Raw genomic sequence first — 72089 nt, 5'->3', positions numbered from 1 at the left:
AGATGACGCTTCCTCACAGTTCTCACGTAGGCCTCTTGCTGGATAAAAATGGTGATATAAAAAAACCACATAGAAGTGGTCAGACACAGCTAAGTCGACAACAGAGGGCACACTGGCTGACAGGCCATAGGTGATGACCAAGTCCGGGGTGTGTCCCCTGAGGTGACTTGGCTGCATGACGTGTTGCTTAAAATCCATATAGTTTCGAACATTTAAAAATTCCCTGGAAACGGGGTCTATAATATTCTATAGTCTATAATATCTATGTGTAGATTAAAATCTACACATAGATATTATATGAATTGTGTAAAATCGATAAAAATTCTGAAAATTGTGATATAAAAAGACTGCACCTTTTTGGTGGTCTGTAAACTGTCACATAAAATTTTTAGAGTTGTTAAAAACAATGGAGGTGTATTCAAAACTTGTGTATTGTTCAAATAAAACAGGTTTGGTGGCCAAAGAGAGAGTGTTGACAACATAACATTAAGAAATATATAAGCAAAGCGCCTTTGCTTGTTTATACTCATATAATTCCCACATTTATTTTTGTAATTATTTACACACACACACCAAACACACACACACACACACACACACACACACACACACACACACACACACACACACACACACACACACACACACACACACACACACACACACACACACACAAGAGTTACTTTTTTAATATAATATAATATAATATAATATAATATAATATAATATATTAATATAATATAAATAGCCAGTTAATTTGGAAGAGAAATAAGAATTTTTAGATGTATAATGTCTATCGCGATATAGCCTAACAGTATCAAGATGTTGGTTTTTGGCTATATACTGCAGGCATACTCTGAAATCCTGAAAATTCCAGTTTTTAAACAGCACCTACCTACCTACTTGCTGTTAATCTTAACAGATCACTGACTGATCGCTGTAGAGAGAGACAGAGTATGATTTATATTAGTACTTATTCCGTGTTGCTGCTGATTTGTCTGTGCAGCATCAGTACCAAGCCTAACAGAGACTTATGCCTCAATTATATACCCAAACTACAAAGCCCGTCATTTCTACTTAAGGATCACACAAACAAATGTAGCATTACAGCTGTGTTTGCTGTCACTGAAGAAGCAGCAATGTCTCCTTTCTCAGACAGTTAAAGTAAAACTCTTTCTCCTCACCATTCCCTCTGCCCGTCTCATTTGTACATCAAGTCCTTCCATCCATTTTCCAATCCAGTACTGTACAGAACTGGATCCCATCTCAGTATCCAAGTAGTGGAGGCAGCGCTCAGCTTGCCTGGCTGTCTGGCCGGAAAGTCACGGGGCTTAAGCATGTTTGAGGCTCATAATAAATGTAAACATGTCAGCCTGGTGTTGGGAGCAGTCTCTGTTGTCAGCGTAGCTCAGAGTAAGTCCAAAGCTAATATGTATACCAGCAGGAAGCTCATTACCATTTGTGCTCTGGATAAAAATGTGTCCAGCTGACATCCAAATGAAGCTTCGTCATTAGTGATGAAAAGGACCTGCAAATGTGAGTGTGAGTCTTTTTTCACAAAACAGGCATCTGAGGCTGTAGAGGACCCTTAGACAAACTGTGAGCAAACTGACTGCTGTTTCAAAGGCTAAGTTTAGACCCTAATTGCTGGGGAAAGTTCTTGCAGTCAAAACAGCTTGATGGTACTCAAGTTCGACAGAGTTGCTTCAATTATCAAGGTCCTTCTCAACAAATTCATTTCATATCTGAATGTATATCAGACTTAGGGTCAAGTCAGGACTCAGCTGGATCCACGCAGTGGCCCTCATTTATCAAACGTGCACACGCCCGAAAAATGGGTGTACACTCCTTTCCACACACAGATCTGCTTTTGTCAATCCGAACGTGGGTTTCGGATACACTCAAATCCCACGCCACGTCTGAGTTTGTGTAGGCAAGTTTCATGTCAGTGGGTAGTTCGGTGCAGAGAGGGAAATCCATCTGTGAAGGCGACAAACATCTTGGCCGGACACCAAAACGACCCCAAATGAAGTTAGTGAAATCGGTTCATATTTGAGCTAGTTTGCAGTATTGAAAATGTTTTACTATCTGCAGTGCAGGTTGGTCTGTCCCTCCATCACTTCTGCCTGAAACTAACGCAGACCCGGTGAGAGATCTACTCCCTCCTCAGTCTGTGACAGGTTCATGGTGGAGTCTGCAGCTTCTTTCAGAGCTCTAACACATCTTTAAAAGACAACTTTCCACGTTTTTTGGACCTGAACTGAAACAATTAATAATATTGTGGCTTAGTCAGACATCACAGATAAATTAATCAAATTAAATGTTTAAAAATCTGTTGTATTTTGGTTTGTCACATCCACGCTGCTGAATCACTTCCTTGCAGTGAATTTTTTTCTGATTTGCTTTAATATTCCGTCATTTTTCTGGCTGCCAAACCACACGGCGTCATTTCTCATTCTGGTCTCATTTCTCTCCTGCTGTGTCTTTGATCTGAGCCTTAAACTGACAGCAGCTACAGTAAAGCTGTTCAGACAGAGGCTGAAATAAAATGTTTTTAAAGACCAGTGAGAGAAAGATAGAAATTGACTTGAACTGTAAATTACATAGAGGTACCATGAAGGGATGGGTACCTTTTCTATTTGACACAATACGGTACCAGTGCCCAGTACCTGGCAGTTGGTACTTTAATGCAAGTTTATATGATAAAAAGCATTAATTTGTTTAATAATAAAATCTTTAAGTTTTTCAATTTAACATATTTATTCTTCAATATTTAACCTTGCAATGCTGTGTTCATGTTCAGCATGACTGCCTACTCTTCTACTCCCTCACAGTCTCAAGGATGTGTCTAGGTACGTTAACATGGTACCTTTTTATTTTATTTGACTCAGTACTCTAGATGGAATTTGGTTGGTACCTACAAAACAGTCGCGATTGCTGTAAGACTGCAAGGGAAGCTCAGCTTCCCCTAAAATGTCCCCAAAAAGTGGTGATATGTTCTGCTGTGTGTACATTTTATTGACGTAATATGCGCCAGAATTCCTTCATCTTTTGTTCAGAATCAGCTACCTATCACAGGTAACTGGCTCCACCTCCTCCTCATTCATCCCTGTAGCGTCTCAGCTCTTTAACACAGTTGGATGCTGAGCGTCTTCTGACTTCAGCGGGGAAGCGTAGAGTGGGTTGTTCCACTGTGGAAACTGGACGATCATTGGATAAACGCTGGGCTTTTTCCCGGTTATCAGACACTCAGCGTCTCTGAAGGTCTATGAGACAGTGGGTTGGCCTGGACGCTTGACTTCTGCATGATGATTGGATGATCTGTCTGAGACCGAATCCCTTTTTGATTGATAGTCAAATGAGCCAGTCAGGGATCTTGAAGTTTAACCCTCCACTGGAGCATCTTCTCAGTTTTACAGTCAGTTGTTCCGGACTGATCTGGAGGCTTTATCAATCCTCAGTGAGTTTACCTTTCTGAAAAACGTCAAGCATTGTGTTTATATATTCTCTCTCTTTTCATCAATAAGCAGCTACAGCTGTGGAGCTTCTCCCCCTGTCACCTACACTTACAGCCTACAGGTGTAGAGAGGAGCTTCTCCTGTTTAAAGCGGCTCAAGTCTTACACCAGCAACACAATGGGCCAAGGCCATTTAAGCAGTCTAGCTCTGCTGGCCATTGAGAGAACACTGGTAAAATCCCTAAAAAACACCTGGTTGGTATGACAGGGTCACAGATCATTTCTTTAAAAAGGAACGGAGGGTAAAATTTACGTTTAAATAAATAAACAAATTCATGATACAGGCCGGAAAAAAATGAGCTTCCCCTCCTTGACTGACCAGCAGTCGCCACTGCTACAAAAGTACCTAATTCAGTGCCCATCCCCAGTACTCAGGGGTACCAAAGGGACATTATAAAGCCTTGAAAAAAGTTGAATTACCTCCTCTTTAACTTTTTTACTTTGTGCAATGCACAAGACTTAGCAGGGTGAAGACGACTTCACCATAACAACATGCATTTCAAACAGCTCCCGCTGCTGCAAAAAAAAAATATAACCCTCCTTCATAAGCGGATTGGGGTTATCTTAAGTGGTAATATTTGCCCACTTTCTGAGGGACAAGTTGATTACTTGCCAGTGGTGGCAAGTCAGTTCAAGTGCAGCATTATTTCAGTTTGTTCCCAAGGCAGGGGGTCACCAGGCTCCTGCATCCACTTTGATAACTACTGTAGGTCCATTTAATGGTGAAAAACACGAAATGTACGATACAAACTTCAGCCTATTTTGTTGAAGCGTGGACTCATTTGAGCCTCTAACCGTGACTAATTTGTCTGGGCAGTGTGCACAGGATCACACTAACAGTTCACCTCTTGTATTTCAGAATTTTCAGGTTTTTTATCCATTGTCCAAACAAAGTATGACAGAATTATTATTTTTGGTGATTTAAACTTTCATTAAGACAATCAATCAGACTCTTTTACATCCCAGTTTTTAAATCTTATCAACTGTATGAGTTTTACACAACATGTTACCCTGCCCACTGACAAAAAAGGACACATCTTAGATTAACTCATGGCCTGACAGCAGATGTAAACTCAGTTGTGGCTGTGGGCTTGTCTGATTACCTCTGTGTGTTTTTTAACGTACATGATTTTATCCAAGAAGTCCCTGAGCAAACTGTCAGGAAACACTATCTTACTACTGAAGTGGCTGCAAATTTTATTGATATTTTAAGTAGCAATCTGCCTGACATTTTACCTTCTTCCTGAGGTTATATTGGTGACAGTTTTAACAGTAAACTTAGGTTGACACCTGAAATAGATGTCCCTCTTAAGATGAAAAGGATTTGAAAAAATCTTATACTGCCATGGAGAAACAAAGAGTAAATTAACAGTACACCATCAAATTTTTCTGGGAACTATTGGCCCCTTTCCACTAGCACGAATTGGCCTTACTCGATTTTCAGCGTGTTTCCTCCGGCCTGGTACCTCCTAAAACAAGCTAGTTTTAGTACCTAGTGGATACCAAAAGGCGACGTCACTGACTGCAGGCTACTGATTGGTCAGACAATGTCCTCCGTTGTCATGAAATGGCTTCAAAAGCCAGTTCTGCAAAGGATAGGCTGAGTCTCCTAAGATGTCCTAGCCAGCAGTTACCCCGCCAGTGTTCCTGGTGTGAGCTGGGAAGAGGTTTCCCCGGCTGAACACACTGGCATACTGTTTCCAATGCCATGCCCGATAAGTGGAAGGTTAGCAAAAAATGAAAACCATAGAAGAACGTTATGAGCATTCACAGTCAAAAACAGGAAGAAAAAGCAGTCAATGGAATAAGGAAATGGCAAAAAATAAAATAAAAAATACAAATACATTCCATTTATTTGTAGAGCTGTAATGAGGGCAAAAGTGTTAAGAACACATAAAGTTCACATAAAGACAGTTTTCAATTTTTAAGTCAGTTGCTAAGCGCTGCCCTGTTGGCTATGGCTGCCTTTTGCAGCAGCTCTCTCTTCTTTGTCTGTTTCTTGTAATTTTTTCATCTCTTTTTTGTAATCTTGTAATCTATTTGGAGCGGATCGTTACTTTGTTTGGCTCATTTGTTGGTCATGGACACCAAACTTTTTGTGGCTTCAGAGATTATTACTTTTTCTCCTGTGTTTGTCTGGAGATCCTACATGTAACCATGGCTGCATTGTTTACATGTGAATTCAGCTGTTAGCCTGTAGCATGTCAATGCTAACTGGTATAAGGCCTGATGTCTTCCCAAAAGGTGAGGAGAAGAAGGTGAGGACGACGTGCTGCTTCTCAGGTGTGAGCTAAGAAGTGACGACATGGACCTGTCCTTCCATCCAACGTTATTGGGAACGTGAGATCTATCCCCAATAAGATGCACAAGCTAGCCATGCTAACCCAGCAACAGAGGGAATACCAGAAGGCAGAGTAGCATCATGCTATTCACAGACATGGCTAACAGAGCTAATATCAGACACCAACACCACATTGGAAGAGTTTCACCTGCTGCGAGCAGACAGGATCCAGGAGACAGAGACTGAACGGACTGCTGAAGAAGCTCAGTCCTGGACCCTGTGGAGGTGGAGGCTGGCTGAACTGGACAATGATGGACAAGCTGTCATCATCTATTTTCTGGACCTTTTTGCACTTTCTGTACACTGTCTTACTTTTGTGTTTCTTGATTGCTGCTGTGACTTCAATTTCGTTGTTCTTGTTACAATGATAATAAAGTTCTCTTCTATTCTATTCTACTCTAATCTATTCTATTCTATTCCAAATAGCATGGTACATTTTGGCCATCGATTTTGTTGTCTGCAACCATTGCTACAGTGACTTGTTGCTGGGCGCTTGATGTCATGGCGTCAACACCAGCTCCGGTCAACACCGCTACATGGATCCACTCAACAGGATATTTTTTTTATTTTTTCATTTTTTTATCTATTCTAAGAAAATCTTCGTTTATGTGGATGAAATCATTGTTTTCATGTGGTTGAGAGGCCCAATTGGACAGAAAAATATGCATATAGGAATATACCCATATTTGTGTAGTCCAGGCCTTAATGTACTGGTTCTAAAGCCATGTCATTAAGTCAAGAATCTCAGTGTAACATGTGATTCAGATCTTAGATTTGAACGGCATATCAAATAATTTGGTAAAAACAGCATTTTATCACTTGAAGAACATCCCCAAGGTGCGTCAGTTTCTCTGCAGGGTAAATGCAAAGACACTAGATCACCAATTATTGCATGTAGAATTGATTATTGTAACGCTCTTCTTTTTGGTCTGTCCTCAGCTTCAGCTGCCACTACTTCCACTGCCCAAAGGAGAGCCCACATTACACAAATTTTAAAGACTTTGCATTGGCTACAAGTATCTTTTAGGATTGATTTTAAGGTTCTCTGGTTTTTCAATGTCTTAATGGTCTTGCACCCTTCTATTTATCAGACTTGCTTTTATCATATGTGCCTTTGCCTCGAGTTAATATCTTATTCTACCTTCAGTGTTTTCTCACAAAGGTCTCCAGATAACGCTTCCTCAGTTCCTTGGTTCATCTGCACAGATTTTATTTATGTTGTGTTCACCTTGTGCGCTAGGGGTGTGGGTTTGTGTGTTGGAGCTTGAGGGTTGTATTTTGAGACTTGTGTTTATGGAAGGCTTGTCAGGTCACTTGTTTTTGCCATTTTTATTATCATATTATCAGTCCTGTGTATGAAGAGTGCTTTAAAGGTCCCATATTATGCTCCTTGATTGTCTCCATTAATGTCTTCATTAAATGGCAGTAAAATGTTTTGGTCCAAAAAGCCAATTAATCAAGCACAGCAGCATTGTTTCCAGGCTCTCATAGCCCCTCTGTTCAGAACGCTCTGATTTAGTGGGCGTGACCTTCATATGTAAATGAGTCACCACTGATACCACCCCGCTCTTCACTGTCACTGAGAGCGGTGCCACGAGCTCCGAATGCACAATGTTTAGAAAACAGCGAAGCTCGTTTACCGTAACATTACAGGTTAAAAACAACAGGCTAACTGCAGCTAAAGTTAGCATCCTAAAGCTAACAAAGAGACAGGGTCGGCTGTGAAGTGACAAGCACACACATGGACAGTTTTACTGAGCGTAGCTGGCACATTTCCTTGATAAATGAACTCTAGCCACTTAGTCTTGTTTTCTTCCAAGATTGGAAGCTCCTGCATGGAACTATGTGGCTGTTTACAGCCAAAAACAAAGCGGTGGTGGCAGTGATGGCTGCTGGAGCAGCAGCAGGGCAGGGGGGGGGTTCGGGGGTATCTACTCCAGTGAACCAATCAGGTCAGACTTGCTCCTGATTGGTCTAAAAAGGGAATTGCTGATGTCGGCAAATCCCCAAAATCCAAACAGTTTTTTTTAAGTCAGGATTTTACATTCACAAGCACTACTAAGTCCAGGTTTTGTCATTAAATATCACATTTTGTGGGCTGGAAGGAAAGCCGAAGACCAACAAATTTCACTAAAAGACCTAATGAAGTGATTTTTGCATAATATGGGACCTTTAAAAATAAAGTCTCATTAATTGATTGATCGATCTGTTCACCACGTCCTGTGGACACTGCCTTAACTTCAACCTTTGAGACGGGAGACAAGCCGGCTTCATTGCACTTTCAAATAAAGACAAGAGAGTCAGACACTGCTGGTTTATTTGCAGTTGCAGCTCAGGAGAAAAGAGTTTTTCTTTTCTCCAGAGCATTTCTCATACATCAAATACAAAGTCATCGAGATATTCAGCAAACAGATTGAGGGGGATGACTGAATTGGCTTTCAATAAGCCTGTTCCAGCCAGACTCTTGGTTGTAAACATATACCAATAAACAGATACTAAATAGCAGATACCAAAAAACAGATACTAAAGAACAGCGTAACAGAATTACAACACTGACAGTAAAGGTTTTGCTTGCTTTTGATACCACAAATCTCGCAGTTTGCAACATCTGTTCAGTTTCTCCTGAGGCGTCACCTTCAACAATGTTGATATTTAAAGTACTTCTTTGGTGACAGAGTTACATTCCAAAAAACATCCTCTGTCTGTGCAACCCTTGCAGGCATGCCATAGCTTCTACTTTTAGTCCACAACACTTAGAGAGCATGACAACACTTGATTTCCTGTTCCTATGGAACAGCCGTAGAGCTAAACACAAATAAGCTTACTGATTTAACAGGCTTTAACTCACACTGATTGAAAGGGACTGGTGCAGAACAATTACAGTGAGAAAGCTGCACATGTAGACAAGACTACAACTAAAGAGCAAGTTACACCACAGCAGTTACTGCAGTAAGCAAGAAAGATGGCACCAAAAAACAAACAAAAAAATCCCAGCTTTGATTATATGCCATTCATTTGTAGTTGAAAAGAATGTATCAAGTTGTTTGAGATAAACATTGTGCACATTTTTGATTATCAGTGCAAACACTACACATTAGCCAAATCCTTACAATTAGTTGATGTGAATCTTTGTCCTTTATGTCAAAGTTTGAGCAAAAAAATCTATTCTGTTCACAAAACAGTGTTGTGACATGGCCAACAATCTGGAGCATAAAGATATACCCAGACATCTGAACAATACATTACAGCTTTGTAGTTTGACCTGTAGGTGTGAATCATGTACATCCTGTAAGCTCAAAGACAGTGAAATATATACACACAACTCTCTGACTCATATAATAAATAACACCAAAAGGCACAGACTTGCAGAAAAAAAGACCTGAGGGTGTACGCCAACTATTTCCAGAGAAAATTCTACCAAAAAATGTATTTCATAAAAATATTAAAATGTACATATTTTTTTGCCTTGAAATACTGTTGCATTGAAAGAAAAATCACAAATTTAAAAAAAAAATCAGATTCCTCAGGATTTTTATCAACAATGCTTTAAGGTAGGGTTTGCAGGTTTTTCATTAAAAGATAAAATATCAGCTTTTACAGGAATAATCCTGTTTAATCTTGTTCTACAGGCTTCTATACATGTGAGTCAATGTCTGTGTCAGCCTCAACCCTCCCCTCTGCCTGTATGTCGGTGTTTTGGTTGTATCAGGAAATTTCTGGGGAGAGAGTAGACATGGCTACCACAGCAAACACAGCGCACCCAGTGCGCCAGTGGCTTTGCATGTTGATTAGCGAGTGGAAAAGCTATCCTGAGTGGGTACGATACTGGACGTAGCACAAAGAAAGAAAAACATTACCAAGTGAAATCAAATGTCAAACAGATAAATCTTTTTCCTAAACAAGGGTGAAGGGTTGTTCTCCCTGGCTTAAATCAAAATTAACTGGACATTTTGCATAATTTTAAATTAATTTTCATTTATTATGTTTTGATTTATTTCATTTTTATTTGCTCTGGTTTTATGTTTTTACATATCTTAGTATTGTATCTTAGTACAGCACTTTTGCCAACTTCAATTGCTTTAAACATGCACGGCTTTCACATCTCTCTGAGGGTAAGAACTGAACTGGGCAAAACGGCTTTTATATTTTCTGCCCTGTCTGCCTGGAATGATGTGCAAAAGGACTTAAAATTGACACATCTTGTAACTTTAGGGGAATTTAAAAGAATTATAAAAGACAGAGAAATTAGCTCAATTGGTTCTTGTGACTGCACTGTGTAATTATACATTCCTATCGTTGTTTGTATGTACTGTGTGTATCTGTGACTGCAATTTGTTTTATTTTCTATTGTGCTGCCGTCTTGGCCGGGTCACTCTTGAAACAGAGGTTTTAAACCTCAATGAGTTTTTTACCTGGTTTAATAAAGGATATTATTATTATTATTACTCTCCCAGGTAGAAACGCGATGCTGCATGTGGTTTCTGGGCTCTTGAGTGTGTTTACATCGCTTCAGTTGAAGGCAGTGGGTGTGTCCTGCCACAGGTACTGATCCAATAAGGAGGAGCCCGGTTTGAATGATGTGTTTTCTGACAAGTAACAAAAATTCCTGCAAACCCTACCTCTAAATAGCTTTGTAGCTTTGTGGTTGAAGGTTGGCTCCATTGACATATTTAAACACCAAGTATCCTGACGTTTGCTCATCATCAAGTTTGGCAATAAAATATAGATTTATTTTCCTCACATTCAGTTATCTTTATGTTATACTATACATTCATTTTACCCAAATTGGTTAGCTTCGATGGGAATCAGCCCTGTAAGAAACAATCAAGCAAATGTTAGCACATTTGTGTTTGAACAAACAGTTGTAGGCAGTAAATATAAAGTTTTTCTTTCAACTCCATCTAAGTGAAAGCACTAAGTGCTGACGTGTGCAGTGAGCACAGAGATGCTCAAGGCTCATATTTCACTGCTGGTTTTAGTGCTGATGCTTTTCAGGCATAGTTATCACAACAACATCAAAGGTCCCTGCTTTAAATGAAAAACAATGTTGCAGACTCTCCTTAGTACAGATGGGTTTGGAGATGCACCCTACTTTCAAATGCAGAACAAGTGTTTGTTCAAGGTGGTGAGAAATGAAACCAAATGCATGGTACTCAGTGGGTACTATGCATTTAGAAGGCTGAGAGATGATCCTGCTTCTCATGGGGTTGGTCTTATAAGGTGAGATCAAATGAGTACCTCCTCTTTGATCTCATTGTGTAATGTGACATTCAACAAAGATCTATTATTCTTGTATGAAATCAAATCTTAAGCACTTTTGCCTCACAGCAAGGGCCTTTCTGTATGGAGTCTGAATATGCTCCCCATGCATGTGTGGGGTCTCTCCACGTACTCCAGCTTCCTCCCACAGTCCAATGACATGATCCGCAGGTAAATTCATGATTCTAAATTACCTGTAGGTGTGAGCATGTGTCTGAAAGATTGTCTGTCAGTCCGTTTCTATGTATCAGTTGACTGGCGACCAGCACAGAGTGTACCCTGCCTGGAGACAGCTGAACGGGATTCACAATTGAAACTGAATGTAGTAAAAAAAAAATTCCAAAATTCATTGTTAATTTTGCTTCTTACTCTACTGCAGTCATATGCCATTGATTATCATTCCTTGGTAGAAAAACATTTAATCTCAAACTCTGCTTTTCATCTATCAAGGATCTGTCTCACTCACAGCTGGCTTGTTAAAGGAACTTGTTAAAGGAACTTGTTAAAGGAACTTGTTAAAGAAGCTTGTTGAAGCTTGGTGTTACTTTCACAATGTGACAACCTGATAATCACCTGTTATATGTGTTGGTTGGGCCAGATATAGGGGTTGTTGAGCAGAATTTTGCCTCCCAGCAGTTTTTTGAAGCATAAGACATGAAATGTTGGCTCAAAGAGCAAAAGGCTTCTAGGAGAACTGTCGTCATGCAGGTTATTTTCACAATTGGACAGTTTCACAGTTTGATCTCCATGTGCCTTCAAAATGACCTGACTCTTTTCTTTTCTTTTTATTACCTTGACATTCATTCATTTATTTATTCATCGCTGATGTGTCAGTGTTGATTCATCAAGGGTCAGACTTTACTTGTGTTGTTAAAAGAAATCTTTTCTCTTTTTGTGTCGTTTTAACTGCTCATAGTTTGTTAGTAGTTTGTGTGTTGTGTTTGTGCAGACACTGATGTAATTGAGGTAGTTAAGCTGTTTTAGTATTACAAGTTATTTTAAGTGTGAGCTTTTTAAAGAGTTATTTCTTTCCTTTGCATCTGTGGCGGTAGATGTGTTGTTAAGAGCATAGTTACTGACAGCTGGGTGTTTGTTAAGTGACAGGTGGTGAGGTGTTATAAGTAGGTGGTTCCATAAGTACATCTGTGGTATCATGGCACCCAGTTGAAGAACAATATTTACGTCATCACGATGCACGGTGGCGCAACGGTCAGGGCTGCAGCCTTACAGCAAGAAGGTCACCGGGTCAAATCCCCACCTCGGCTGGTGGGCCTTTCTGTGTGGAGATTGCATGTTCTCCCCGTGCATGCGTGGGTTCTCTCCAGGTACTTCGGCTTCCTCCCACAGTCCAAAAACATGCTCATCAGGTTAATTGGTCACTTGAAATTGTCCGTAGGTGTGAGTGTGTGAGTAAATGGTTGTCTGTCTCTGTGTGTCAGCCCTGCGACTGACTGACGATCAGTCCAGGGTGTACCCCGCCTCTCACCCAATGACAGCTGGGATAGGCTCCAGCCACCCGGAACCCTGAACAGGATAAGCGGTATAGAAAATGGATGGATGGCATTTAATTTAAATACTTTGATCTTTTCCAATATCCCCCCCAAAAAAGTGAGCAAGGATTTTGGACCATTTTACATACAGTACATGTTCACTGTTTGGTTTAAGGTCCTCAATTAGTAAAGATCCCACACAAATTCTAACCTCAATCACCAGTTTTCTATAATCACTCACTTTGAATAAACAAAAAAACAATTATCTTCTCCTAGTGGGGAGACAGGGGTGTTCATAGGCTCCTAAGTTTTTATCAAGGAATCAAGGAATCAAAACCCTGGATTTACAGAGTTCCTACAACTTAACCAGGCACCTCATTCGATTTTTACCTCCAGCTGGGTGCAGTAATGCGTACATGGTGCACAGGTCCAGAGTGGTTGGGATTTACTTTTGTTGTTGTTGTTATGATTACAATTCCTAGGTTAGTGGGGGGAAAAAACAACAAATAAATGTTAATATAAAAAAACAAGATCTGCATTATAATGCTTAGATCTATTTTAATCCTTTTTTTAAAATCTATTTTACTTTGTTTCATTTGTAATGTATAACCGTAAGCCTGAACTTTCAGTGCTCACTTTAGACAATGTGTTAAATTCCTGTTAAATTCCTCCTTAAATCATAAAATTTATTAACTTTGATGCTTTTTCTGTAATGCAAATGCACCGAAACTTGAAAATATGAACCAAATCAATCTAAAGTATTTTTTTGCACCATCACACCCACAGTTCTCCTTCAATCTGATGTAACACATTATGGCGTAGTTTGACTCATTTCTTGGTAACACTGTGGAGTTTATTCGTCCCATGCATGATAAACTGCTCCTGCGCTAACCCTGTCTGCCTCTTCCACACTGGTGCTTTTCCTTTTGTTTTTCTTCTGTATATTGGCCATTTCTAACCCTTGGTCTGATATACTTCTCACCAAGTGGACTGCCACACACCCCATCTTGCCACCCCTGTCACTCTCTGCTGAGTCATCCATCTTGCTGTCGTTGTGAACTCGATTTCTAATCCCTACGACGATGTGGTTGTGATTGCCGTTTCCGTCTCTGAAGCCAGCGTCTTCACACGGTGTTTGCACGGACCTCTCCTTCCTTCTCCACCCGGGAATCCTCCTCCATAGCTGGCACTGCCAGAGGCCGAAGCAGGACCGTGACTTGCACACAGCCTGGAAGCCCCTCTTGAAGTTCTCATTGTAGTAGCCATAGATGATGGGGTTTATGCTGGAGTTGGCGAAAGCCAGCCAATGGGCAAAGGGGAAAACATAGCTCGTTAAGATGTCCAGCTGGTCCCTGTCTAATCCTGCGAAGTCTGCCATCATCATAAGAGTCCAGAGTGGTAACCAGGATAGCATGAAAAGCAAAGTCACCACAAAAAGCATCTTTATCACCCTGATCTTTTTCTTGGATATCATTTGCTGGCCGCCTCTCCTCCCCCCGGCCTGGACCGTGGCATTAGCCAACTGTGGCTCTCTGTTTGCGACCACAGTGGAGCACAGTTTGACTCCAATGCTGCTGTACATCAGAGTGATGACAGAGAGGGGAATCAGGTAGATGTGAACAAACAGAACTGCGGTGTAGACCCTACTCATCTTTGGGTTGGAAAAGTTTTCGAAGCAGGTGTACAGGGGCAGGGTGTTGTTGAAGTCATTGTTGTGAACCAGGTAGTGGAAGGGGACATCCGCCACAGTCAGGGCCATAGCAGCAGGGCACATGATCACCACCGCCAGCATCCAGATGAACACAATGGCTGCCTTGGCAACAAATGTGGTCAGCTTGGGTTGTAAGGGGAATACTATGCAGCGAAACCTTGAGGAGATAAAGAGGAGAAGACAGAATTAAGGTAAGATAAAAGATAAAAAATACTTTATTCATCCCCGAAGGGGAATTCATGATTTCAGATTTCACCAAGGATGCTACATGGGTCATATTTCTAGGAGGTGGAAACCCTCACATATCTGTTAAACAGAGCCTAAATATAATCCACCTAGAAGACATTTCAAAATAAAAGCCAGTTATATTTCTGGTGCTGCACTTAAACAGGCAGAACTGGATGCCAATTTCTGAAAACACACGCAATTTTATTTTTTTTTTCCAAAAAATCAGTCTGCAGGATTTTCCTTAAAAATAAAATGTTAACTGTTACGGGAATAATCCTGCTCAATCATCTCCTATGGCTCTCTATGCATGTGTGTCAGTAACTGTGTCTGCTTCAGCCCCCTCCCCAGCCTGTGTGTTGATGTTTTGGTTGTATTGGGATGTTTCTTGGCAGGGAAGAAGTGTGGTTACACTGGACAATCACAGCGTGCCCTGTGTACAAGTGACTTTGTGTGTTGATTTGCAAGCAGCTATAATGGTGGATGTAGCACAGGGAGAATAACAAAACCAAAGTGAAACAAAACGCCAAACAGATTAAGCTTTTTCGTTAAATGAGGGTGAAGCTTGGCTCAACTTTCACTCGCTTCTGAACTTGGCGGTTCAAAGGACGTTAAGATCGTAAGCTCGCCCAATCAGAGGCACAGCGCAGGGTCACGTGACCGACATGTGCCCCATAGCTGTACGCAAAGCCCTTGCCACTACCAATATGGTCGGGATAAAACCAAACGGGTGACGTTTTTTACCCTATGGTAGAAACGTGATGCCACAGATGGTTGCTGGGCTAGAGAGGGTGTTCACATAGTTGCGGTCCTAGGCTATTGGTGTGTGCACTGCTGCCGATGCTGAGCAAAGGAAGAGGAGCCCAGTTTGAATGTTTTGTTTACCGACAACTGAAAATGCAGACCCTACTCTCTAGGAGTGCATCCCACTCAATGAGAGAAGAGCAGTATACATTCATACACAACAGAGTGCTGTTGCTTAAGTGACCCAGAAATCTCCAGACTTAACATCAGGATTTGAACAGATTGTATTGTTAATAGAAGAAATGTGTTTTTTCTGGCTCATTATGTCACACACTTATGGTTTTAGCTCCATTGTTTTGGATAAAGAATTAGTAGATTATCGACAACTTTGATAAACAACATTTTTCATCCTTAGGAGTAATGTCAGAAGAAGCTTTCCACTGTTGGGACGCAGCCTTTTGGCAAACTGACTGGAGCATACTGATGTTAGAGTTTACAGATCAGACTCAATATATCAATCAGTCAATCCAACTTCATTTTTAAGGCTCTTCTCATGTGGTGGTGAAAAAACAGAGGAATCCAGAGTGCAAAACGCTACAAATGGCAATCACATGGCAATTATGAGAATATCTGGATACTAAAAATTAATTTTATCCTCCACTTCTTTAAAAGGAAGCTTTGTACATCCATTTTTTATTAGAAACTCAAGGCCCCCTGCCTCTGTTTATTCTCTGACTTGCGAGCTTCTGCGTAGGCTAACTGGTCACAGCGAGCCAGTTGCTTATTAGTTTTTTCTTCATTGCAATATTTTACTGGGGAAGCCAGGCTTCTCTTGGCACCTGTGCAAAAACCACAACTTCATTTTCTCATACAACATCATGTAGCACATACTGAAAGTATATACAAATAAAGTAAAGCTAACCCAGTGATTTAACAGTTTGTGTTCTCTTTAGTTTTTCACACACTTTGCAAAATAGTTTTTTTCTCTTTTGTGACTTTCTGTGTATAAGTTTTTTTGTTGCTGTTGTTTACTCTTTTCTTTGATCGGAAATAAACAAAGTCGGTTCCTTCCTCTCCCACTCCCACCCAACAATGCAAACAGGTTAGGAACACTCTTAAAAGACTCAATAAAATCAGAAGCTGAGCCAAGGAATCTGTCATGCGGTCTCAATGACGAAACGCCTAAGGTTACATTAAATGGTCAAACCTAAGAAAAAAAGCTAAGACAAACAAAAAAAAAAAAGTAGTAAACAAGTTAATAAAACATTAAGTGATCCAAAAAGTGATAAAAGTTATTTAAAAAAAACCCTTTTCAATAAAATGTATGAAAAAACTACATACTTTGAAATTAAAACAGGACAGTGTATGAGTTGTAATAAAGGACTGAAATTTTAACTTCACAAATACATAAATAAAGTTAGACTAAAAGGATGGAGTAAATCAGATTTAAAGGAGTAACACATTGATTGCAACACATTTATTAAAAATGAATGTTGTTAGCGAGATTGGTATCTCCTATTCACTTTTTATCAAATCAAATTAAATGAAAAAACAAAAACAGGAACAGAGATCAAAAGTGTCAGGTAGTCATCTTGGATGGGCTGATTGATGGTTTTATAATACAACGTCCCAGCACTGCTCACTGCTGATGTTAAACCCTCAGAACACAGAGGAACTAACCTTTCAACAGCAATGGCCACCAGGGTGAAAACTGATGTAGACACAGACACTCCCTGCACAAAGCCGCTCATTTTGCACGTGGTATTGGAAAAGGGCCAACCTGAAAAATAAGGACACAGTGTAACTTCATCTGATAGCACAACATGAGTTCTGCAGAAGTTTTTGCTTGTCTGCAGATAGTATCAATCCTGGGTTTCCATTTTAGACACAGATACAGGTTAAGTTCAACAAAAGATGAGTAATTATTGGATTCTGGACATTTTTTTTTCATTGTATAAACCATCAAGTATTTGCAGTTACTTAGCAGCATGTAATTTTGTAAAACCTTGCAACCACTGCATGATTTACTTTAAAAAAAAAAAAAAAAAAACATTTTTTTTTCTTCATATAGACTGTTAAAGTTTTGTTTCATCAGCCTGCATGAAACAGATCCATATTCATGCTCCTCCTTTTATTGATGTGATCTTTGATTTGGCCTTTTAAAAAGGAGCTGCCTTTCCACCGATTCAAAGGAACTGTTGAACCCAATGACCATATCTTTTTTGATTCCTTTCACTGACTTTGTCAATACTGTGTAAAGGACGACAGGGACATTGTAGAAATTGGATTGTGTGAGGTTCTTTTCAATAGGAGGTAAATTACTTCCAGAGGATCCTGGTCAGCTCAGCCCCTCTATAGAGAAACTATCAGAATGCAGCTTGGTAAGAGCATGGTCAATACTTCCACAAAGCTGATACAGCTGATTGTAAGAACTACTGTGTACACAAGATGATGAACTGAAGCACAGAGACACAGAACGGGGCTCAGGGGAAGAGTAGGGAGAAACTCATTGATTCTTGATGGTGTAGTTGTGTAAACTGTTGCCAAATGAAATCAGGGGGAACAAATAAATAGTTGGAGCAAGAGCAACATTGAAAAGAAATAGGTCTTCACTGTTGAGAAGAGAAAAGAAAAATCAAACTTAGCTATGAAAGTGTCCATGAAGTGGCATTCTGCAGTTATTAATTAGAATAATGTCAAACTGAGATGCACCAGTATCAAAAATCCCCTCATTCCCGACTCATAGGTCATGAACCAGGCTTTTAGATCAGTGTGCTACAGGCATAGCATATGGGTTCAATCCAGTAACAGTGCAAAAAGTAAACGGACTCTCTGAATGCAAAATTAAGCTATGATGGCCAGTTTCTCCTTCAGGGTGTAAATAAAACCAGGATAAGAGTAATCTGGTTTAACTTAATCTACACAAATCAAATTGCTTTCCGATTTTTTTTTTTAAATGGTGCAGAATATCTAGCTTCAGACTACTGTCTCTGACTAAGGTAGGACCAGTCAGATCATTGGTTAGAGGCTGAGTGAGATTAAGCAAGGCGCCGCCCTGTTGGCTATGGCTGCCTTTTGCAGCAGCTCTATCCTCTTTGTTCGTTTCTTGTAATTTTTTTGTCTCTTTTTCGTAATCTTTGGATTTAGAATAGATCCTCATTTTATATGGTACATTTATTGGTTATGGACGCCAAACTGTTTTTGTTCTTCAGTGTTATATTTACTATTTTTGCTTCTGTGTTTGTCTGGAGATCCTACATGTAACCATGGCTGCAATGTTTACACATGAACTCAGCTGTTAGCAGCCTGTAGCATGTGAGTGCTAACTGGTGCAAGGCCTGATGTCTTCCCATTAGGTGAGGAGAAGGAGGTGAGGACGACGTGCTGGTTCTCAGGTGTGAGCAAAGAAGTGACGACATGGACCTGTACTTCCATTCATTTTAATTGGGAACGTAAGATCTATCTCCAATAAGATGGACGAGCTAGCTGTGCTAACTCAGCAACAGAAGGAATACCAGAGAGCAAAGGAGCATCATGCTTTTCACAGAAATGGCTAACAGAGCTAACATCAGACACCAACGCCATGTTGAAAAAGCTTCACCTGCTGTGAGCAGACAGGATCCAGGAGACAGAGACTGAACAGACTGCTGAAGAAGCTCAGTCCTCGACCCTGTGGAGGTGGAGGCTGGCTGAACTGGACAATGATGGACAAGCTGTCATCATCTATTTTCTTATGGACCTTTTTGCGCTTTCTATACACTTTCTTACTTTTGTTTTCTTGATTGCTGCCATGTCTTTTCTTTATTTTCCCCTCAGAGATAAATTAAGTATATTCTATTCTATTCTATTCTATTCTATTCTATTCTATTCTATTCTATTCTATTCTATTATATTATATTATATTCTAAACTGCTCAGAAACCTGTATTTCTCTCCCTCTGTTCTTCAGTGAAAAGAGTAACTAAATCTGCTAATGCCTGGGCTCCTCCACCTTATCCCGTCCCTCCACTGAACTTTGGCTTGTCAGCCATTGTTGGCTACCTTTAAATTTAGGCTGTTTTCCAAACTACCGACTATATACTGCATACTTCATCTAGTATGTCAGTTCTGCTGGGGCTGTTTTGTAGCATACTCTGGTTTTCTGTTTCAGAAAATGCATGTATTAAAAATGTACGACACAAACTTTGGGTTGATCTTGGCATTTTTGTTATTTTGTTAATCACACCACAGCAGAATCATCATATTTGATTTTTAATCTTATACCAATAGTAATATCGTTTACTGAAAATAAACCTGGAAGGGATTTTATTTTTACAGCTGATGGAAAAACCACGTCCATGCAATCCATGTAGGGTTAAAAAAAATGATTTAGTGGTTTCGCATCACTTCACTTCTATCTCATGAACCGTCTAACGTTAGCGTTGTTGTATTGTAGTTATAATGCTGACTTATTCTAGTAAATGGCAGTGGATCACCGAAACCTGCCACCCACATTGACAAACAGCGTTAGCGCCGTGTATTGGGAAGTAGTATGCCAGGTAGACTGGTCCGTTGCACACTGAGAAATTTTCCTGGATCAGTAGGACATCCGGGGGATTTTGGCATACTGCAGATTTTGCAAGTTCTTGCACCCTGCCTACTACATACAAAACTTCGGCCAAAATAGTAGGCACTAATAGTGCAGTCTGTGGTTTGGAAAACAGCCCATCTCATCCCTCAGTAATCTCTGACCTAATCAGCAAGTCCAAGCCTTGATCAGCTTGATCTCCTCCTCACAGTCTTGGTCGAAACCCTCCCCCAAACACACACACACACACACACACACACACACACACACACACACACACACACACACACACACACACACACACACACACACACACACACACACACACACACACACACACACACACACAAATCTGTAGCCTTCAGTCCCATTCTGAAAAAAACTGGTTGAGCCCCAAACAATTTCAATAACTTCCAAACTAAACTATGAGCCAGACTACAAGGCCCTCAGTATCCAGTCACAGCCATCTCACTAACTCTTGTCTTTTATATGATGTTTTGAAGTGATGCTGCTTTAGATGTGAAAAGTAACAGATGCAGGTAACTGAATAAGAATTTATCAAACGCAGGGTACAGGTCCATTTTCTCATAATGTGAAAGGTAAAGTTATAACATCCAAAGAGTTAGATAAGCAAAACAGCTTATAACACTTAAATACTAGGGACTTCAATAGGTAGATCTTGCATTTCACATAGGTTAGGTTTAGAGATCTTGGGCTCAAAGAGGTTGGTGACCACTGCTCTACTGGATTTTGAATTAATGAAGGAACAAAATGACAAACAACACAGGGACTACAAGAGGGTCAACAAAGGACACTGTTGCCTGACACAAACCCAATGGGTAAGCAGAAAGAACAGTGAAGTGTGCTCAGTACACAGTCATTCACTGAAGCAGTCCTAACGTCAGAGTCTTGGCACTGAGATAATTGGCATAGTATGAGCAAGGATGAGCAGGATGACTTATAAAAAAACAAACACTCACTTACAGACTCACAGACTTACATCAACCTGTCCTTCCATCCATTGTTATTGTGAGCCAAAGATCTGTTTCCAAAAAGATGGACGAGCTAGCTGTGCTAACCCAGAAACAGAGGGAATACCAGAGGGCAGAGTAGCATCATGCTATTCACAGACATGGCTAACAGAGCTAACATCAGACACCAACGCCATGTTGAAAAAGCTTCACCTGCTGTGAGCAGACAGGATCCAGGAGACAGAGACTGAACAGACTGCTGAAGAAGCTCAGTCCTCGACCCTGTGGAGGTGGAGGCTGGCTGAACTGGACAATGATGGACAAGCTGTCATCATCTATTTTCTTTTGGACCTTTTTGCGCTTTCTATACACTTTCTTACTCTTGGTTGTCTTGATTGCTGCTGTGACTTCAATTTCGCTGTACTTGTTACATTGACCATAAAGTTCTATTCTATTCTAACAATGTGCAGATGGTTCAAAGGTGAGGGTGCTCTGAAAACCTGAAGGGTGTAATATTTCTTTTATAGATATTAGCTCTGTGAGTGTGGAAGAAATGTTTGACCCAGCATGGAGAAAGGAAAAAGAAAGCGTTCAAAAAACCAATGAAAGTGAGAAGATGTTTTTGAAGGAAATTATTTCAAGTATTTGGAGACAACTATCATAATTCAACTGCAAAAAAATTGAAAGAAAAAGGAAAAGAAAAAAATTGAATGCATGAACTGCAACTGCTAATGAATATAACTCAAATGAATAGGTTACCAACAGGACCCACCAACAACTTTAAGTGAGATTTAAGTAACTCCGTCAAGGTTATATTTTTTGGAGAGTTTGTCTGTTTGTTTTTTTTGTCTGTGAACAACATAACTCAAAAAGTAACAAAGGAGTCTTGATGAAATTTCCAAGAAATGTTCAAAATGGGATAAGAAAGAAGTGATTACATTTTGGAGGTGATGTGTTTCACTGATCTTGTTTTGTTTTTTTGTTTGTTTGTTTTTTGTGGTTGTGTGTGCTGTTTTCATTACTTTTAATATTTGAGACAACTCAATTTGATAAATATTGAGTTTTGACCCTGATTGATAAAAAAAAAGTAATAAAAAAAAAAAAATTGGAGGTGATCTTGTTCACCGTCTGGACCCTGGGTTTTTGTAAAGGATTTTTTTCATCATTGTGAGATAGGCCGTTTTCACCATAAGTGTTTATAACTCCACGATAAATGTCCAGATTGCTTTGCAAAACAATACAAGACAAGGTCACCATGGTTTCTGACAGATATAAAAGTACGCTCCAGGTACTGTCGGGTAACAAATTGTACAAACCTGCATCTAACACCAAATTGTAGCAGACAGTCTGCTGAAAGGGAGTATAACATTAAAGTAAGACTAAAGTGTTGAGTAACAATCACAATATGCTTGGTGGAGGTCTGCTCTCTCTTACACCCAAAAAAAACAACAGAAATTGCTCATAGGAAGTGGTTCAAGACAGGTGATGATCCCAGCTCACAAATTCTCTGAGGTAAACTGTATTCCATTTGATCAACCATGATATTTCACCCTTTTTCTTGCCCTGCAGTACACTTCACTGCGCAACAGAATAAATATTGATTACAGTTTACCTCAGGGAATTTGCGGAATAGGGTCATCCAACCAGTATTAACATCACTTCAAATTCAGAAAGCCTTTTTCTTTTTTTACAATAATTGGGTCCAACCCGTTCCCTGCCTGCAGCACGCTGACCTGACCTATGAATAACGTATATGAGTTGAATATTGATGCCGGCGCATTACAGTTGGACATTATTTTGAGTTAAAGTAATTGCAGAACATTTTTTCTGACATCATCTGAAATCCATCAGGGATCAGCCTCAGCATTACACGTAGAGGTCTCTGAGCAGCTCCTTCAGCAGCAGATTGAAGAAGAAGCTCCACCATGAACATTCCTTTCACCAGCAATCAGACTCTGAAATACCAGCACTCAGCTAAAAGTAGCTGTGCTTTAGACTCTCACATCTTTTCATAATAATTTGTGCAATAATGTAACCGCCTCTTTCCTCTATGGGCTATATCTGCCCTACTGCATTCACTACCCCATATCATTAATGTACATAATGTGTGTGTTTAGCAGCCTTGTAAAATTGCTACCCATGCAATAACTGGTGCTATTTTTTTTCCCTTCACGTTAACAGGAAGAAATGCCCATTTTACATGTATTTGCTACACTCTATTATTTACTTTTGTAATTTTTCACGTTGACCTTTCATATCATATTTTATTTTACAGTTCTACAGTTCTATGCCTGTCCAAAGCGACGTACCATATAAGCAAGACTTTAGACAGAAGGAAAAACCTAGTTAGTGCAACAAAGTGTTACGAGTTATTTGGCGTCAGGTGCTGCTTATATTTACAGATGTTTTCTTTTCTCAGTGCTTCTGTATTCTTTGGTTGATCAATCAGTCAAAGGTTGTTTGTGACAAAGGTTTTAAGTTTCCCATGATCAGTATTCCCACAAGTGTTTCAGAGAAAAAAAAAGGGAAAGAAAGGAAGACATTTTAGCAATACTATGCCAATTTTTCACCTGTAAGTATGCCACACAAAACTCCTCTCCTGCCAGGAGAGGGCTGAGGGTGCTTCAGGAGAATCAGAAGCCATATATGCTTCAGTCAACATAAAGAGGGATTATTTGTTTATCAACAATGGCGGATGTGCGCGGAACTTGGGAGCAGAAGCACTGCAGAGTATAGTGGTTTGTCAACCAATGTGGAGGAGTTAACCACCAAAAAACATATTATTTAACTTAATGTCATCACTTTCACGGACGGTAAAATGCTCCCAGGTTTGTGAAGGAGCAGTGAGTGGACAGAAGAGATCAGCAAGTGGACAGATATTAGGTGGACTGACGTTTTTAGCAGAGAAACCTAGCATGTACCCAGAGAGGAAACACAACTCTCTCTCGATGCTCATGACTGTATTATCCGTGGACACTTATCAGACTGTGACAGACCAGGATGTAAACATAGTTTCATAATATTCCCTAATTTTACATTGGTCATGAAACCTGTATCTGTTCATCAAAATTTATAGGTTCACCCATTATTTACTTTCCATACTGAGTCCATGTTTGGTCAGAACCTCAGCCCCAAACCAACATTTTTATTAAATAAGCAAAGTAAAATCTGTATTTTGAGTATCAGCAGTTATTATTGCTTGTTGGCAGTCAAACCTGGTTAACTGAGGTTGGATAAAGAACACACATTTAATTACACACATGCAGACGTTGCTGATGTATAAGTGTAAAGTGTGACCCTGTTAACTGGTGACTCTTGGCCCTTAATCACGGCTGCCATCGGCTGAGAGTCTCCAGTTAGCATGGTTGCTATTAACACCAAAACACCAGTTGCGCTGTATCGGTCGAAACTTGACAGAAGTTGCCTCTATTGTGTAGTATTGTTTTTGACAGCTGTCCACAGAACAACTGTACATTTTGATGCTTCTAACAGGTTGAATTTAATGTTTAGAAATACTAACTCCTCTGAATGAATGGAGCTAAATGCTGCTTCTGTGGTCGAGAAGCATGCACAGCTTTATGATGACGTAGACTGATCATCCCTCAATACATCAATTTCCATCTTGCCAATACTGGCTAAGCTCTTGAATCTCTTGCTAGTGCTAAAGTAAAGAGTTTCTTTATACCAATAGTATTCAACCAACAGGGTCTCAGTCTCTCAGTCTCAGAGAAATTGGTATGATGGTCTCTGCTCGAACATAGTCTGAGTCTATAACTGTGTACCATAGGGATCTGTATTTGGTCTAGGGATGCACCAATACCAATCCTGGTATCAGGTATCAGTGAATCAGTACCCCTCAAAGCTGGATCGATATCAGTGGTAAGGAGCGATGTGTCAATCCAGCCTAACAGCTCTATGCCTTTTTTTCTGTCACTCTTGGCTACTTGATTTGAAATGTTACCTTTGATGCACTTTCTTTGTTTTATTTATTTTTTTGGTGCATTACCAGTCTACAGGGTATAAAAGTTTACTACTGAATAGAATTTCTGAACATCCTGAAACTCTGTTTTCCTGGTAAACATTTGGAAATTTTAGAGTTAAAATAAATATTACTTCACTACCTCCATATATTCATTTTTTTTCCTTTTACCCAAATCATTATCAGTCTTATCCCACAGTAGGCCATGCAGGTTATTATTTAACACTGGTATCAGATTGTTATCGATATCAGTCGGTACCCCAAAGCCCAGGCATCGATATTGGAACCTGAAAAGTTGGATCAGTGCATCCCTAATTAGGTTGACTACTATTTACAATTTCTGTGAATAATCTTGGGGAAAATCTTTCTTTTTTGATGACACTTTTATTCATTATAAAGCAGTAACTCTTTTAAAGGTTGTTCAGTCTTTGCTCGATGTATTTTGTGTTGTTCAAAGACAGCTGCTTGATCTGAAACTTGTCAAAAACAATCATAAGAATGAACTTGTGATCTTTTTTAAAAAAACAGCTCAAATTCTGGGCCTGGAAATGCACCAATGATGTTCACACCTAATGGATAGGATATAGTGTTGTTATCTAGGTATGTGGATTGATTCGTCTTTAAATGTGTCCTGTGCCTGCTGAAAAAGCTGAGGCCAAAAATGAGTTTTTGTTTTAAAAAAAAATCATAGTCCTGCAGTTTTTCCCCTTAGGAGAAGTAAGCTGAATCTGTGGAGCCTGCACCATTAGCTGGCTCAATGTACTAACCTGAACTCACCTCAACTAAATTGAGCATTGTCTTTGTTATCTGTGATGTCAGCAACCTGCTGTGTTCCCTTTAAGTAGTCATTTTCTGTTGCCTCTCACATGATCCTCTGTGTCACACAAACCCCACTCAGACGGTTCCTTGCCCTTTTCACCCATTGTAGTACACTTTTTCCTCAGCTGAACAATCAGTCCAAAGAGTCTGTAAGTGGCTGTTTTTTGTTTTTTATCAGTCAGTCTGTTCATCCTTGCTCATACTATGCCAATTATCTCAGTGCCAAGACTCTGCCATTAGGACCTCTGCTTCAGTGAATGACTGTGTACTGAGCACACGCCACTGTTCACACCTTTGTGAGGACAATCCTTTGCTCATTGAAATGTCATCATGTTCTGCTCTTTCTGCTTACCCATTGGGTTTGTGTCAGGCAACAGTGTCCTTTGTTGACCCTCTTGTAGTCCCTGTGTTGTTTGTCATTTTGTTCCTTCATTAATTCAAAATCCAGTAGAGCAGTGGTCACCAACCTCTTTGAGCCCAAGATCTCTAAACCTAACCTATGTGAAATGCAAGATCTACCTATTGAAGTCCCTCGTATTTAAGTGTTATAAGCTGTTTTGCTTATCTAACTCTCTGGATGTTATAACTTGACCTTTCACATTATGAGAAAATGGACCTGTACCCTGCGTTTGATAAATTCTCATTCAGTTACCTGCAGTTACCATCTGTTACTTTTCACATCTAAAGCAGCATCACTTTAAAACATCAAAGACAAGAGTTAGTGAGATGGCTGTGACTGGATACTGAGGGCCTTGTAGTCTGGCTCATAGTTTAGTTTGGAAGTTATTGAAATTGTTTGGGGCTCAACCAGTTTTTTTCAGAATGGGACTGAAGGCTACAGATTTGTAAAGAGGGGGAACGATCCAGTGGACAGCGAGAAATGGATAATGGCTGATATGAGGGGGAGCAGAAAGGGGGAGGCAGAGTTTGACCAAGACTGTGAGGAGGAGATCAAGCTGACATGGAGAAGGCTTGGACTTGCTGATGAGGTCAGAGATTACTGAGGGATGAGGAAGGCTGTTTTCCAGACCACTGACTACACTAGTCGTGTCTACTATTTTGGCCTAAATTCAGTCTAAATCCACAATGTATGGCGCTGACACTTTTTGTCAATGCAGGTAGCAGGTTTTGGTGATCTACTGCCATCTACTGTATTAAGTCTGCATTATATCTTCAATTATAACAGACTGACATTAGATGGTCCCTGAAATAGAAGTAAAGTGATGAGGAACCACTAATTCACTTTTTTAAAAAACATACGTGAATTATATAAACATGGTTTTTCCATCAGCTGTTAAAATAGAAATACCTTCCAGGTTATTTTCAGTAAATTACATAACTTTTGGTTGATGATTAAAAGTCAAATATGATGATTCTGCCGTGGTGTGATTGACAAAATAACTAAAATGTCAAGATCAACCCAAAGTTTGTGTCGTACAGTTATAATAAAAGCATTTTCTGAAACTGAAAACCAGAGTATGCTCCAAAACAGCCCCAACAGAACTGTCATACAAGATGTAGTACGTAGTTGGCGGTTTGGGAAACAGCCTAAGTGAAAGGTAGGTAGGGAGAGAAATACAGATATCTGAGCAGTATAGAATAGAATAGAATAGAATAGAATAGAATAGAATAGAATAGAAAACACTTTATTTATCCCCGAGGGGAAATTCAGGAAGAGTCACAGCAGCAATCAAGAAAACAAAAATAAGAAAGTGTGTAGAAAGTGCAAAAAGGTCCATAGTAAAATAGATGCTGACAGCTTGTTCATCATTGTCCAGTTCAGCCAGCCTCCACCTCCACAGGGTCCAGGACTGAGCTTCTTCAGCAGTCTGTTCAGTCTCTGTCTCCTGGATCCTGTCTGCTCACAGCAGGTGAAGCTCTTCCAACATGGTGTTGGTGTCTGATGTTAGCTCCATTAGCCATTTCTGTGAATAGCATGATGCTCCTCTGCTCTCTGGTATTCCCTCTGTTGCTGGGTTAGCACAGCTAGCTCGTCCATCTTATTGGAGATAGATCTTACGTTATCAATAACAAGGGATGAAAGGACAGGTCCATGTCGTAACTTCTTAGCTCACACCTGAGAACCAGCACGTCGTCCCCACCTCCTTCTCCTCACCTAATGGGGAAACATCCGGCCCTGCACCAGTTAGCATTCACATGCTACAGGCTGCTAACAGCTGAGTCCACAAGTAAACAATTTGGCTATTGTTACATGTAGCATCTCTAGGCAAACACAGGAGCAGAAATAGTAAAAAATATCACTGAAGACAAAAACCAGTTTGGTGTCCATGACCAAAAAATGAATCAAATGTAGAGATCACGAAAAAGAGATGAAAAAAATCCCAAGAAACACACAAGGAAGAGAGAGCTGCTGCGACAGGCAGCCACAACGAGGCAACAAGATCAAAGGGATGGGTTAGGAGTCAGGGGATTGCTGTTAAATGCAGAAAAAAGAGAGTCTTGATGTTGTCTGCATTAGAGCAGACAACATCAAGACTAAGTCCAGAGTACTATTGAGATTAGCATGATAGATGGAATCCTTATAAAGAGATAGTTTGGCTGTGTATCTCTGAAATCATTGATTCACTGATCCCAACCATTGATTTACTCAGTTCATTCTCCACTTTATGATTATATCTTTTTTAAGCTAGCTTAATCTTTCTTTTGTCACGTTTCTGTGCCTCCCTCATACCATTAATGTCACCTTGGTGTTTGGATAGGATGTTAGGACCTTGAAATTGTAGTGGCAGACACTGGAGCTAGACTTGCAAAAGGGAAAATGACAGAAGACAAAAAGAAAGCCAAAGGGGGGAAACTGCAATCTGCCACTTAAGAGTTGGGGCAGGAGCATGACCGTCATTGTGTTACATCACCTTCTTCTTCCTCTTCCTTTCAACAACTCTTGTAAACTTTATGGGACACACATATCCTTCATGCGTAACCCTGGTTATTTTTCCTGGAGTAGAATGTACACCATTTGCTCCTGAATGTACCTGACTGATTTGATTTTTATTATTGCGTCATGCATATACGATATGCCCAGCCCAACTGGCTTACAAGACACCATCGTCCAGTCGTCAAGTTCTGGGATCATTGTAGACGTTTACAAAGAAAAACAAACAAACAAATAAATAAATAAATAAATAAATAAATAAATAATCATCTTACAAAAATAAACCATCCTGACATTTTTTCCAGGCTCTGGATACAGAGGAGGCCAACTTGGAAGTATTATAACTAAACAACCATTCCAATCTGTCATCATCAGTACCCCTAAACATATCAGGACTTTTAACATACATTTTATTTCATTCATCAGAGGAGCTCTCAACTCATCGTAACAAGGACAGTACAGAAGAAAATGTGCTTCGTTCTCAACTTCACCTAATTCACATAATTCACAAATCCCCAGAAACCTGCTGCATCATTTAGAACAGGAGAAACACAAGCTCAAACAGATGTGTGTAGGTGGCATACCCAATATCTTTACAGGTTTTAAGCTTATTAACAACAGCCCAACAGACCATTGGTATGCTACCAAGAGTTGCATAGAGACGCTGTAGACCCCCACAGAGCTATGAAAATGATAATTAAAAAAAAAAACAAAAACAAAACAAAACAAAAAAAAATCAGGCTGTGCTACTGCTGTAGATTTGCAACTGTGCCAAATTTTAAGAGAGCTTCAACTCAGTGCACCAAAACCCCCCCAACCACACACACACACACACACACACACACACACACACACACACACACACACACACATACTTTTCAGCACAAACTGAAGTTTTCCTCTCTGCAGAGTTAATTGAAACAGCTGATTAGCAACACCTGTGATGATCATGTGAAATCAAAATAAAAGTTTCTGCGCAAACAACGCTGAGCCGATCTGTACTGATTAGTGAAGTTTGGGAAACTTAAGCATTGCACCTTAGTGTTGACTTCAGGTTTGTCTTTCACTGAGGAGTAATACTGCTGTCTAATCAATTGGGCTTTAGTTATAAAGACTGAGAAAGACTGACCAGAAGGTGTCATATTCTGGTGTCAATGCTAATAATAAACCAGTAACATGGAACCCATTTTTAACACAAGTCACAGCTTGTTTGGTCCAGTTCTCCTCTAGGTGCTCCATGCGAGTATAACTCTTTAAAGAAAATAAAGAGTTTTGTGTGCATTGAGCAAGCACCACTGTGCTTTTCTTTATAGGCATGTTAATGTAAAGCACTTGCATTCATTTTCAGTTAAGTCCTCCCATACCTTTTGGGTTTGACCCTGGGGGCTTCGCTTGTGTGGACAGTGAAAAACACCTTGCAGGGAAGCAGCTCATTAATGCTTGTTGTTAGACTAGATTTTATGAGCCATTCCTGGGAGTAGTAATGGAAAGAGTGATTTTCCTTTGTCTGTGAAAGTTATGACCAGTTACTCACAATGCTGATACCTGTCAATTAGATTTTCTTTTAAAATTGGCATCAAGCTAGTGGACTTTTGCTAACCTAAGATGTAGGGCTGGGATGATTTGCTATTCTTGCGATTTGACTCTGTTATGATTTTTGGGGTGCCGATTCAATTTAAATTGCTGCTCTTCGATAATTGCGATTCTTGCGATTTTTTGTTTGCTTTTTTAACACCAGACCAGTGGCGGCTGCTGGTCAGTCAGGGAGGGAAGCCAATTTTTTTCCGGCCTACATCATAAATTTGTTTATTTAATTAGATGTAAATTCTACCCTTCCTTTTTAAGGAAATGACCTGTGACCCTGTCATACCAACCAGGTGTTTTTTCCAGGGATTTTACCAGTGTTCTCTCAATGGCCAGCAGAGCTAGACTGCTTGAACGGCCTTGGCCCATTGTGTTGCTGGTGTAAGACTTCAGCCACTTAAAGCAGGAGAAGCTCCTCTCTGCAGAAGATGCTCCAGTGGAGGGTTATACTTCAAGATCACTGACTGGCTCATTTCACTGTCAATCAAAAAGGGATTCGGCCTCAGACAGATCATCCAATCATCGTGCAAAAGCCCAGTGTCCAGGCCAGCCCACTGTCCCACAGACCCTCAGAGATGCTCAGCGTCTGATGGGCGGGACAAAGCCCAGCGTTTATCCAATGACCGTCCAGTTTCCACAGTGGAACAACCCACTCTACACTTCCCCGCTGAAGTCAGAAAACGCTCAGCATCCGACTGCGTTAAAGCGCTGAGACACTGCGGGGATGAATGAGAAGGAGGTCGAGCCAGTTACCTGTGATAGGAGCTGACTCTGAACAAAAGATGAAGGAATTCTAGCGCATATTTTGTCAATGAAATGTACATACAGCAGTACATATCACCACTTTTTTGGGGACATTTTAGGGGGAGCTGAGTTTGCCTTGCAGTCTTTGAGCAATTGCCACTGCACTAGACCATATGAAAAAGTTAAATGATGTTGATAAAGCCTATAGACTATGTCAGGAGCTACATTTTCTGTTAAAATGCACATCAGGTGAGTCAGAGAGAAACATTTCACCCTCTGCTGGAGAAAAGTGGTGACTTTTTTTTCCATTAAGTTTATCAACAAAGACTGAAATGGAGAAATTGAATTTAAAAAAATCCTGGTTTATTGATTTTCCAATTTTTATCTCACCCTTAACAAGATAGCTAGTTAAGAATAACCATCCAGTAAGTTAGGCTGTGTATATCATTTTGACCATTTTTACCATATAGGGAATGTGAAAATACCAGGCGACTACCAAAGTAAGTTTCTTGTGTGGTATCTGTAATGTCACTAAAAGTCTTCCTGAGGGAAGAGTGAGACTTGACATCAGTTTGCTGACCTCTAACTCATGACTTGGTGTTCAGGCTCTGACTGCTTTTTCCTGTTTTTTGTCCGCAGCCAAGTCTGTAGGGAAAAGAGCCTTGTGAGAACTATATCTCAAACTATGCAGTGTATGTAGAGAGAAAAATACAAAATAATACACAAAACTGAAACTCAACCAAACATCATGAAACTGCTTTTCCATCATACTTACAGTATAGTATAAAAACTGTGCTTTGTCTGATGACAATTTCTTCTCATTGTTCTCTCATGTCAAGACAAAGGCAGCTACAAGGATACTTGAGACTGTGACTACTTGTTTTTTCCAATTAACTTAATACATAATAAAAAAAACTCTGGGGCAAGCTTTGGATATCCATTTTACAAGAACCCACAGCCATTAACAGCATCACCAAAGCACATCATCTACTCTCCATAAACACCCCTCCCTGTAGCTATAAATAACATGATGCTTACAGGGTAACTGCATAGAAGTATCAAGCTATTTACTAATGAGTCCAGCAAGCAAACCATCCCTTTGGTTTCATTATACACAGCATAGACAGCATCAGTAATGAAATATCGAAGAGGAAGAAGAAGAAGAAGAAGAGGAAAGAGGAGGAGGGGAAGAAAACAGTGTGGTGAAAAGCTGTAGAGGATAATCATAAACAATATGTAAGAAAACTGTCAGTGAAGGTTCCTAGCCATCCAGGTCATGGTTAATTCAGAGACCTTTATCAGATTGAGCTTGAAGGTGATGAAAGATGAAAAGTCATTCACACTTTACAAGTGGTAAGTTAACCAGAAGAAACAGGTGTGACCATCATCAGCGTTGCCTGAGAATTATTGTATTTTGGGGAAATTATCATCTACCCATTGTAACCAAAACAAAAAGCTTACTGTTGGGTGTTAATAAAGTAGAGTCACTCATTTGTCTTACACTAATGTGTGCCCATTAATAAATGACTGGGAAGAACTAATGAGACAGGCCATGAGGCCTTGACACCACCAACGCTTAGGGAATGAACACACCATTCATTCACTAACAGGAAAAAGTAATTTGGCTTTAGTTAGCAGGAGGTGCATGTCGCCTCTGTGCGTAAGTTAGGTGGGGACTTAAGTCACGTGATTATAATTTCTTAATTTTTTCTTCTTTTTTTTAAAAATGTGACTTGACTTACACACAAAAGTCCTCACAAATTTGAGGACTTGTGACATGCTTGACTTACACAGGGAAAAGACTCAAATTGGCTCCGACTTGGTCCTTATGACTTGGGACTTGATTCAACTTGAGTCAAGTCCCAAGACTTGAAAGGACTGGTGATGGGAAATCCGGCTCATTTTAGGGAGCTGGCTCCTTTGGCTGGGCTTATTTAAAAGAGCCGGCTCTTTTGGCTCCCAAGCCGCTCTTTGATTTTTTTATTGCTTAAATTAATTTATTGACTGAAACGCAACCATTAATTTACTAAAAATAACGTAAAACGTTATGCAAAATTAATTATTGATGTAAAAAAATGCATTTTGTTTTGTTTGTTTGTTTTTCTTAATTTATTTACGTTGCCTTTATTTACTCACTCTACAGGGAGCTAAAAAAAACATTTTAAAATGCAAAAACAAACATGTAACTATTTACAATTTAACTTTTGACTTTTTTCTACTTAACAATTTAAGTGAAACAACACAGAATCAGTGGCTCCATAAGAGATTTTGATCTTGCAGACTTTTTTCCTTGCCCTGCTGTCACTCATTTTCTTAACTTTACCTTTACAGTGCATTTGTGTTGTCACCTTCTCTCTTGTCTCCCTGACCCCCTTTCTCCTCTTCTCCTGTTTGTGTGATACTGCCGTCCCTCCCCCATCTGCTCAGCGCAGAGTAGTGAGGGGGATTCGGCTCTTTCAGCTCCCAGATTACCTTATTACCTTTATTGCCACAAACAGTGAAATAATTAACTGTATATTAAGGACTTTATTTAGTTTATTACTCTAGCTTATTGTTTATCTTATTCTTTCATTATTTCAAAAATAATAATAATAATACTTGATAAGAAACAAAAACATAAAGGGCTCCAATCACGTGCGGCTTAAAAAAAAAAAAAAAAAAGAAAGTTTGGGAGCTCAAAAAAAACCCAGAACTGTCTCCCAATCAGGGGCTGAATCAGAGCTGTTTATGACCGACACATCACTAAAGAAGGACTTTACCTCTTTATTATAAACATTTCAATTTTTTGCATTGTTCTAAAAGTTAGATCACAAATCCTGCTTTATTTTGAAACAGGATCACATGATCTTACAGCTTCATAAATACGTTTAAGAAAGAACTGGATGACGTCACGGGAGACTATGTCCATTCATTACACAGTGTATGCTTGAGACTTGCACATGAGTGACTTACTCCCTCCTCTGTCTTAGCCTCTGCTAAGGTTTAGGGGCTATGTGGGCCCGCGACAAATGCAACAGCAGGGATTTGATGTATGAGCCAGGCGTTTGTAGTCAGAGTGCAGTGGTAACTGATTGCCTTGCTTAAACACAGTGTTTGACCTTTATATTTTACACTTACATTTTTGAACATTTAAAATGAACAGACAAAAAAAAAAGAAAATTCTCAGAACACATGCTCACAATGCTCTGCTTTGATGTTTGATGTACCAGATTACACAACCTCAGCCATGCTAATGTAGATGTGTTCGATCATTTTTACACCACTAATGTGTGTTGCGTTTAAAAATCCATATCCATGGATCTCTGGCATTAAGGCACCTACCTGTGATCAGGTTGTCAACCAGAGTTGTAGGGATACAGAAGATGCCCACCAGAAGGTCACTGACAGCCAGGTTGAGGATGAAGAGGTTGTTGACTGTGCGCATACGATGGTTTTCCAGTATGATCAGACACACCAGGATATTGCCCACCATGCACAGCAGAAAGATGAAGAAGTAGGCCAGGATATAGCTGACAGCAACATACAAAGAATGCTGGTAGTAGGAGAGAAAGGTGATGTTGGTGGTGATGTTGGTGGTGACGTTGGTGGTGGCATTCCCGAAGCTGGTGTTCATGAAGGCTTCAGTGATGGCTGACCCCTCCAGCTCCATCCCCTCCTCACCCATGTTGCTCACTGTTTCCATCCCTGGAGAGATTTACACTGCAGGAGAAATTAGAGAAGAGAAAAAAGAGGGTTTAGACAATTGGAAATCACGGCCACTAAATCATTAACTGGTTGCTTGACAGTTGGACAATATCTGACTAATCCCTTATATAAAAGTGTATGTGCAAACAACCATTCATTTATCCCCTTTTAATGAGCCAGTCTTTGCTTAGCAGATTAACAGCATGACAGGTCTGTTCAGATCTTTCCATTTGCAAAGGTGCATGACACTTTGTGTGGTGTTATTTTAACCTGTGACATTTGTGAATGCAGTGAGTAACCGTTTTCACACTCAACAATCTGAAAGCGCTAATGCAGTAATTTCCACTGGAGTTATCATACAGCAGTACCAGAGGGCCCTCATATTGTGGCCATACAGTACAGTAATGTAAATCAAATAAACAAGAGAGAAAATTTTAGTTACACTGAAATACGTTTATAATTTTAGCCAACTGCTATAATCATTTCAGCAAACAAACTAAATATAGCTTAAAGAAAACTAAAGGTTTACTCAACAGAAAAGTTCAATTCAACGGAAATAAATTTACTATTTCAAACAATTACCCGAAGTAGCTCATAGAACTAACAAATACAATTTAAATTAACAAAATGTTTACATAAATGAAACGTTTAAATAAGCAAAATAGCCTCATTATTTCAAACAAAAACCACCAGAAGTTAAGTAAACTAACAAGTCTAAATCAACCAAACTAAGACAAGGGTCGAAGAAAGACATCTTATTAAATCAGGTGACTTTTGCTGGCGTTATGACAACAACATTGTTTGACCTCACATAAAATTTGAGGCAGCCCTTTACATCAAAATTTTATGTTGAAGTTAGTTACATTCAACAGAGCAGTAAACACTTCTTAAGTGAAATGCCAAAAGGTACAGTTATAAATAGTCATGTTTACCTCATCACAGCGTACCAATCTGAACCGAACCAAACCGGAACATTTGGAGGAAACACTTCACGAGAGAGTTACATGAAGTAAACTTTGGGCTGGGTTGTCTTTTAACTGTAAAGTACCTGCTGTAGAAATCATTTTTAAGATATCTTCCCATTTTAACACTGTAGCTCAGTAACATACACTCACCAGCTTCATTAGGTACACCTGTCCAACTACTCGTTAACGCAAATTTCTAATTAGCCAATCACATGGCAGCAACTCAATGCATTTAGGCATGTAGACATGGTCAAGACGATCTGTTGCAGTTCAAACCAAGCTTCAGAACGGGGAAGAAAGGTGATTTAAGGGACGTAGAACGTGGCATGGTTGTTGTTCTGAGTATTTCAGAAACTGCTGATCTACTGGAATTTTCACAACCACCTCTAGGGTTTACAGAGAATGGTCCCAATTTGGCATCAACAACATGAAAGCATGGATCCATCCTGCCCTGTATCAATGGGTTAAGCTGCTGGTGGTGTAATGGTGGGGTGGATATTTTCTTGACTCACTTTGGGCCCCTTAGCGCCAACTGAGCATGGTTTAAAGTCCACAGTCTACCTGAGTATTGTTGCTGACCATGTCCATCCCTTTATGAGCACAGTGTACCCATCTTCTGATGGCTACTTCCAGCAGGATAACGCTCCATGTCATAAAGCTGGAATCATCTCAGACTGGTTTCTTCAACATGACAATGAGTTCCCTGTACTCAAATGTCCTCCACAGTCCCCAGATCTCAATCCAATAGAGCAGCTTTGGGATGTGGTGGAATGGGAGGTTCTCATCATGGATGTTCAGCCGACAAATCTGCAGCAACTGTTTGATGCTATCATGTCAATATGGACCAAACTCTCTGAGGAATGTTTCCTGTACCTTTTTGAATCTATGCCATGAAGGATAAAGGCAATTCTGACAGCAAAATGGGGTCTAACCTGGTACCAGCAAGGTGTACCTAATAAAGCTGCTGGTGAGTGTGTATAGGAAGGCGCTACATTTACCCTTTTCAACATCAGCTCAGAGATAGAGAGACCTTTTCAAACTCTGTCCATCAAATTTCACCAATCAGGTTTATTCCCCAATAGAAGAAATATCATCTTTCTCAAATTGGTCGAGTGAGGCTTATTTATATATGTTAAATAGTGAGGGTTATTTATATATGAGTTATACTCATTTCGTAGCTAGGTGCTGCACAAGTGGCTGCCTGTTGCAGCAGCTCTCTTTTCTTTGTCTGTTTCTTGTAATTTTTTCGACTCTTTTTCGTCATCTTTGTATTTGGAGTGGATCATTAGCTTTGCCTGCTGTGGGATCCAGGAGACGGAGACTGAACAGACTGCTGGGGAGGCTCAGTCCTGGACCCTGTGGAGGTGGAGACTGGCTGGGCTGGAAAATGATGGACGGGCTGTCATCATCTATTTTCTTGTGGACCTTTTTGCACTTTCTATACACTTTCTTACTTTTGTTTTCTTAAATGCTGCTGTGACTCCTGAATTTCCCCTGGGGGATAAATAAAGTATTTTCTATTCTATTCTATTCGATTCTATTCTATTCTATTCTATTCTATTCTATTCCATTCTATTCTATAAAGGTTTGGCCTCTAGCCTGTAAAGTAAACAACGAAAGTGGTAAGACTGTATGTCAGGCTGAGCCAGAATATAAGGCTGGAGCATGAATAAACAATAGAAACCATCTAATGTTGCACATGGAAAACAAACTGTCAGGAAATGCCAACCCATGTAGGACCAAACAGAGCAATGAATGCAGAGCAGCAAGACTTTGGGATATTTCATCCCCTTCACGCTTAAAGCATCTGGGAAATGCAAATTCCCAGAACTGCTTCTTCACTGACTGCAGGCAGTTTGTATACTGAGAGCAGGAAGACGAATCTATCTGAAGCTGCTGCTTGGGGGCTATTGACTTGTTTTCCTGATTCTCTAGCCGAGTGCTTTTCAAATTATGCCCCCCGTGCTCCGTCACGACAAGGAGTAAATCATGTTTTTCTGTGAAACATTTATCATGATATTGATAAAAATGAAAAAAGAAGTGAGTTTTTACATGTATGACGCGAGTTTAGAATATACTCACATCAACTGGCTATCTGGGCTGTTGTTCAAGGGCTATTTGGCTTGCTTTTTTTGTGGGGGGTTGGTCCATGGTCTGAATTAAGACACACTGCTCTAGCTGTTTATAATCCTGAGAAAAAAAAACCCTCAATATCAATTGGGCATCTTTAGAAATGAATACTTTTTTTCAGGGTAACCACAGATTTTCTCCGAGAGAAAATCTGCTGACGTGAAATATCTGTACCCTATCTGTACCATAATGTTACACAGATAAGGTTGATTTGATTTCGGCCTTTAGCTTGTCTATTGTCTACATTGTTGGGTCGAGGGCAATATTAGTTTGTCATCGACCATATTCAGTGAAGGCAAATTTTGCCATGCCCTTTAAAATATATCACAAACCCTGATATAAAGTCAAATACTTCAGACTTGTCGTGTTTACTGTGACCATCCATCAAGTCAGTGTGGTTGCACTTTTGTTCGTTGGAGTATTATATGCTTGTGTGGCAAGAAAAAGAATCAAGTACAGTGCAGTGGCGTAGGTTTGAATTCAACTTTACAATTCCACAATTCTACAGTGTCAGTTAGCAGAAGCTTTTGTCCAAAGCAACGTACAAGAGATTTGACAGAAGGAAAAATCTTACTTTGTGCCACAAAGGGATACAAGCAATTTGGCTGCAGGTGCTGCCATTAAGCGCAAGTTTTTTTATTACTATTATCATTTTTCAAAGTATTTATTTATGTAGACATAAGTAACCAAAATTAATTGGTGCAGCAATATAATTCAACCTTGAACAGTATTCAATAATCAGTGTTAAGTATTCACTAAGAGCTGGGATTTAATCCTTTGTGTGCCGCTTGAGGCACACATTTTTCCTTCCTTCAACCTTAATATTGGTGGGGAATTATATGTCCTTGGCAGTGTATGAGATAGTAAGTGAGATAAAGCTGAGAAGAACAGGGGTCTTGGAGGAGCCTTTTTGTGTGGGGTTTGTGTGTTCTCCCCTGTGCATATTCCAGGACTTCTTCAGAATTAACACAAGACTACTCAAACTTCAGGGACAAGGTTTTACATCGGCAAACTTTCTTTTTGCTGTGTGACTAAATGAGAGTATGGCCCAGCAGAGGGTATTCATGTCTTAAATATGGAGGTTTTGAAAAGACTTTAGTTGTTGAATGGGAGAAGCCTCTTCTGACATTGGACATATTTGTGCCTGATTTATTGAAATATTTAATATGTAGACTTGGGTCATACTAAACCAACATGCTTGTCAGACTACAGGGAATAACAGTCTAATTAAGAACTAATGGGTGAAAAACAAAACAAAACAAAAAAGGAAGACATGACACCAGACAGATGGAGTCGCAAGACCTAGGAGTTCCCGTGCTTCCCTCTCCATTGATGAGCCTCTGTACCTTCAATTTGCGCTGTAAAAAACCTAAGACCTGTTGACTCCTTGCCTGGCTCTGCACATTCTGTTGGTTTGTTCTTGTAGTCAAGTTAAATCTGATCTGGTGTCTTCATGGTTGTTTTATTTTGAAAGTCACTGGCTTTTTTTAGACTCTTTTCATTCACAACTTCCTGTCCCGTTTGATCAACCCTATGGTAACTGATGGATCACAGCAACAAAATAGGACAGCTGCATATCTGCTGCAACCTGCCGGAGCAGGGACTCAGCCGGACTCCTACAGAGCGGATCAAGTATGAGCTGACACATTGACCTGAATAGAAATCTGTCTGATCTGGTTCTGTGACTGAGTGGAGCTATGCCAGAGACGCATCTGGTATATTTTGGCTGTAAAAGCTACATATGGCTCCAAGTCTTTAAATAAAAACAGCAGAAGCTAAAGATTCACGTTAAAGCCTTTTATGCAATTTATTGATACAACCCTAACAGGAAGCGTGCCTAGGAGCACTGTGATAAGTTTGAACAAAGGGGAAAACACATCTCTCCCCAGACCCCCCAGGATAGGGCTTATTAACACACTGAAAAAATGTTTTGTTGAATTTACCCAATTTTATTAATTTTAGCAGTTGCAGGCAAAATCTTTATCTAGATCTAGATAATTTATTTAATCTTAATGTACATGTTATCTTTATGTTATTTAAAATTAATAACATTTGTTGTTGTAACTCAAATACACATAGTAGAATTTACTCAAATTTCTTAAGAGATCACAACTAAACCCTTGTTCATCGAACTAAATTGAATTGAATTATTGAATTGACTCATTTCAAACCGTGAGTGAGGAGGGAGTGCAGTGGATATTAGACCCAGCTGTACATTAAGATGTTAACCAGCCAAGGGCACTGGTTTTCTGTGCTCCACATGGCATGGACTTGCTATCTGTGGCATGGACTGTGTACCTTGAAGCATGTTTAATATTCTATATGTTAATAATGAGATGTGTTGATGGGCTGAAATTATGATCAGAAATGACAAACTGGGTTTTGTCTTCAGTTATATTCAAATTACCATTACTGAGAGAGTATTTTAATTGGAGCCCTCACTGTCGTGGAGCACAGATGGCCAAGCAGCCAGGACAAGCAGCCTATGCCGTGGAGCACAGCCAGGCAGCCAATGCCATGGGGTACAGCCGAGCAGCCTATGCTGTTGAGCACAGACAACCAGCCAGACAGCCAGCCAGACAGCTAGCCAGCGCAGTGGACCACAGACAGGCAGCTGGTCCATGCAATGAAGCACAGACACTCTGTCCCCACGTGGTAGCTTAATGTGCATCAGGGTCTCATATCCACAGTGTTCCCCCCTCACCCACGGTTTTTCCTTTTGGGTTTTGCAGATTATTAAGTTGAAACAACTTAAAATTTTATGTTGGATTAATGCAAAATATTAATTTGAGAAGAATTAAAATATTTAATTTATTTGACTTATTAAGTTGTGTTAATTGAACTTGTTAATTTTATTTCAAAGAACTTAATTAATTTAGGTGTGACCGATTGAAGCAATTAATTTAAGTTGGTCCAACTACTTCTTTTTATTAGTTCACAGGAAAAAATGTTTTGTTGAATTTACCCAATTTTATTAATTTTAGCAGTTGCATGCAATATCTTTATCTAGTTCTAGATAATGTATTAAATCTTAATGTACATGTTATCTTTAAGTTATTTAAAATTAATAACATTTGTTGTTGTAACTCAAATACACATAGTAGAATTTACTCAAATTTCCTAGTTGTAGTAACACACAGAATTTCAAGTTGGTAAATATTGAGTTGGATTGATTAAAAAATTACTTCACTTCAACTGATCAAAGATTCCCTTTTTACAGTGCAAGTTATCCTCTGGCTCTGCTCTCTGATGAATAGGGCCTGTTGTACATTACTGCCACCTCCTGCTCTGGAGAGGTGTTGCAGATGGGATTCCTACCTAAACCAATTAGGTTGAGTTAACATAAAGTGATCTAGTTGTTTTAACAATTTTGCACATCATGCTGAAACAACATGTTTTAATCATGTTTAACCACTGAACATGAAATAATCTAGCAGAAGCTACATGTTTTATTTATGCTGATTAAACAAACACCAATGTTCCTTTTTTGAGTGCAAGAAGACCACATTTACACCTTTTTGTATTCTATAGCCAACCAATAAACCTCCAGTGGACAGAATACTCTAATAATAGTATATAATATAATATAATAATAATATAGCTAAAATCAGATCATTGGGTGTTCTTAGGCCAGGAAATGTTTCAGTGGAGTTATAATACCACACCACCTTCACAGTTTCTTTGCACGTCAGCTGACCTAATCACAGCAAGAAAGCAGACAGGTCCAGTAAAAAAAAGCCAAGTAGGAAAAGAAAGTCCATCAATCAGTACAAAGTTCTAATTCCCTGAAGCAAGGAGGGTAGGATAGAAGAAACTACATCAATGAATGCAATGCATGTAAGGTCACAGTGACACTGAAGGTTGGACATCAATAAGAGTTAATCACTCTTTGTTAACATTTGTACCAACTTGGTTGATGCATACTTCTTCTGTTACTGGTCAGAGACAAATACTCAGTTCTTTTTCTTTCTTTTTTTTTCAAAACTCAACATATTTCAGACAACATCATACAGCTCTGAAAACTCCACTGACAGAAGACAAAACTTTTAAGGGATAATGTACCTGACCTTACATCAACTAGTCTGCTGCAGCTATCCTAGCTCAGCAGATGGGCAAGAGTTTCCCAAGAAAACTGATTCAGGATTTTCTGCTTCACTTTTTACAGAAGAACTGAACACACAGAGAAATTAAAATTACTCCCTTGCACAGGATTCAATACATTCAACATGCTAAACTTTGTCAAAGAAACATAACAGTTACTCTTTTTAAACAACACTCAGAAGCCTTAATGCAGTGTTTCCCTTACCATTGTTTATGGGGGGCTACCCACCTAAAATTTTATTTTCCATATAAGCCCCAGATCACAGTAGAAGTGATTTAGAGTGACCTCAATAAAGCTATGGGAAGCTCAAAGTCCTTAACACCTCAAATCATTGCTATAACCACTTTGACTCTCGAGATAGCATATTTCAGTTAATAATATATCATACTTTAGTGATACCCAGAACCAGTGACCAATTTACTTTTATTTACTTATAAACTCGGCGTTACAGTATAAGATCAATAAGCAGAATTGATAAAGGCATTGATATCAATAAAATCTAAACATTACCTATCCCTAGCAGACTCCTTTTTATGGGTAAACATTGATGAAGTTACCTTATTTGGTTAGTTGTGTTTTTTTCTGTAACAATTGAAGTCTGCAAAAAGTACATAATATCCTGCAGTGATGTGACTCCAGCTGTTTGACCATTGAACGCATACTAACAGATACACTCACATGCAACTTAAAGCCAAATAAATCATAATCCTCAGGAAATACCATCTGTGCCGTTCATCACAGATAGAAATGATTGGCTCCAGAATGGACAACAGTGAGTATGCAGTTGGTGTATTACACTGGGGAATACAGTTTTTGTTGAGTTAGGTCTGACAGCTGTTTTTAACTAATTTTTAGGTGCAGAATCCCAAACTGATCTCAGTTTTTTTCTATCATGTCCAGTTTTTGAACTATGAGATGCCTGTTTTCTTATGAATATGAAAAATACTTTACTCAACAGATATGTGCTTGTTTTTTAAAAAATCTCCAAATATTGACATACAATAACATATGAAAGAAACAGGCATTACTGCAATTTTTGTTTAACACTGTCATGTTTTCACAAAGGATATAGCTACTGGAGGAGCTACAGGAGCAGACATGATCAGGAGCAAAGGAAATATATAACTATGTAAATAAAACACTAAGAAAAGTTACAAGCTTTGAAAACTAAAGAACAAAACAGCATAAAACAAAACAGAACTTACAATGTTATGCCCATGGTTACAAGGTTAAGAGAAAAGCCAGCACAAATCCTCTTAATTCCTTCAATGCTTGCTTCCTGTTTGCAGATATTGGCAGTACTGACCTATTGGGAGCTGCACACACCTCTCACCACACTGTCTCAATTGTGACTGCACAAACAAGCTGCCCTGAGGCTGTGGATGAGTCCTATTGTAATCAGCTGACAAGTCTTACTACAGTGGGGAATTTTGCTGATCTGGAGAGTAAGCTGTGGAGAAAAAACTTGACTGCTAGAAAAAAAAAAAAAAAGAAAACGACTGCAATTTTGGAATCAGCATGCCAACTTTAGTTTAAATAAGCATAAAAATTTACTTTAGCAGAATTTCTTTGTTTTAAATTGTTCCCCAGTGCCATTATACTTTTCAAGAGTTCACACACAGAGATGACTTAACCATTCTGCTTGCAAAGATGCTGTAGTATGGTTTACACGGTAATGTCCATTCGTAGCTTTGCAATTTTGTTCATAAAAGCCATATGTATGATTATAACAGTTCATTAATATAAAAGGAAAAACAGTCCAGTATGGGATCCCTCAAGGATCCATATTTGGAACATTATTTATTCTTATTTACGGAGACAACACTGTTTCTATAGCAAACGGTTCAATCCTGTTGTTTGTTTTTTTTGCAGCCTTTTTGCTGCTGAAAGAGACTGAATGAACGGAGCGAGCCTGCAAGCTAGTTCAAGCAGGAAACTCGAGCTGCACTGCTATGCACATATCACATGACTCAATTGTCATAACCATCTTCCAGTCACATCCCCTGCCTCTTAGTTGGGTGGTTTGCCTGTCAATGCGTCTGCTGCTCTGTGTTTGTATTGCTGCGTGTGCTTTGCCCCCACCGCCACCCCAGCAACCACTTGCAGGCTCAGGGGGGTGGGGGGGCAATGTTCAGTATGCTAAGTAAACTCATTTGCGAGGAGTGATGAGGCCGGAGCCTGGATTAAAAAATCCAAGTGTGAGTATTCTGACTGAACTCTGATAAAGGAAGTGAATCAAGATTTTGCCAATTAATCTGACTAATTCTCCTTGTATCTGATTATTTTCGATCCGCACACCTGCTCCACTTCCCCCGCTGTGAACGCACTCTTACATCTCCACAGATTCTATTTCATTCTGCCTTCAGTAATTTTCATCTGCTCCTAAGACTGCTTTTGCCATCTGGATTTAATCTACATTAATTTAAAAAAAAAAGGATGATGGTTTCATTGCCATTCTGCCGGTTATTATCTGTTATAGTATCAGTGAGATCAAATGAGACTAAATTCAAACTTGTGCACTTCATCATCTCCAGCAGCACCTCCCCCTCCATGCTGTGTCTCTCATCTGCTTCTGCAGGTTTGTTACTTTTCTACTAAGACTCATGTCTACTAATACTCATGTTTTTCCCATGACTGCATAGTGACTCCCAGCTTGATCATGGTAAAGTGGAAGGACTGCTTTTTGTCGCCTGTTGCCTAGGTGAAATGACAAATCAGAGCTCCACTGATGAAATCATTCAGACAGTTAGGGTGCAATTGCTGAACTCTGAGTGAACTAACTCAGAGCTAATGGGACCAGCTCATTTTAATAACAAATGTTTGTCAACAACCCATATTTCTGGGATAAATATTAGCTAAAGTAATTCACTGATGATTAAAACTTTGATGAACATTCATCGTGATTTAATTTAGAAGGCAATGATGAAACAGAAATGTCTGCGGTGGACCACTGGGCAGTCAAAATCTGATACTAATAAAAATAAAGAATACAGATGACGTGACATGACACTTTTTGCTGCCGTTTATAGCCTTGTATCTTCAGCTGGATTTATCAAAGTTTGGTGATCCTTTAGACACATTTAGCAAAACAATGGAATCAAGATCAACTTTACCAAAAATGAAAAAGCAGTTCAGAATGCGCATGGCTGCCTGTTGTGGTAGCTCTCTTTTCTTTGTCCGTTTCTTGTAACTTTTTCGTCTGTTTTTCATCATATGCATTTGGAGTGGATCATTACTTTGTATGGTTTGTTTGATGGTCATGGACACCAAACTTTTTGTGTCTTCAGAGATGTTTTTACTACTGGTGAATAGACCGGACATTAATGCAAATTTATGTTTTCTTATCAGGTTTTTGAAGACAATGTTATAAATAAGGATTATTTAAGAAATAATCTCAGACTCTTCTGCATAAAAATGGTGCGGTAACCTCTGAGCTGATGGCATCTCTTACTCAGCCGTTCATTACTTACAACAGCGGAGGTGTGATTATGAAGATTGATGCATGAGACTTTTGAATTGGCAGGTACACATCTTGTAGACCAACGCGGAAGTTTTTTTTCCTTTCTTTTCTTTTTTATCCCATTCGGTTACAGGCTTCAAACCTCTGGATATTTTGACAACTAATGATATATTTCCAGAAATGTAAACACAGCATTTGCTCTGTAAGATGGTAAGAGTCTGTTTGCATGTGCTGGTAAAGGTGAAAGTGTTTGTGCTGGAAATGACTAATTGGGTAAATATGGTGCTGTCCATGGTGCTGAAGCAGAACAGATTGACAGCACGTCAATGAAAGAGGAGCATACAAGGGAGACAGGATTGAGCTCACCTCTCTATACTAGGTCCCGATCAATGGTTGCGAATAATCCACTGTGTCTAAGGCTTTTCTTTCCTTTTCCTTTCTTTTTTCTAAAGGGTGTTATTGTTTCCGCCTGTTCTTCTGAAATTCCACACCTTCTAGGAGCACAAAACATTAAAAAAATGGCATGGCTCTCATCATGTTCTGTTTGTGGTTTTCTTGTGCTTTAAATTCTGCTGTTTCATTTTACAGCATACCACAGTTTCTGTGTCCCTCACTTTGCCTGCTCATTTCTGCACCCTATGTAATTACACTTATTATGTTAAAGTCAAAGGAGCCATCCATGGTCTTAACCGTTTTTTCCACTCTACCTACTGAAGAGAAATATTGCTGTGCAAGATGTCAGCCGCTGCAGAGAAACCTAATGGAGATATCAAAAGCCCATCTTTGGTCACCAAAACACAGGGCTTTTGTATTCAGGTGATCTTCTTCATGATTAAACAAGCTTTCAAATATCATATTGTACTACTGCCAACTGTATAGCAGCTCAATGCTGCTAGATTCAATGCACAGTCCCTTTAATACAGCATAAAGACTATCATTAAACGCATTTTAACCTTCTAAGCTGGCTGGTATTCATTATGGTGTTAAATAGTCGACCACCTCCAGGCATGGCGCTGTGACAAATTAAATGCAGCACTCCCATGGGAAGTTAGAAATGTCAAACTCAGGAGGTAAAGCCGAGCATGTGGTGGTAGATGTATCCTGCCTGTGGAGGTACAGGTGAAAGTAAAAGAGGCTTTATGATAAAGATCAATGAGAATGAGATCACTTTTTATAGCCAAGCAATACATTAATTAACAGAAGAAAATAATTCTATTGTTTTTTTTAAATATAACTATCAAACTATGAGTTGGTGAATTATAGAAGAATTTTAAACTTGGTTCATCATTTCATATGCTATTATAATAGGTGCATGCGCAAGATAGAGTCTGTTTTTTCATGGATGACGTCCAAGCAGTTACAGTCCTGCTAGGATCACAGAAGTTTCATAATGAGACCAGTCAAATTAAAAAGTAAGCGTTTTCATAGGTCAAGAGGGATAAATGAGGGCCGCAGAGAGCACTACTGTTGGGAGAAATACGTGTCATTAAGGGAAATAGTGGACAAACGGATTAGTCACTGTCACAGTGTCTCCTTCTCGGTTTGTTTGTCTGATGTGAAAGTTTCTTTCTTTTTAAACTTTGCTTTACCTATTATTTACAAGTTTGCAAATGTTGGGAAGAATCTATTTTTCTTTATGTTGTTTATTTATTTAAACATTAATTCTACCCTCTGTGTCAGCTTGTTAGCAGCTGGAGCTGCTACGTGAGACTACGACAGGCTGTAAGTGTGAGTGACAGGGGGAGAAGCTCCGCAGCTGTAGCTGTAGCTGCTTATTGGTGAAAAGAGAGAGAATCTTTAAAGACAACGCTCGTTGTTTTTAAGAAAGGTAAACTCACTGGGGATTGATAAAGCCTCTGGATCAGTCCAAAACAACTAATTGTTTAACTCAGAAGACGCTCCGGTGGAGGATTTGGCCTCAGACAGATCATCCAATCATCATGCAGAAGCCCAGCGTCCAGGCCAACCCACTGTCTCTTGATCAATCAATCTTTTTGATTGACAGTGAAATGAGCCAGTCAGCAGTCTTGAGGTTTAAGCCTCCACCGGAGCATCTTCTGAGTTTTACAGTCAGTTGATTTAGACTGACTCGGAGGCTTTATCGATCCCCGGCAAAGTTTTCTTAAAAACGACGAGCGTTGTGTTTTAAGATTCTCTCTCTTTTTTCCAATAAGCAGCTACATCTACAGCTGTGGAGCTTCTCCCCCTCTCACTCACACTTACAGCCTGTCGTAGTCTAACATAGCAGCTCCAGCTGCTAGCAAGCTATCATGGAGGGTAGAATTTACTCTAAGAGTTCTTGAGTTTCTGCAGAAAGTATAGACCCTTAGCTTAGTACAAGTGGCCTATGTACAGAAATTTAGTGTAGTGAGACATTACTGGATATAATTTGTGCACTTGTCAAAAAACATTATGTCCATATAATGTACTGCCGTGATGAATGCACTTTAAGATGACGGCCAGGGGTCATATGAAAAAGACTTTAGGCCATAATTGGCCCTTTGATTATTCATTGTACAGCACAAAGGATAGGTGGAAAGCAGGGGCTACCCTTACAAAAGATCCCAATGCATGTAACACCAGGTTGTGAATAGAAAGAAACCTCATAAGTGTATAATGTGCCCCTGGAGACCTCTTCATCGCGACAGTGGAAAGCAGCCATACATGCATCCCATAATATGCAGCCACTTATTCCAATGATCCCAGGTGAGGGGACTGTCAGAAGAACAGGGTGTCACATCTGCTCTCATCGGTGCCATGCAGGTGCATAAACTGAAAACATTAAATCATTTACAGTTGATAAGAAATGTTTTTGTTCTTAGATGTGTTCTTTAAAGAATAATAGTTCTGCACAAGAAACACTGAACTGCGAGCTGTGAGTTTTTGGTACTTGTACTTCATGAGTACATTTTTCAAGTGTGTAATTTTACTCATACTTGAACTCAAGGGGCCTGGACAAGATGGAACCTTCCTAAGAGGACCATCACATGGAGTGAACTGTGGAGGCTGGAGCCGTTCCGTATCTCGTTTCTGCTCCGAGCAGTGTACGACACCCTACCGACCCCAGTCAACTTGCATAAGTGGGGAAGGAGGGAGGACCCACTGTGCAGGTTGTGTGGCGATAAAGGAACTATGGCGCACATCCTATCCGGGTGCAAGGTGGCATTAGCCCAGGGGAGATATAGGTGGCGCCATGACAAGGTGTTGGCACTGCTGGCAGACATCCTGGAGCAAGAGCGGAGAAAGAAGCAGCCAGCCAAGACAAGACCACCACTGAGCACCATCGCCTTCGTAAAGGAAGGACATAGACCAGTCGTCCAAGGCCAAGCCAAGCAAAACCTCTTGCAGTCGGCCCAGGGATGGGAGATGGAGGTCGACTTGGGGAGGAAGCTACACTTCCCAGAGGCAGTACTGACCACCACTCTGAGACCTGACATAATTATGTGGTCTCTAGAGGGAAAGAAAATCATCCTGGTGGAACTAACTGTCCCATGGGAGGAGGGCTGCGAGGAAGCAGCAGAGAGAAAGAAGACCAAGTACCAACAACTTGTACAGGATTGCCGGGACAAAGGGTGGACAGTATGGCTGATGACAGTGGAAGTGGGGTGTCGAGGATTCCCAGCCCAGTCCGTGTGGAATCTGCTGTCCAAGGTCGGATTGAGAGGCCCCTTGAGGAAAACAGCCGTTCGTAGGCTGGGAGAAGCGGCAGAGAGAGCCTCCTGCTGGCTCTGGCATAAAAGAGAGGACAATAGCTGGAAGCCTGGATGAGAGGGGCAGTGATTTGGCCAATCACTGCTGACCCACCAACTGGAGAGCGTTGTGGTTAAGGGTCAAATCACTCAAAGAAGGTTGGGCACCACCTGACGACCTCTCATCCAGGCCAAGGCTTCATCCATTAAAATTGATTATTATTGCATCTTCAATGTATTTACGAACAGTACAATTTTCACCATATAATCTACATAATCACTGTTAAAATCACAGGTTCCTAATGAGTACGCCCACCATTTGAATCAATATTTAAACCTTCCAGCTGCTTATTGTTGCCAATAAGGCTGTCCAATCCCAACCACACCAATGATGTAAAGAAAGGAAAACAGGTGACTGGAGGTAGTACACTGAGCAGATACTTAACATGTGCCTGCTGTCAAACCTGTAGGAGTTTTTCATGCACAGTGGTAGAAAAAAAGACAGCCTCCGGATTTATCAGCTATCCTGAGTGCTTCCATCGTTTTCTGAGACGTTGAATGAGCAGTTCTTAAGCCTGGGTGTCAGAATAAGTTACATGTGGGCATTGATGCCTCACTCTCTGAATCAATCAATCAGTCGATCTATCTTTAGATGTTCGTGTCTTATATAGTTAGGAAGTTAATGCAAGCATTCTTCCTGTACCTTGCTGTCTAACTCACAAACCCACACTGTTGGAGTGTCATGCAAACAGAAATGGGGTCACAAGTTATGTTTGGGTTTTTTCTGCAACACTGGCAATGATTTTTCTTCTGGCAGAAACGTTACATGTGCTCATGTGTACATGCATGATCAATTTTTTTTACAGATACAGATACAGATTACAGAATTTGTAAAAAAAAAAAAAAAAAAAAAAAGCATGATTTCCGAGCTGGAAGGGGCCCCAGGACAGAGCTGAAATTAGTCCTTCTGTCAATGACAAAATGACTGAACAGCTTCAGACACTGCAACATCGATGTATGGGAAATCCCCCTTGGGCCCCTACTAGCTGTCACTGCCGAATGTGTTAAGGGAACCCCTGAGACGCGGTCAATATCAATCCTCCATATCAATGACACAATCTGAAACCTCCAAACACACTGCCACGGCACGTTTGGAATCCCCCTCATGGGGCCCCAACTGCCAATGCCAGCTCTTTCCTGAACACACACAAAGACAAGGAAAAAAAAAAAAGAGGATGAAGGAAAAAGAAAATGAGAAAGTGATAAATTCAAACGTGTATAATCTGACATTATTTACAAAAAGTTATGATGCACTTTGTCCCATTCTATAGTCTCAGGAAGCACAACTGTCTGCACCAAGGTTATAATAGTTTTGGATTTGTCATTATAGTTTAGTTTTAGTTAGTTTTGACATTTATTTTCCATTCCAGTTTAGTTTTAATTAGTTTTAGAGCAGGCATTCTAGTTTTTATTTAGTTTTGATTTTTGCAACAAGGCTTAGTTTTAGTTCAGTTTTAGTTTAGTTTTAGTTTAGTTTTAGTTTTTTTCATACCTTATCAACCAGGTGCAGGATTCAAAAAGGTCAGAGTAAATATTTTGTAACACTGTTTATTTTCCAGTTCAACATAGTGCTCGCTGCTCAGTCAATGCTGATACTGAACTGTTGGCTGCTGCCTTCAACACAAGAAAATAATATAAACTTAATATAAAAAATAAAAACATTAATTACATAAAAATAATGTTAACATTAATCAAGTGGAAATAATATAAACATAAATTATATAAAACAATATAATATAAACTTAAACAATTGGAAACTTGGACTCTGTAACAATAAAGTTAGACTCACATGGAATTAAACTATTACAGATGCTCTGATTCATTGCTCCTCTACGTTTCGTCGCAGCACAGCGCACAGCCAGTCAGTGCAGTAAACAAGCACATCCCTATTTGCCGCTATGATGGTGCTGTACGGCACTGACAACTGCCTAAAGCTGTTGTAAAATTGGTTGGGAAAATGTGTCGGATTAATTTAAATCCTAAAGGCTATTAATATTGTCAAAAACTATGACTAAGGACATTTTCTCTATAATTTTGGTTAGTTTCAGTTAGTTTTGTGAACACAAGATACAGTTTTAGTTTATTTATCGTTTTTGTTTTCTTTTCTAGTTTTTATAAGTTTGAGTTAACTGCAATGTATTTTAAATTTTAGTTTTCGTTTTTAGTTTATTTAAGTTACTTACCTCTACAAATGAGGGTAGAAATTTTTTTTTTTTTTTTGGTAAAACAAATAAAGTTTACAGGGATTTTCTCCCCTTTAAAATCCGTAATGATATGACAGTTTGTAGTGAGAATGTGTAGTGTGGATATGGAAACCTGTGGTCACTCTTGCCTAGGGCCCCCAAGGTGACCAGAAACCGCCCTGGTAACGGTTCATATACTTGAGTACAAATTTTAGTACTCTTTCTACCTCTGGTTGCACTTTTATTATCCTTCCTTTTGTTACTTCAGCACAACCGCATGGGTCCCTGGGATGATATGCACTACCACGGTCACATTAAAAAGGTTTCGCCTTTTCAATGCTCAGCTGTGTGCCTTGGTTGTGAAAAGCTTCTTCCCACGTGCAGAGAAAATACCATGCACAAGAGGTGAGAGAAGACTTCCACACTGAGCTGAAAGGAAAAATCAAATGAGTACACGCTGGTTCAGCACATAACCAGAAAAAAAATAATCCTATAATGAGTTTTGCTGTGATTTAGTTGTGGGGGGTTTGTATGCAGGTGAGTGAGTATTGTAAGAACGTCCCTCCTTTCTGGTCTACCACTCAAGTTTCTCTATAAACTCCAACTGGTGCAGAACTCTGCTCCCTGGATCATTACTCCCTCTGCAAATCATATCACACCTGTTCTACACCATCTGCACTGGCTATCAATCAAATACCGCATTGGCTACAAGAGTCTCCTCCTCAGCTTCAAGGCTCTTAATAACCTCGCACCTCCATACCTTTCTGCTCTCCTTCACACCTATTCGCGCTCAGGACTCTCCGATATTCTTCTGCCATGCTCCTTGCTACACCTTCTGCCCACCTGTCTTCAGCGGGGTCCTGAGCTTCCCCCGTCTATTGAACTCTCTGTCCCTCAAACTATCCAAATATTCAAATCCAGTCTTAGAACTCATTTGTTTCTTCCAGCTTTATCTGGTTAACCTCACCATCTTCACTTCTGTTGTATGTCGTTTTATGTAATCAATTGTGTTCATTTTTATTCTTTATGTCAGGTGACCTTGAGTATCATGAAAGGCGCCCACAAATAAAATGTATTGTTATTATTATGGATTATTATTTTCTGAGCCAGTTCTGAGTCTAAATGTTTTTTTTACGAAACAGATGAAACATTTTTCTACTTTTCTCTGTAATTTGAATTAATTTTAAACTTCATTTCTTGTATAATAAAACCAACAAAAAAATATGAAATCTATTAAAACAACACAATTTTCTGCAATAAGTTTATGTTTCAGAAAATTTTTAACAGCAGTTATTAACACTAACTCTATTCATGGTAATAAACTTCAGTTTGAAAAATAAAAATAATAAAAAAATAAATAAATAAATAAAGATGAAGATAGTGGATGTTTGTGCAAAAGAATCTGTTTTTTAAGACAGTTTTAAAATGAAAATCTCAGAGCCACTTCTTGCGCATCTTTTAACACTGATATAACACAAGGTTCACCAACTAGTGGACTGCTGTCTGGGTCTAGACCCAGACGCCATCCTATATAGACCCAGACCTCTTATCAAGAAATCATATTAGGGTTTCAAATTTGACAGTACACTTCTGTTTTTACCTGGGGAGCTTTAATAGGCTTTGAGGTATTGCAGATCAGGAAACTCATAGACCAACTTGTCTCTCCTGACTGAAATGCATGCACAGATGTAGCACTCAAAATACCTGTTCTAATGAGACAGTCTTTTTTTTTTTTTTTTTGTCAAAATGTGACTACAAATGTCAAAAGATCACAGGCAGCAACACATCTGCAGCAGAGTGTTGGATGAGCTGGCAACACTCAAGACAAGATTTTAACAAGACACCAAAAAAGGAAATTGCTGCCATCAGTCTTTGAGATTGGAGAGTAGATAATTGAAATTCAATGACTTCGTAGGCTGCTCAAAAAGAATCTCTTTGTCCTCATATGGAGCCTTATGACACATTTTTTCCTACAACTTTGCAGTGTACAACCTGGACCTGCTCCTCAGGCAAAGTGCTCAGAGATAACATCCGTTATAATTTGCAGTTTTACAACCTAACACCAATCAAAATGATGAATCTTTCTACAATGACACTGAGGTCAAGAGGTTTAAAGTGTGAGTGTTCATTGTTTACCAGCTCAGCTCCAATCATTGCAAAGCCCTCGGATTTGCCAGATCTTACATCAGAGATCCTTCAGATTCAACTCGCAAAGCTTCGCAGCATTGCAGTTGTTCATTGCTACAGGCGCTGCTTTGTAGTGATGACAAACAAGAGATGACTGTAAACAATGGCAGCTTATAAAGAGGTCAGCTTAATCAGATGCTGCTATAGCTGAAGTTTTATTAGAACTGGCCCTTGGTAAAGCATTTTGGTAAAAAAGATGAATTGCATATTGACATGAAGGGCTCTAATTTCATGGCGCAGCGCAGGGGGCGCAAGCCTGGCGCACCATGTGCAGTGTTAATTTTGTGTGGTGCACCGCCGTGCACTGCCAATTGGACAATTTGGTAGACCATCTGCGCAGAGATGGGTGTGACTGCGCGCCAGGCGGAGTTGATGGCGCACCAGGGGGAGGTGTCAGCAGATTCATGTTGGCGCAGTGACAATTTGGTGCCAAAAACAGTGCAGAAAGTGCGCTGAAAGCTCGCAAGCTCCAACCTGGTCTATTCTCAGATTACAGTGGAGCGCACCCTCTGCAGCTGTTATTTGGTAACAGGTGCACATGTGCGCGCATGTCAACAAAGCCTCAGAGGCAGGTTTCCAGAGTGTCAGCTACATTTTAATGCAGTAAACAATCACAGCAATCACTATTTAATGTAACCGTCTGAACCAGCATATACATTTATATCTATATTAACTGTCCCGTCACATCTGATGTCAGATTAAAGCCGTTTGTCATAATGGAAAGTTAACCTGACGGCAGCTGGAAGTTTGATGCACATCTTACAATTAAACAATGAACAGCCTTAACATCTGATACTGAGTATATATCTGGCTTCTCTCATTTCATTTAATCTTAGCTTTAAGCAGCCAAATACAAATGCAGAAAGTGCGGCGCTGTCAGAGTAAGGGATGAAAGAATAAGTTTGATGATCGGTGTGCAGAGCGTAACAGCCCTCTCCTTTTTTATCCAAGTGTAATGTAGGCAGGTATGTGTATGTGGGTGGGCAGCCGCGGCTTGTGGGGGAAGGTCTTCAAATCATTTTTGAAAAGTTACAAGCAAATACTGTATGGCTCTTTTGCTTGAAATGCCCATCCCTAACTGTTACTGGACTTTTTCTACTACCAGGGCAATATAAGACCGGTGTGTGTGTGTGTGTGTGTGTGTGTGTGTGTGTGTGTGTGTGTGTGTGTGTGTGTGGTCTGGCTTTTAATGCTTTGGTGTTGCTGGTACATCTCCTCCCTATAGAAATGTGATATCCTGTCTATTTCTGGATCAATCTGTGTTACCTATGAGATGATGTCTCGGGCAATTAACCCTTTTTCTGCTTCTGCAAGAAAATTCTAATTGAGTACAGTTTATACTTTGCTTTGTACATGATTGGTTTGCATCAAGAACACAGTTCTCAGAACAATGTCAGATGGTAAACTAACTTCACTCCCCTAAATGCTGAGGTATTCTTCTGTAATCCACACAACAATTACAATTTTCCAAACTGAGCTTTATTTGTGACTAAAGGGTGAGAATTATTTTATGGATCAGCATGCTGCAGGATACTCCAGGAAATATGCTTCACAGTTAAAGAGTTTACTAAGCAAACTGAGGAGCATAGAAGTGATGAGGCCACTGACAGCCTTAATCTCTAATCCTAGCCCTTCATCTGTGTGAGGGAGGGGAGGAATCAGACTGGAAACACGAGCCTCGAACATGAAGATCAAGAATGAGAGATGAGTGAAATCAGTTTGACTCCTGAGAGTGAAAAATAACAGGCCAGAAAACAGAGCAGAGCTGCCCATGAATGGTCCTGAATGTGAAGAGTGAATGCAGCTGTGTGATCGATTTCACATGTTCTTGAAGGTGTGTTGTGTTTTATTGACTGTTTTAATAAGGGATCCAAAGTTATTTGGACACTTCTACAGTTCTAGAGTGTTATTAAGCAGACACTTTTGTCCAACACAAGCAAGGATTTTGGCACAAGGGAAAACCTTGGTTAGTAAAACAAAGTGCTGCAAGTTATTAAGCTGCAGCTATTGCCAGTGCAAGAAGATTTTTTCCCCCATGTAGATTGTGTCCAGAAGTAACCACAACTTATTGCTGCAACATTATATTTCAGCCTTCAACAATATTCAATAATCAGTGCTAATCAACAATATTCATTAAGAGCTGGGTCTGAGACCTTCTGATTCATTCTACCCCTGAGGACAAAGAGGAGAAGGGTCAGATTAGGGGCCTTGGTGTTCCCTGAACAGATGAGTCTACAGACAACTCTTAAAGTAGAAAGGATCGTATAGAGTTAGGAAATTCATTCCACCATTCGGGAACATCTGAGGAGAAGAGTCTGGCTAGTGATTCAGAGCCACACTGGGCTGGGAGCACCAGGCGTCTTTCATAAGGATAATGTAGTGGGCTAGATGGAGTGTAGACCTGGACGAGGGACCCCAGGTAGGCAGGAGCCGTTCTTGTTAGTGTTTTTTAAGCCTGAAGAAGAGCTTTGAATTTCATTGGAGCTGCTACTGGAAGCCAGTGAGGGGTGACGTGTGCTGTTTTGAGCTGGTTAAAGACCAGGCGTGCTGCTACATTCTGGGTAATATGCAAAGGTTTAAATATATGCGCCTGCTAGGAAAAGAGTTGCAATAGTCGATGCTTGAAATCAAAAGGACCTGTACCAGAAGCTGGGTGGTCTGTTGTGTCAGGTAGGGTTGATCCTTCTGATGTTATAGAGGGCATATCGACAAAGAATTGTATCAGTTTGTCAAAGTCATGAATAGCAGGGTGTCTTGGGGCAGCATGATAAATGTCATCCTGAAGGCCATCAAGTGTGGAAGGAGTCATTTTATCTGACATGATTTCACTGCAAATGACTTCGGTGGTAGCTGAAGCTAAATGTGATAACATTGCTCTCAGAGGACTTGCATGAAATTACCTTGACCTGCCCACACAGTTATCTGCTTCTATGATAAATGTGAAATTAGGCCTCAACTTAACCCATGTAATACATTTCAGATCCCAGTGAGACTGCTGTGGCTGATGTGGATTTGCCCCAGATGCTGTCAACTATGAAACCCTAAGGGCCTTTTTCAAACCGCCCCCTACACACTCTCCCAACCCACTAACCCTCCGTTTGCGCGTTCTCGTGGAGGGTCCGCCACATTAAGGGCCATCCCAAACCGATCCGCGGGGAGGGGTAGTGGGCTATAAAACCCTCCACAAGCGAGTCTGCACCGATGCCGACTCACTGAACACGTGCAGCGCTAAATTGTGTCCGGTGTCAGCCATGGAGGAAGCAACATACAAATGTAAGTTCCCAAACATGTGCCTGCACAAATACTGTAAAACTAACAGAAATATTTAATGAGTGCAGATGTTCACAACTTTAGATGTAGATGTCATTGATTAAAGCCTGCCTTGCATTTGTTCAGACAGTTCGTGTGTATTTGAGTGTCTAATATTTACAGGGACTTTCACAAAAACAAAAGAATTCATTCAAGGGAGTGTAAAACATGAAAAACTCTTCAATAAAAAAATAAATGCAGCCAAAGAAGCATGGGAGTAAGTTTCCTTAGTATTTTCTACGTTATATTTTCTTTTTTTTTCTTTGTCTATCTGTTTCCGCCTGAGATCGAGTGAATTTTCAGTCCCAAAGCTGTATTTATACCCTACACCCTGATGAAGTAAACTTCATTCTGCTGCGAGTGTGACTCCGTGACGGAGTGCACTCTGTCATGGAGGGGGAGTGTGTAGGGGGCGGTTTGAAAAAGGCCCTAAAAGAAGCAAGTCTGATCCTATCAACTGTTTTGGTATTAGGTGGGAAATTAGATTCTGTATTACTGACTGATCAGCTGCAATCCTAAGATCAAATTCTCCGAGGTATGACAAAAGCCTTGTATGCTTGCTGGGCAGTGATTGCACAAGGTTTTGTAGAGCAGGGTCTTTTTAGTGTAAGAGCAGTTCCTAACAAGGTGAGCAGTGTTTATAACTGAGAAACTTGAATAATATCATAGCATAGAGAGATTATTTATTTGCGGCAGTCAAAAGCATTAGTCCTGATATTTTACAGACCAATTCCAGACTAGCAGCAACCTCCAGGGAAAAAGACAAAGGCCAATGTGGAAAGGATAAAACTATTGAAAAGTCTGCTTTAGCCTGGCCCTGGAAGTACCAAAAGACACTTTTTAAAGAAAAAATACACTCACTTACAGTCTTGTTTGAAAAATGAATTCAGTCTGAATAGGTCATTTTTCTGTCAGCAAACACTGTGTGAGGGCTGAGTTTTTTTTTTGTTTGTTTGTTTTTTAATGTTTTCCTTTTAATTGCTCTGTACTTCAGGAACATTTCATTAAAAGTGTTTCCATCATAAAAGAATATTTTTTTTTTGAACAGAGATGTTCATCCACAAAAAATGTTGCCATATAATTTTGTCTGATGATGTAATTTTTTGAATCGCATTTGATACATTTTAAAGGTTTCTGCAATTTTTTTTAATAAATACGGATTTTAGTAAACATAAATAAATACTTTTTTTTAAAGGGTAACAACTAAGATGTTTTTCTTAATACAACTTCTTGAAAATTAGTAATGATTTTTCTGAATAAAAGCATGTGGATCATTCCATGAAAGCAGCCATTTTTTCTTAAAGGGCTGAAATACAATTCAGCTGCTGTTGTCCTATGATAATCTCAATGAGGGTAGGATCCTTTCCTTTTTTTAACATGTTTTTTTAAGGAAACTATTTTTCATGTTGATGAGAAAGAGATCTCTGAAACACGTTTTGAGTTACGATCCTAAGTTTGTTCAGTCAGAGGCCCAGCTCAGCTGATTGGCAGGGACAGGCACACTGTAGGTGTTGGTGAGGAGGATCAAAGCCTGCCTCTTAAGTTCAGCATCTCCAATATGCATGATGGGTGGATGACATTAGGAAGACTACATCTATTTGTTAAACAGTCTAATTCTTTAAGCTGCTACCTCAGTATAATAATAAAACAGAGATGATCAAAGAATACTGCACAGCTGTAATTTTACGAGGATGCTCAAAGAATAAACAATTCCTACAAGTATATATTTCTCCTGTGCGCCTTTAAAAGAGTCTGGTGCATCAGGACCAGATTAGATAATCAGATGTGTTGAAATTGTAGATAATGATTTCTCAGGATTAATGTGAAAATGGGGATGTGAGTAGGGATGAAAGATGAGCTTGTTTAGCAGGGGGAATAATTCAAAGGACATAAAGCAGTCTTCAATATAAATCCGCAAACATGAGTGGTACTGCCGTGAATGCTCAGAGAATCAATTTCTACCACCACTGAACCAACATCTGGCATGTGCTCTTTCATCTACCATGGAGAACATTCAAGTATGGCAACACAACTTACACATGTTCAAAGTCAGGCCCAGGGGGACGATCATGTCCCGAGGTGCAAAATGAATCATGGTATTATTATTTATATTAACGTAAGAACTCTTTCCATTGATGTGCTTAAACGAATGTATTTAGAATGTGAAAAAAGTGCTTCGTGAACACCCAGAGATCAAAATCACATCAGAGGACAAGACTACATTCAGGTTGTCCGATGCTTATGTAGCACGTAACACTGCAGAAAACTGACTACTTATCATCTGGTATCAGGACACAATGGAGGGACAGGTGAGCTTTGATTTTATGAGCCTCTTAAGACGATACAAGTATATTTGATGTCACTGAGGGTACATTCAAACTGCAGACTTTAATGCTCACAGATTTATTGCCCCAATCAGATTTTTTGTTGAACTGATCACATTATGTTTTTAAACGTGGCCTGTCAGCTCACTCCCCTGAAGTCACCTGCATGAATCAGCGCTCGGGACTGCGCCATAAATGCTCGCATATGCAACGTTTTTTTCTGCGTGTATGAGTAAGAATCAGGTCACGTATGTTTTCATACTTTCTTTGTCACAGGTGCTGTATAAGATTTTTGTGGTTTGAGTTTGCTCTTTTCCACAGGCGTAGTTAGTCTCCTCCACCTGCACTCTCTCATGTTCAGTGAATATATGCTGAGTGTGTATGTTATGTTGTCACATGCACTGTGTATGTCTACTGACCATATGACAAGACATTTGTCCATATGTATTGAATATTGAACTGTCCCTGTCATTTGACTTTGCCATTACATCGTGTCATCATAATGTGTCATTTGACAAAGTGATATTATGATTTGTTGTTTGACAGTGTCATGTTTGTTATGGTGTGTTGTCTTGATGTGTAGTTTGGCAATGTCATTATAATGTGTCGTTTGACAATGTCATTACCATGTGTTGTTACCATGTGTTGTTATTATGTGTCGTTACTATGTGTTGTTACTGTGGGCTCTAATTTTGTGCTGCATAGCGCGGGGGGGCAAGCCTGGCGCACCCTGCGCAGTGTTAATTGTGTGTGGCGCACAGCCCTGCACCACCAATTTGACAATTTGGTAGACCATCTGCGCAGAGATGGGTGTGACTGCGTGCCAGGGGGAGTTGACGGGGCACCATGGGGAGGTGTCAGCAGATTCATGTTGGCGCAGTGACAGATTTCGTGCCAAAAACAGTGCAGAAAGTTCGCTGAAATCTTGCCAGCTCCTACCTGGTCTATTCTCAGTGCAAAGCGGAGCACATCCTCCGCAGCTGTAATTTCGTGACAGGCGCACATGTGGGCACATGTCAACAAAGCCTCAGAGGCAGGTTTCCAGAGTGTCAGGCACATTTTAATGCAGTAAACAATCACAGCAATCACTATTTAATGTAACTGTCTGAACCAGTATATACATTTATATCTATATTCATTTTCTCGTCACATCTGATGTCAGATTAAAGCCGTTTGTCATAATGGAAAGTTAACCTGACAGCAGCTTGAAGTTTGATGCACATCTTACGATTAAACAATGAACAGCCTTAACATCTGATACTGAGTATATATCTGGCTTCTCTCATTTCATTTAATTCAAAGAAAAGAGGGAGAGACAAGACAAAGAAAAAAGAGACAAAATAAATGTATGTCACTCAGGATTTACCCGTGATTTCGCATATTTCTCTGTTTAAGTCTTTAATTTTAACCTGATCTAAAAAGATGGAGTACATTATTGTAAGGAGGATAAGGCGGAGACACCGGGAGAGTATACAGTATATCACCAAAGGTTCTGCTATTTGGCGATGACAAACCAGGAGTGCAGGTGGATCAAAAGTATTCTGAATGGATAAGCCAGCTGTGTAACTGTCTCTTCATTTTGTGCTCCAATTAATGACAAAGAAACAGATTACATCTGTCCCAGGAGCTGGCCCACAAGGTGACGTGTTTTGTGTCCTCCGATGTGCCCCACTGTCATTCTCCTGCTGCAGGGACAGCGGCTCTGACCCTCTCCGCTACCGGGTCTTTCCAGCACACTTTCCAAGGTGTCGGGGATCACTCAGACCAATCAGACGCTGGGCCTCAGCCGCAGCGCATTAAAAGGCGAGGAGAGGCACTCATTTGATTGATAAAAACAGTGCTCGGCTGTGTTAAACCCACTCACGGCTTTTCTCCTCCCTCTCTGCCATTTGCGGACGCGCTCCTCTGGGCTCCTCTGCGCTCCTCTGGGCTCCTCTGCGCTCCTCTGGGCTCCTCTGCGCTCCTCTGCGCTCCTCTGCGCTCCTCTGGGCTCCTCTGGGCTCCTCTGCGCTCCTCTGCGCTTTGACTGCGCCTCTCTTGGCACTGCAGGAAACTTGCAAAGTGCGCCGGTCACACCCTGTCTGCGTGGCAAAGGCTGTAGGGCAACAATATTCAGGGTATCAATATGGTGTGGGTGGCATTTAATGTGATTAAAATAAAGAATCGTCCCAAAATGAACTCTCTGTAATGGCTTAGCATAGACCCACACATGAAAGTATGACACTGCATAATCTGATGTTGATATGCCACTGTTTTGCAAATGTTGCTTGTGATCTGGTAATTTAGCTTATCTAGTGATATAAGCTTTTGTTCAATGAGTGAATTCAGCATAAGCTTGACTTCATGTGCCCCTACCTCTTCCAGGATGTCATTCATGATGTCCAGTCACTTTGTTGTCTGTCACATGATAGAAAGACAGGCTGTTGAGGACACTATCTCTTTTGAGGCCTGTCTTGGAGAGGTCACTTGATTCCAAATCTGCCTTGTGACCATCAACATCACGCAACAGCTTTGAATCTTCCTGTGTCTGAACCCCCAGGACATTTTTGTGAACTCTGCTCAGCTGACACACATAATTCTCAGAGAAACTCTCATTGTAGCCAAGAATACCATTCAAGCCCAAATCATCTCACACAACCTGGACAATCAAGAATTTCACAACGCCTTGATAATTATGGGTGTTAAGTGTGATGCCATTCCTCTCAAGAGTCTCATCAACAATAGGGCGCAGCACTACATCAATCCCATATGTCCTTGCATCGTCCGCAACTGGAAATAAGTTGTTGAATTATTTACTTTGAGTATTATTCGTAAATGTGAGAGGAGACACTTGAGATCCCCCTGAATCAGCCTCTTGCATTTAATAACATACAAATGCCTTCTGCCCTGATATTGTTGATCAGCATTAAAGGGATAGTTCAGTTTTTTTTTAAGTGGGGTTGTATGAGCTCTATGTGACCACTAAAGACATTAGATACAGTAGAGAGGTGTCTCCTCTCCCTCAGTAAGACACAGACTGTAATCGATGGTGACGAGGAAATAGACGCTAACAGGGAGAGACCGTACCAAATTCAAAGGCTATTTTCTCTGCCTACAAGAACTCAAATCAAAAAGTAATACCACAGTTTAAGAGTACGATACATAAAATATTTTTTAAGTGCATTAAGTCTTCAGAAATATAAACATTTATCCGGACCTAGCTAACTGGTCATGTGTCCTTCCGCGCAGCGCTAGTGCGCTCCGTCCCCTCCTCCTTTCAGCTGTAGGGAATGTAAACAAGCTATGCTTCGGGCGCTGGTTTTAGCCTCGTGTAAGTTTGATCAAGTATCGTAATTATTTTGTTTGTAGTCTAAGGATTGTGAGGCAGCGTAGGAAATTCAAAATGAGTGACTATGACAGCAAGGATGAAGTTCCATTCACTTTGATACCAAAAGGATACCTGTATGAAGCGCAGCACACAGAAGAGGAGCTGCTACAGATGGAGACTGAAAGGAATACAGAGGAAACATCCACGGACACTGGACATCAAGACAGAGTCGGGAATACTCAGTGGTGTAAATGTCTGAGCTGTGACTCAATGCCCACGGATGCTGAGTGTTGCTGCTGTCACGAGTGGAACTTGGTTACAGACACTCTTCAGGATTTGTCTGAGTTAGAGGACACTGCTGGCTCGAGCCATATGTATAACTCATCACACAGATTTCCCTGCTCTTCTGAATTCTGGAGTGTCCTGTAACAGCAACAGCAACAGCAACAACAACAACAACAGTCGTGGCAGCAGTAACACTCAGCATCTTGATGTCCAGTGTCCGTGGCTTGTTTACATTCTCTACAGCTGAAAGGAGAAGGGGGGACGGAGCGCACTAGCGCTGCGCAGAAGGACACATGACCAGTTAGTTAGGTCCGGATAAATGTTTATATTTCCAAAGACTTTATGCACTTAAAAAATATTTTATCTGTATCTAACGTCCTTAGTGGTCTCATACAAACCCACTTCAAAAAAACTGAAATATCCCTTTGAGGCCCTTAAAGCTCTAAGAGAGATGACTTACAAGTTCTTTGAAGAGCCTACGGAACTTTAGCCTGGGGCGAATTTTGAGGATTAGGTTTCGACTGAATCTTCATCTAACAGAAGAAATGGCTCTTCCTCTATGTCTTGTTCTGGAGGACAAAAAAAACAAAAACAAAAATACAATACATGAGTATTATACACAAGTTTATATAATGATGAATCACTGACCAATGCTTGATCATTATCACTACAGCTTTTAATTACTTAATGGATGCTCTGGCCATTTTTTAGGCTTGAAACTAATAACCTTAAGTCTTTGAATGGCAGAGTATACTGTCCATGTTTTCTCTACTTGAGAGTAATGACAAGGATTAAAAGACTATTATCTGGCCCATCTTTATTCATAACAGCTTGAGAATAAGGCCCAGGTACATTTTATTTCACTGATACGATCTGTATTGATATGCTTGCCCCACTGCCTGACACAGAAACTCTGATGAACCAACAAATGGGCACATTGCTGTTGTCACAGTCAAAAGGGGAAATATGCTCACCTGTAAAATTCTCAATGAGATCAGGCAACTGCCACTCTGCTAACTTAGCAGCGCTGAAGCTGTCCATTAAAATGACCTGGGGGGAAAACAGAGCAATGAATAGCTTGACAATAATCAAACAATCAAACCCACTGTTTACATCTCACTACTTAAGCGAGTGGGAGACATACCGCACAGCTAAAAAGGCACAACTTGACTAACGGTATAAGCACACTTGAGTCTTTTACCTGCTACACCGGGCATGGCACGACAGTTCTATGTAGTTTTAACTTTTTGGATTTAAAGTAAAACAGACCAGCCGTCTCTCTTGTGCTTGCGGAGCAGCTTCAATTGACTATAATAAGCTGCATCTGCTGCGGACGTCATGACCGTGTCCAGTGTCCTTCCCCATAACGCTTCTGCATAGACCAGCGGAGCTAGGCACGGCTACATAGCGACCAGCTAGCTGCCCGTGTAACGTAACATTTCTGCGCTGACTCTGGTTGACTAGGCCACGTAGCCGCCATAGCCACAGCTACACAGTGACCAGCTAACTGCCAGTGGCTACAGCTAATGCGGCCTAGTCACAACTTCGCTACTAACCGTGGTGAAATTCAAAAAGCCGAAACCAATGCGTGCTAGAACAGAAGTTGAGACCAAAAGATGAAAGAAAAGTGCAAAACAACAAGAAAGCACAAATGTTGTTTAATGAATTGTGCTAAACTAAGTTAGCAACCGGGACACGTGGACACAGGAAAAAAGTTTACGTGATGTTAATATGGTACAAGCATGTAATGTTATACAATATTCTCTAACAACATATCCATACCTTCTTTTTCTTCTTCTGCTAGGATTCCAGGCCCACTGCACTGTTTGGAAGCACTTCCCATCCTTTCCAGAAAATATATTTTAAATGGCAGACAGCCACTATCGTTATTATCATCACTATTATTATTATCCCTCCGGAGTCGACGATCACAACATTTTCAAAGAGCGTAAAAAGAAATCGGTCACCTACAGCAATGCTGCAACTTAACTCGAAAGTGCAGACTTGAAACTCTCCAGAACACTATAACATCCAAGCCATTTACAGCTACAGTGATGGCGAGGGACTGTTTCAAGGCTTTTTTTTTTTACTTCTTATGTTACATTTGCACTATTTGGAACTCTGGGAACAGTTATTAAAGACTTAGAGTATGCAAAGCACTGGTGCAGCTGTGCATAATTTTGCACTTGGTTTGTTTCAAAGAGTTTCAGCTGACAAGGTAACAAACAGCTAAATATACACGCTTTTTAGTGAAAATATTCATATAAAGTATTACTTTATTTCAGCTTTACATTTTTATGTTCATATTTGCAACCTGTATTTACTTTTTCAAGTTCCAAAACAGTTAGAATAAATTGTATTTTCTTTAATCCAAATTCGGTAATTTCGGTGTAATTTTGGGCCCAGTGTGTTAATGAAGTAGGTTAAAATGTAAAATAATTATCAGATCATATATTCGGTTGTGCTGAAAAAAAAATACCAAGCAACATTTTTTTTGTGGTATATAGAGGCAAAATCAAAAGGATTCAAAAACAGCCAAATTAGGCTCTGACACCAAAGGGTTACTATTATCACCAACATTGCCATGTATGGTCATAGTAGTCACATACAGCATGCTTTAGTAGTTAGTACCTCTTTAAAAGGTAAAGGACGCATTTCATGTACACAAGATGTCTCATTATAAATGATGTTAATGAGATTTCTCCATAATATACTCCCTTTCAAGAAAAACAATAACTTCAATTTTAAAAAAAAAACAAGCTTCTGACCCAAAAATCAGTTATCCTCTGAAAAACAACCCAAAAATGGTGCATTACCTTTAAAACCCAGAAATTGGGTTAAAATAATAGCCCTTCAACCCAGAAAATGGATTACAACAGTGGCAACACATACATTGGGTTACCAAAACAACTTGACATTTTTTGTGTGTACCCCCTCAAAAAAGGGTGTGACCAAATCACGTGCTGGTGCAACCAACTGAGAAAATTTGGTTGCACCAGGGCTAACAGTGAAAAAGTTAGTGAAGACCTTGTGAAAATTAATGTCACGCACAGAACGCTGTTTACAGAAATGAACATGGCCCCAGGGGGTTGTTTTCTGCAGTGTAGCTGCTTATTTGGGCTTGCTTTGCTGCCTTTATGATTCCCACCTGGTTCTCTCCCAGTTCTCCGCAACAAAATTTACGAACATGTTTAAGTTTCAGTTTCTCTTCTCTCCTGGCCCCTCCCCCAGGGTAACAGTACTCAGACTTCTAATGGGTCTAAAACTTCACTTTTCCCATACTGGCTGACTCCATCAATGCTGTCACTTGAAAAATATAAAAAAAAACATTGGATGCATATACAATTCAGTACCATGAAAGTGGCCTGAACCTGACTCAAAAAAGTCAGATTCAATGTGACGTGGCTTGTTCACACATTGCAGTGTAAACATAGCCTTATTGATTAATTAGTTTAACAAGATATTCCCAAAGATTCACATGTTACTTTCATGGTTAATGACTATGTCAATAAGAGCATCTGGCTCTTGGTCATTTTCACAAAATGAGAATAGAAAAACTATTGCACACCACTGACTTACACAAACCACATACAGAACTGTGCAATTAGTTTGTTGTCTTTGGGATCAGATTTGAGAGAAGAAAATCTAGCAAAAGAAGTGATTAAAATCTACTGAAGCCAAAAGGAGCATATTTGTCTTTGACACATGCTGGAGTAAAAGTAAAAAGTTTCCTCAAAAAAAAAGAAAAAAGAAAAAAAAATGTCCAACCCCTGTATTTGTGTTCAATCCAGGCAGCAACCTCTGGTCTAAAAACACGAGACAATAGCAGAAATGCAAAAAAAAAAAAAAAAAACTGTGCTTCAATTGTCCACTTGAGGCTGGCTCCAGAAGTACCTGAAGTTGCATACACACCAAGCAAAATAGATGTTTTACAGCAGAAACAAACACATTTACAACCTGATACAAAAAGATATCTCCTGTCTGAATCGTTAATTTCACTACTGGCACACACTTGCTTTTCCCAAAGTTAGTTCTATACAAGTCAGGTCTATAGGGGAGGAAACAACACAGGTCTATGTGAAAGCAGATTTTTTTTTTTTTACAAACAACATCAGCATAGGCACAAACATCATCAGCATCATCATGAATATCCTAATCAAACTTAATGACAATGTCACCAGTATCATAAGTTCGGAGTTGTTCATGAATGAGGTCTGATTTTGATGGTAGCAGATTGTTGTTTTGAAGAACAGGCTGTAATCATGGACTGGTTGGAGTGATACAATTCACTTAAAGAAACTACAGTAAAACTAGCTTGAAAACCAGGAGTGTAGAGAGTGAATGCAGTGTGGTGTGTAAACATGATGCGCGGGACAGAAATGTCCAAGAGTCCAAGATGTCTTTGACATTTAAAATGTAAATTGTAGCCTCGTGTAAATAAGTCTACTGGGCTGTAATAAACCATCTCAAAAGTCAGCTTCAATTTCCTTATCGTCTATATCACCCAGTACTTTCCATTACTGCCTATTTCTGTCTTTTTTAATGCATTTTCTCTCGATGTACTTGTGGTTTTCATTTTAAGTCAAATTCAGAACTACAGGTAATATGCAACAGATTTCCTTCCTATACTTTTCACTGTAGTAGCCTGTCATAGTCACCATGGAGATGGTTACATTCTCCTATCCAAACACCCCCTGCCTACTGAATGAGACATGGCAAATATGCAAGGAAACAACAGTTTATGTGTTTTCTGTTCATGCTTTTCTAAAATAAAAATCAGGCAACTGAATTTTAAAGTGTTGCTTGGGTAGGCTTTTTTCAAGTTTGATAAGGACTTGAAAGTAACTTAAAAGATTTTAAAGTCGTTAATAAAACAGTAGCAGCCATAATGTCTTGTATCAAAGTGTAGCGCGTGGTATCTGGTTTAATTTTTCTAAACAAAAACACTCATAATTGTGTTTACTTGCCCCAGTATGAGTGCAATGCATTACGGCAAGAAAACACTGGCAGGTTGTTTGGAGAGACAGGGACGGAAGCTTCCTGAGTGGCAAACTTTTAACAATTCACCCAGTGTGAGCCTTGGTTTTGTATTGAAGTGGGAAGCCCTTTAAATCTAACTCAGTTGATGTTATTTTGTTTTGGGGTTTAAGTGTTCAATTTTGAAGCAGTTTCAAGGAGGAGTCACAACATGTTTGGTTTAAGGGCAATAGCCTTATACAGAAGATTTCTTGATACACAGAATGATGAACATATTTGCTAAAGAGAGGATTCTGCATTTGTTTTTAGCCTTTAATTCCTTTTGATTGCTTTGTAGTACCTTAACATGATCATATTTTTTTTTCTGATGTCAGGCTGCTGAGTTAGGAAGGTCTAATGTAGCCTCTGTTTGAGGTGTCATTAAAGCTGCTTGATGCACCTCACACTTTCTCCAGTGCTGCTTTTCCCATAAGGACCACTTAGTATAATTACAGCTGTACTGATTATCTATACTGTGTTAAAAAATGTATTAGAGCGCGTTGTGAGAACCAGAAAACCAGTGTGCTTTATCTGACACTTTGTTTCTTAGAGATGTTCCTTCACTTCATCATAAACATCAATGAGTTCTGAACTGGTTTTATGTTTTTATTACCAAATTTGAGCCAAAAAATATAAATAAGAAAAAAATAATAAATAAATAACTGTCAAATTTGATTATCAGATAATGTGATTGGATTTTTGTAATGCTTTGATATAAAACAGTGTGTTCAAAAAGTCACGCATAAAAACGATCATTGATGAGTGATTTAACCATTAAGTAGATCATTTTGATTAGAGAATTTCCTCATTTTCGTCTACATCTGACAAAACTGATGTTAACGGTGAAAACAAAAAGCTGTAAACATGTTTCTCTTTTACATTTACTTAAATTTTAAGAGGCATAAAAATGAATCATACCGTGATCACATTTGAGTAGTTGTTCTTATTTCAGCTCGTGAAATTGTTAAAAACTATGACACACAAATTGCTGAGGAGTTTCAAAAACATCTGAGCACCACGATGAGAAGTTAAAGCCAGCAGTTTTGTTGTGTGAACACATCGTTCTTGCACTTTTAACCTGTCCTGTTCACCCACAAACCGGATGATAGTAGAAGCAACAAGACAAAACCAGGTTACAGACACAGACGCTCCTATAACAAGCGCGTTTATGGGTGTTGTTGTCCTCGCCGTGTTTAATGAATCTAAAATAAGAGACAGACCTACCTTGGTGGGTTTCGGTGCACTCTAACTTTCCGATGCCAGCCTCGGATTGTTGGTTATAATCACACAAAGCAAAAAGCGACAGGCGCTCCTGTTGCAGCCGTATACACAGACGGGCGATGTGAGGACCTTTCACTTCTTTCCACTCCGTTCATTTATTTCACAATGATGAACATCACCAGCAAACTCCTCCTCAGCTCCAACTCTCATCTGCGTGGAATACTGGCGCTCCTTCTTTTAACCGCGTCTCTCAATGGCACAACTCCTCACAAAACTTCCGAGTTGTTTGGCCCCTGACTTACAAGCGCCACCTAACGGTGTAAATAGCACAGTGCACGTAATCTACATGAACACCAACTGATTCAATACGGTGGTCCGGGAGAACAATTTTACTGAATGATGCAAATTCTGAACTCAAGCTGAAAATAAACAATGTAAAATTATTTATTATTAAAAAATATCTATGGATGGCCTTAAACTTTTGTAAAAAAAATTATAAATATCATGAACTCCAATCGACCCCACTGAGCATCCGCCAAGGATGTCACAGTAAGAGTGTTTCTGTTAATCTGCTGAAACAGAAGCGATCAGCTCCTGTAGAGGTTTTCACTTCAACTGACTGAGCACAGGAGGGGAGACCGGGTACAGACATTACAATGCGTGAGCAGCTCTATTGTCTGCTGACATCAAACAGAGATGAAGCTGACTCTGCAGTGGAAAGCTATTGGACTATTTTTTTTTTTTTTTTCATTTTGAGTTTCAACTAAATAAAATGATTTCATTTAGTGTACGTCACTTACTTAACGAATTACAAAACATTACATAAATGGCATAATGCTTCAAACATGTTTTCTCTCTTTTGTACATCTGGTACAGTCAGACACCCTGACCCTGAATTTGGGTTTCAACGACCCACTCATCAACAGGATTAACATGACTTCTTCCCGTTGTTGTTGTCTCTTCCCCAGTAACACATGAAGCTATAGCTTAAGTTCAGTCAGGAAGACTGTCTGGGTGTTCCTTTCATTCATTCACTCTCTCAACAGCTGTCTAGGAGGGAGGCGTGCCAGTTCTTTCTATCCAATCACAACTTCCCTGCTTCATTGGTTAGCCAATCATCACGAAGCTGTCAAATTTTAAATTTTGCCTTGTCTGCTGTCAGTTGTCTTTCAGGCTCTGTGCGTGTCCCACCTCCTCCCCATGCACCTCCAGGTCTCATCCCTCCTCCTTCCGACGCACCTTCAAGATCTTCCTCACCTGTCAGCTCACAGCTCTACAGTCTTCATCGGCTCTCCAAGTCCCATTTCCTCAAGACTTTGTACCACCACCAGTGTCTAGGCCCCATGGGGGGATATTCATAATTTGTCACAAGTTCTGCTCCCCTGTACATTTATCATTCACATGGTTGATGGGGTCTAACCGCCAAATCTGTTATTATACATTATATCATTAAACCTGTACATAATCCTTTCTGGTGTAAGTCTCTCCTGATTGAAATAAATTTGCTGCCATCACCAGCTGTCTGAGATTGATGACGTTTTTTTTGGATGACTGGTGAAACATTTTTACCAAACTTTACACGGTCCGGTTTCTTTTCTTTTTTTTCTTTCTTTCTTTTTTTTTTTTTTGAGTCTTCAGAATGACCTGGACCTGGACCAAAGAGAATCTTCAAAAACAACAGGGGGGAGAAATATGACGATCAGGCCACCTCGGTGTGTAACTGCAAAAGCTGGGATTGAATTCTAGACCTTTCAGTTTTGTGAGGCTGTGACATGTGTTTGCCTTTTTGTTATGTGAATTCCTATTTCTTTTTCCTTGAGTCAGTCCTTCATGTGGATTTAACCTGTTTCTTTGTGTCATTAGTTCCTTAATGGGTTATTTCCAGGGACTTAAAACGATTCAATGAAGTAAAACTAGCATTTACTGAAGGGTATTTACCGTCATGATGTCCACGGAGTGTCATGTCAGTTATTTTAAGTTCACACTCTTCAGTTCAGTCTCATCTTTTGTTTTCTTTATCCTGTTTTGTTTTTTATATCTCTCATTGTAACTTCTTTTCCTTCCCTGGTGTGTCACCTGCCTTTGTGATTGTTGTCACCACCCTCCTTGTTTCCACCTGTGCCCTTTCACCAAGCGTGGTAATTAGTCATCTTTTGTATTGTCATTGTCTATTTATTATGTGTTCTTTTATTTTTGAAAGCCAGTTTATGGCAGGGAGTTTTTGTTGTTACCTCCAATGCCCAGTTTTTTCCAGCTTTGCTATGATTTTATTTTGTCTCTTATTTATCATTTTGCCGGAATTTTTCTGTGGGCTTTTCATATACATCTAAATAAGACAAAGAATTGACCCCACTCCAATGGGTCAACTGGTTGATTATTAGCTCAGTTTATACTGTAATTAATCTGATTTATGTCTTAGTCTGTTGACGGAAACATTTATTTTGTAAAATTTTGTGTAATAGATAAAAGACACTCAGAAACTGAATGAAACTCTCTGGAACTCTCTGAGCCGAGCTGCTCAAGGGTCCATCCTTCAGACGATGAGCCAAAACTTCAGTCCAAGCTCTGCCAGAAGCACTCTAAGAAGAAAGAAAGGAGTGCACTGCTAGCACAGTTTCAGTCTGGCCTGTAGAGCCGGTTTGGGAATATCTATCATAAAATGCTACACATATGTTGATGAGCATGGGTGCTTGAAAATATAAACAAAGGCACATTTATTTCTCTCTCTCAACTAGCACAGTGGTAATTTGCTGTACAAAGCATGCTGTGATTCTTGGTGCATAACAACAATTTGGCAGTGTAACTCTCAGACACCTTTCCTCTGATGGTCACATCCCTATAGGGGAGAACGGGGTAAATTGAGCCTGTGGGTAAATTGACCCACCTGTCTCTGGGAAACGGTACACATCAGTGGTCAAATGACTCTGGATTTAGTTAGCCTGCCTCATTTCAAGCTCTCTGTGGTCAACAGAAACACAAGTTGAAGTGATAAGTAACTTTTAGTTTCCAAAAATCATTTTTTGAATGTCAAAGTAAATTTTCAACACATTACAAATAACGATTATAAACTCAAAATAACTTTACTTTATTTAAAAACATACATCAAATGTGTTGCTGAACTATCAATGTATAAAACCATGTGAATCATGTAGCTAGGTATTAGCCTGAAATGCTAGGCTGGGTTGTTTTTAACAAAATGGTGGCTGTGGGGTAAAGTGAGCCAAACTGCTTGGGGTAAATTGACCAAGTGATTTAACTTACCCCACAATGAGGCACTAAAGTGTCAGAGGTAAAATGTGTTTAAGTGTAGTAATACATAATGAT

General features: G+C 39.8%; 1 protein-coding gene across 1 annotated transcript; it reads right to left on the bottom strand.

The window, feature by feature from the left end:
* Nucleotides 1-13408: 13408 nt before the first annotated feature.
* npffr1l2 (neuropeptide FF receptor 1 like 2) lies at nucleotides 13409-68820 on the bottom strand. Its single transcript, XM_074670697.1, has 4 exons — nucleotides 68769-68820; nucleotides 34165-34542; nucleotides 16968-17067; nucleotides 13409-14475 (listed from the first exon to the last, which is right to left on the bottom strand). Exons 2-4 carry the CDS (start codon nucleotides 34523-34525, stop codon nucleotides 13461-13463), a joined length of 1476 nt encoding a protein of 491 aa, XP_074526798.1. The 5' UTR covers nucleotides 34526-34542; nucleotides 68769-68820; the 3' UTR covers nucleotides 13409-13460.
* Nucleotides 68821-72089: the final 3269 nt, after the last annotated feature.

The sequence above is a fragment of the Halichoeres trimaculatus genome, unplaced genomic scaffold (genome assembly GCF_033239565.1).
Source record: "Halichoeres trimaculatus isolate MK-OKI-2021-1 unplaced genomic scaffold, fHalTri1.1 fHalTri1_scaffold_5, whole genome shotgun sequence".
Taxonomy (NCBI): domain Eukaryota; kingdom Metazoa; phylum Chordata; class Actinopteri; order Labriformes; family Labridae; genus Halichoeres; species Halichoeres trimaculatus.
The sequence above is the reverse complement of the archived record's forward strand: the minus strand, read 5'-3'. Positions and strand labels throughout refer to the sequence as shown.

Bases quoted from the DNA above. Each gene is read 5' to 3' on its own strand.
- npffr1l2 (XM_074670697.1), bottom strand. From the start codon at position 34,525: ATGGAAACAGTGAGCAACATGGGTGAGGAGGGGATGGAGCTGGAGGGG. The intron at 17,068-34,164 runs GTAGGTGCCTTA...CTTATTTTTCAG, and splicing joins GGTTGACAACCTGATCACAG to GTTGGCCCTTTTCCAATACC. The intron at 14,476-16,967 runs GTTAGTTCCTCT...TATCTCCTCAAG, and splicing joins GTGGCCATTGCTGTTGAAAG to GTTTCGCTGCATAGTATTCC.